Consider the following 72,089-nt stretch of genomic DNA (forward strand, 5'->3'; position numbering starts at 1 on the left):
TCTTCAATTTTATTCATCTAATTGATCTCTCTCAAGTTCTATCTTCAAGTTCTAAGTGTTCTTCATAAATTCCAAAAGTTCTAGTTTCATAAAATCAAGAATACTTCCAAGATTGCAAGTTTACTTCCAAGTTTTCTAAATCCATTCCAAGTAATCATCCAAGATCAAGAAACCTTTGTTACTTACAGTAGGTTATCTTTCTAATACAAGGTAATAATCATATTCAAACTTTAATTCAATTTCTATAACTATAACAATCTTATTTCGAGTGGAAATCTTACTTGAAATTGTTTTCGTGTCATGATTCTGCTTCAAGAACTTTCAAGCCATCCAAGGATCCTTTGAAGCTAGATCCATTTTTCTCATTTCCAGTAGGTTTATCCAAGGAACTTGAGGTAGTAATGATGTTCATAACATCATTCGATTCATACATAAAAAGCTGTCTTATTCAACGTTATAAACTTGTAATCACTAGAACATAGTTTAGTTAATTCTAAACTTGTTCGCAAATAAAGTTAATCCTTCTAACTAGACTTTTAAAATCAACTAAACACATGTTCTATATCTATATGATATGCTAACTTAATGATTTAAAACCCGGAAACACGATAAACACCATAAAAATGATTTTTCTTATGAACATGAAACTATATCCAAAAATCATGGTTAAACTCAAAGTGAAAGTATGTTTTTCAAAATGGTCATCAAGAAGTCGTTCTTTCGACGGAAATGACTACCTCTTTCAAAAACGACTTGTAACTTGTATTTCTGACTATAAACTTATACTTTTTCAATTTAGATTCATAAAGTTAAGTTCAATACGAAACCGTGGCCACTGGAATCACTCAAAACGGATTAGAAACGAAGAAATGGCGAGTAAAACAAGATTGATAAAAACTACTCATTTTACCTACGTGAAAGTTAGTAATAAATCTATTCCAACCATAACCTAATCAACTTATATTGTATATTATGTAATCTTGAGATACCATAGACACGTATACAATGTTTCGACCTATCATGTCGACCCATCTATATATATATATTGCGGAACAACCATAGACACTCTATATGTGAATGTTGGAGTTAGCTATACAGGGTTGAGGTTGATTCCAAAATATATATATAGTTTGAGTTGTGATCAATACTGAGATACGTATACACTGGGTCGTGGATTGATTCTAGATAATATTTATCGATTTATTTCTGTACATCTAACTGTGGACAACTAGTTGTAGGTTACTAACGAGGACAGCTGACTTAATAAACTTAAAACATCAAAATGTATTAAAAGTATTGTAAATATATTTTGAACATACTTTGATATATATGTATATATTGTTATAGGTTCGTGAATCAACCAGTGGTCAAGTCTTACTTCCCGACGAAGTAAAAATCTGTGAAAGTGAGTTATAGTCCCACTTTTAAAATCTAATATTTTTGGGATGAGAATACATGCAGGTTTTATAAATGATTTACAAAATAGACACAAGTACGTGAAACTACATTCTATGGTTGAATTATCGAAATCGAATATGCCCCTTTTTATTAAGTCTGGTAATCTAAGAATTAGGGAACAGACACCCTAATTGACGCGAATCCTAAAGATAGATCTATTGGGCCTAACAAACCCCATCCAAAGTACCGGATGCTTTAGTACTTCGAAATTTATATCATATCCGAAGGGTGTCCCGGAATGATGGAGATATTCTTATATATGCATCTTGTTAATGTCGGTTACCAGGTGTTCACCATATGAATGATTTTTATCTCTATGTATGGGATGTGTATTGAAATATGAAATCTTGTGGTCTATTGTTACGATTTGATATATATAGGTTAAACCTATAACTCACCAACATTTTTGTTGACGTTTAAAGCATGTTTATTCTCATGTGAATACTAAGAGCTTCCGCTGTTGCATACTAAAATAAGGACAAAATTTGGAGTCCATATTTGTATGATATTGTATAAAAACTGCATTCAAGAAACTGATTTCGATGTAACATATTTGTATTGTAAACCATTATGTAATGGTCGTGTGTAAACAGGATATTTTAGATTATCATTATTTGATAATCTACGTAAAGGATTTTAAGAAATAAAGGTTATGGTTTGTTTCAAAAATGAATGCAGTCTTTGAAAAAACGTCTCATATAGAGGTCAAAACCTCGCAACGAAATCAATTAATACAGAACGTTTTTAATCAATAAGAACGGGACATTTCAGGAACCATCATTTGGCAACTAGCATGAAATATCTCATAAAATTACAAAAATATTAGTAATCATTCATGACTTATTTAGAAGTAAACAAAATTACACATCCTTTATATCTAATCCATATACCAACGACCAAAAACACCTACAAACACTTTCATTCTTCAATTTTCTTCATCAAATTGATCTCTCTCAAATTCTATCTTCAAGTTCTAAGTGTTCTTCATAAATTCTATAAGTTCTAGTTTCATAAAATCAAGAATACTTCCAAGTTTGCTAGCTTACTTCCAATTTTGTAAAGTGATCATCCAACCTCAAGAAATCTTCATTATTTACAGTAAGATATCTTTCTAATATAAGGTAATACTCATATTCAAACTTTGATTCAATTTCTATAACTATAACAATGTTATTTCGAGTGGAAATCTTACTTGAACTTGTTTTCGTGTCATGATTCTGCTTCAAGAACTTTCAAGCCATCCAAGGATCCTTTGAAGCTAGATCTATTTTTCTCATTTCTAGTAGGTTTACCTACTAAAATTAAGTTAGTAATAATGTTCATAACATCATTCAATTCATATATATAAAACTATCTTATTCGAAGATTTAAACTTGTAATCACTAGAACATAGTTTAGTTAATTCTAAACTTGTTCGCAAATAAAGTTAATACTTCTAACTTTACTTTTAAAATCAACTAAACACATGTTCTATATCTATATAATATGCTAACTTAATGATTTAAAACCTGGAAACACGAAAAACACCGTAAAACCGGATATACGCCGTCGTAGTAACACCGCGGGCTGTTTTGGGTTAGTTAATTAAAAACTATGATAAACTTTGATTTAAAAGTTGTTCTTCTGGGAAAATGATTTTTCTTATGAACATGAAACTATATCGAAAAATCATGGTTAAACTCAAAGTGGAAGTATGTTTTCCAAAATGGTCATCTAGATGTTGTTCTTTCGATCAAAATGACTACCTTTACAAAAACGACTTGTAACCTGTATTTTTGACTATAAACTTATACTTTTTCTGTTTAGATTCATAAACTTAAGTTCGATATGAAACCATAGCAACTTGAAACACTCAAAACGGATTTAAAACGAAGAAGTTATGGGTAAAACAAGATTGGATAATGTTTCTTGTTGTAGCTACGTGAAAATTGGTAACAAATCTATATTAATCATATCCTAGCTAACTCATATTGTATTATACATGTATTCTAATATATTATGTAATCTTGGGATACCATAGACACGAATACAATGTTTTGACATATCATATCGACCCATCTATATATATATTTCGGAACAACCATAGACACTCTATATGCAGTAATGTTGGAGTTAGCTATACAGGGTTGAGGTTGATTCCAAAATATTATATATACTTTGAGTTTGTGATCTAGATTGAGGCTTGTATACACGAGGTCATGGATTGATTCAAGATAATATATATTGCTTTATTTTCTGTACATCTAACTGTAGACAACTAGTTGTAGGTTACTAACGAGGACAGCTGACTTAATAAACTTAAAACAGCAAAACGTATTAAAAATATTGTAAATATATTTTGAACATACTTTGATATATATATGTACATCTTTGTTATAGGTTCGTGAATCGACCAGTGGCCAAGTCTTACTTCCCGACGAAGTAAAAATCTGTGAAAGTAAGTTATAGTCCCACTTTTAAAATCTAATATTTTGGGATGAGAATACATGCAGTTTTATAAATGTTTTACAAAATAGACACAAGTAAATGAAACTACATTCTATGGCTGGATTATTAAACCGAATATGCCCCTTTTTAGTCTGGTAATCTAAGAATTAGGGAACAGACACCCTAATTGACGCGAATCCTAAAGATAGATCTATTGGGCCCAACGAGCCCCATCCAAAGTACCGGATGCTTTAGGACTTCGAATTCATCATGTCCGAAGGGAGTCCCGGAATGATAGGGGATATTCTATATGCATCTTGTTAAATTCAGTTACCAGGTGTTCACCATATGAATGATTTTTATCTCTATGTATGGGTTGTATATTGAAATATGAAATCTTGTGGTCTATTATTACGATTTGATAAATATAGGTTAAACCTATAACTCACCAACATTTTTGTTGACGTTTAAAGCATGTTTATTCTCAGGTGATTATTAAGAGCTTCCGCTATTGCATGCTATTATATGGACAAGATTTGGTGTCAGCATGCTTGTATAATATTGTTTAAAACTGTATTCGAGATTTATTTTGTTGTTACATATTAATATTTGTAAACCAATATGTATTGGTAGTGTGTAAGTGAGATATTTGTTAGATTATCATTTCTGGATAATCTAAGTGGTGTCTTGTTAACCTTGTCGATAAAATAAAGTTATGGTTTGTTTTAAAAATGAATGCAGTCTTTGAAAAACGTCTCATATAGAGGTCAAAACCTCGCAACGAAATCAATTAATATGGAACGTTTATAATCAATATGAACGGGACATTTCAGTTGGTATCCGACCGTTGGTCTTAGAGAACCAGAATTTTTGCATTAGTGTCTCTTACCGAGTTTGTTAGGATGCATTAGTGAGTCTGGACTTCGACCGTTTTTTTCTTAAAAAAAAAACGATTGCTTAACTTTTTTGTTGGAAAGTATACATTATTAACATGTGAATATTATGTGATATATTAATCTCTTAACGTGTTTGATATTGTGTGATAGATGTGTACCTCTAGTAAAAATCCCATCGACTCACCTAATAATAATGAAGAGTCGAATATACTTTGGGAAGATTCACAAATTCCCGAAGAGGAACCGGAAGAAGAGGAACCGGAAGAAGAGGAACCGTAAGAGGAGGAACCGGAAGAAGTGGAACCGGAAGAGGAGGAACCGGAAGAGGAAGAACCGGAAGAAGAAGAGGTTCCGGAGGAAGAAATATTGATACCTACAGTAAATCGGTTAAATAAAAGAAAATCCTCAACCAACGGACCAAAGTCAATAATGGTCAATGGTGTTTCCGCAGAGGAAGCAAAATATTGGGAAGATTACCAATTTTCCGATGAATCGGATCCCGATGAGGATTCCGATGATGTTATAGAAATTACCTCGACCCAATTTAATAAAGCAAAAGAAAATAATAAGGGAAAAGGTATAAAAATAGAGAAACCTGATTCCAACCCCGATGAACCTTATATGTATCGGCAACGTTCGTATTTCCTAAAATGTAACAATAACCCGGGAACCTCTAAACCACCAGGTTTTTCTAAACCATTGTGGAAAACGACAGCTCGTATTAGGGGAGCATCATATATCCCTAGGAAATTAGCAAAACGAACCAAGTCCGAAGAAGAAGAAACCAGTGAGTCGGATTAAAGAATTGTAATCATGTTGTGTAATATAGTGTGCTTGTGCTTTTTTGATAAATGTAAAATTGCTTGTATTGTTTGTTAATTATCTTTTATGAATCTAACCCTCGTCTATTTTTTACAGTATAAAAACACAAAATGGACGTTAAGGTTAAACAACCGAATATTTTAGAAGACCTACCAGAGGATATGATTGATGAAATCTTGTCTATAGTCGGTCAGAATTCATCAGCACAATTAGTTATGGCGAAATTAACTTGTCAAACATTTGAAAGACTTTCCAGAAATGCCTTAGTTTATAAAAGGCTTTCCTTTGATAGGTGGGGTATATCACATTGGGGAGACTGTAAGTTACGCCGTGTTTTCTTTAAAGCGTTAAATGCGGGAAACCCAAATGCAATTTTTCGCTACGGGTTAAGAATCTATTTTGACTCAACATATCCCAACATAGGATTTCGTGAATTAGAAAGAGCTTCTAACATGCAACATAAAGAAGCATGTTATGCTTACGGGTTAGTGATGTTCGCTTCTCACCAAAGTGAGAAAAAGAACATCGGATTACAACTATTAAATGAAACATTCCCACAAGTGACGGACTTAGTAGTTGGGGTAAGAAACAAGGTTTTTAGATTGCTACGAGGCTGTTGGGCATTACGAAACCCTCGTCCTTTTGACGACATTACAACATGCTACCTAGACAATGGTCATAACGGTTACTTTCCACAAGATCAAGGATGGGAAGTCGTTTTAGTAAAACCAGAATGCATGACCTGTTTCTGGACTTCTGAATTACGTGTCTTTATTGCCTTTGCTGAACAACTTGCGTATTAATTAGAATTACCTTTATAGCTGTAGTGTAGCAAGTTATTATGTGTTATATTTCATTCTATATGTATAATAGTGGTATTGTATGTTTTTAAAATATTGTATAAAAGTTTGAACGCGAAATATAATTGTAATAAGTTTTTCATATAGAATCGTAGTAGTTGAATTGTAAAATAGCTACTAAGTATGAACTTAACGGGTAGGTACTGCCCGAATTAAAACTATAAAATGCTAATATGAAAAAAAGCTTTTATAAATAAGTTCATATTATGCTACGAAATACTATTGACTACTCTTAAATTCTATATGATTAACTCAATTCTTTTGGGCTATTTTTGAAGGAAATGGCACCGGCGACTCGTCAGAATTTGAACATGAGCGAGGAAGACTTCCGTGTTTTCCTTGCAGCAAACATAGCCGCAGTACAGGCTGCGATGCAAAATAACAATAACTCTGGATCATGCAGTGGAACTAATTCCACAAGAAATCGTGTAGGATGCTCCTACAAAGAATTCACTACATGCAAACCTTTTGAATTTGATGGAACCGAAGGACCAATTGGATTGAAACGGTGGACCGAGAAGGTCGAATCGGTGTTTGCCATAAGTAAGTGTACTGAAGAGGACAAAGTTAAGTATGCTACGCATACCTTCACAGGTACTGCGTTAACATGGTGGAACACCTATCTTGAACAGGTAGGACAAAATGCTACTTACGCACTACCGTGGTCGGCATTCAAGCAATTGATGAACGAGCAGTACCGTCCTAGAAACGAAGTCAATAAGCTCAAGGTAGAACTTAGAGAGTTACGAACACAAGGATTCGACATTACCACATATGAACAACGATTCACAGAGTTGTGCCTATTGTGTCCGGGAGCGTTCGAAGATGAAGAAGAAAAGATCGACGCGTTTGTAAAGGGTTACCAGTAAGGATTCAAGAAGATGTGAGTTCACACGAGCCCGCTTCCATACAGAAGGCAAGTCGAATGGATCATAAACTCATAAATCCGATTGAGGGGAGAATTAAAGAACAGGCGGCCGAAGAAGCCAACACGAAACAACTCAAGAGGAAGTAGGAGGAAAACGGTGACAAGAGTCACCAGTACAACAACAATAACAATTACAACCACAACCGCAACAATAATCGCAACAATAACCGCAATCCTAACAATAACTACAACAAACGTCCCAACAACAACAACAACTACTACAACAATAGTTTCAACAACAATAACAATCCCAACAACAACCTCAATAATAACAAACAACAGAAACAACCATGCTTCAGGTGTGCAGAGTACCATCCGAATGTGTTTTGCACAACAGTTTGCACCAAGTGTAAGATAAGTGGTCATGGCGCGGCAAAATGTGAGTTTTACGGACCAAAGAACAACAAAAATAAAGAAATAAATAAGGTCAGAACAAATAATGCCGACGTAGTTTGTTATAAATGTGGAAAACCGGGCCACATTATTAGAAATTGCTCAAACCAAGCGAATACTAATGGGCAAGGCCGTGGAAGAGTTTTCAATATTAATGCAGCAGAAGCGCAGGAAGACCCGGAGCTTGTTACGGGTATGTTTCTTATTGACAATACATCTGGTTATGTTTTATTTGATTCGGGTGCGAATAGAAGCTATATGAGTAGATATTTTTGTGCTAAATTAAGTTGCCCATTGACACCTTTGGATAGTAAATTTTTACTCGAATTAGCAAACGGTAAATTAATTTTAGCAGATAATATATGTCGGGATAGAGAAATTAAACTGGGGGATGAAACGTTTAAAATTGATTTAATACCAGTCGAGTTAGAGAGTTTTGATGTAATAATTGGCATGGACTGGTTGAAAAAGGTGAGATCAGAGGTCGTTTGTTACAAAAATGTGATTCGCATTATGCGTGAAAAGGGAAAACCTTTAATGGTGTACGGAGAAAAGAACAATGCGAAATTAAATCTTATTAGTAGTTTGAAGGCGCAAAAACTAATAAGAAAAGGTTGTTACATCATTCTAGCACACATCAAGGAAGTTAAACCTGAAGAAAAGAACATCAGTGATGTTCCCGTCGCAAAAGAATTTCCCGATGTAATTCCGAAAGAATTACCGGGATTACCCCCACATCGATCCGTTGAATTTCAAATAGATCTTGTACCAGGAGCTGCACCAATAGCTCGTGCTCCATACAGACTCGCACCTAGTGAAATGAAAGAATTACAAAGTCAGTTACAAGAACTTTTAGAGCGTGGTTTCATTCGACCAAGAACATCACCATGGGGAGCTCCTGTTTTGTTTGTCAAGAAGAAGGATGGTACATTTAGGTTGTGTATCGACTACCGAGAGTTGAACAAACTTACCATCAAGGACCGCTACCCACTACCTAGAATCGACGACTTATTTGATCAACTACAAGGCTCATCGGTTTATTCGAAGATTGATTTACGTTCTGGGTATCATCAAATGCGGTGAAGGAGGATGATATTCCAAAGACTGCTTTTAGGACGCGTTACGGTCATTACGAGTTTATGGTTATGCTGTTTGGGTTGACTAACGCACCAGCTGTGTTCATGGACCTCATGAACCGAGTGTGTGGACCATACCTTGACAAGTTTGTCATTGTTTTCATCGATGACATACTTATTTACTCAAAGAATGACCAAGAGCATGAAGAACATTTGAGAAAAGTGCTAGAATTGTTAAGGAAGGAAAAACTGTACGCTAAGTTTTCAAAGTGTGCATTTTGGTTGAAAGAAGTTCAATTTCTCGGTCACATAGTGAACAAAGAAGGTATTCAGGTGGATCCAGCAAAGATTGAAACCGTTGAAAAGTGGAAAACCTCAAAACCTCTGAAGCATATACGCCAATTTTCAGGACTGGCTGGTTACTACAGAAGGTTCATCTAAGACTTTTCCAGAATAGCAAAACCCTTGACTGCATTAACGCATAAAGGGAAGAAATTTGAATGGAAAGATGAACAAGAAAAAGCGTTTCAATTGTTAAAGAAAAAGTTAACTACGACACCTATATTGTCATTACCTGAAGGGAATGATGATTTTGTGATATATTGTGATGCCTCAAAGCAAGGTCTCGGTTGTGTATTAATGCAACGAATGAAAGTAATTGCTTATGCGTCTAGACAATTGAAGATTCACAAGCAGAATTATACGACGCATGATTTGGAATTAGGCGCATTGTTTTTGCATTAAAGACTTGGAGGCACTACTTATATGGGGTCAAAAGTATTATATATACCGACCACAAAAGTCTTCAACATATATTTAATCAGAAACAACTGAACATGAGGCAGCGCAGGTGGATTGAATTGTAGAATGATTACGACTTTGAGATTCTTTATCACCCGGGGAAGGCAAATGTGGTAGCCGACGCCTTGAGCACAAAGGACAGAGAACCCATTCGACTAAAAGCTATGAATATAATGATTCACAATAACCTTACTACTCAAATAAAGGAGGCACAACAAGGAGTTTTAAAAGAAGGAAATTTAAAGGATGAAATACCCAAAGGATCGGAGAAGCATCTTAATATTCGGGAAGACGGAACCCGGTATAGGGTTGAAAGAATTTGGGTACCAAAATTTGGAGATATGAGAGAAATGGTACTTAGAGAAGCTCATAAAACCAGATACTCAATACATCCTGGAACGGAGAAGATGTACAAGGATCTCAAGAAACATTTTTGGTGGCCGGGTATGAAAGTCGATGTTGCTAAATATGTAGGAGAATGTTTGAGGTGTTCTAAGGTCAAAGCTGAGCATCAGAAACCATCAGGTCTACTTCAATAACCCGAAATCCCGGAATAGAAATGGGAAAACATTACCATGGATTTCATCACTAAATTTCCAAACTGCAAGTGGTTTTGATACTATTTGGGTAATAGTTGATCGTCTCACCAAATCAGCACACTTCCTGCCAATAAGAGAAGATGACAAGTTGGAGAAGTTAGCACGACTGTATTTGAAGGAAGTCGTCTCCAAACATGGAATACCAATCTCTATTATCTCTGATAGGGATGGAAGATTTATTTCAAGATTCTGGCAGATATTACAGCAAGCATTAGGAACTCGTCTCGAATTTGAAGAAATGTTTTTCTAAAGAAGATCTCACTATTCCATTAGAAGAAATCCAAATCAACGAAAAACTTCAATTCATCGAAGAACCCGTCGAAATAATGGACCGTGAGGTTAAAAGACTTAAGCAAAACAAGATACCGATTGTTAAGGTTTGATGGAATGCTCGTAGAGGACTCGAGTTCACCTGGGAACGAGAAGATCAGATGAAGAAGAAATACCCGCACTTATTTCCAGAAGATACGTCAACACCTCCAACTACTTAAAATTTCGGGACGAAATTTATTTAACGGGTAGGTACTGTAGTGACCCGAACTTTTCCATGTTTATATATATTAAATGAAATTTTTATTTACATAATTAAATGTTTCCAATATGTTAAGCAATCAAACTTGTTAAGACTTGATTAATTGAAATAGGTTTCATATAGACAATTGACCACCCAAGTTGACCGGTGATTCACGAACGTTAAAACTTGTAAAAACTATATGATGTCATATATATGGATATATATATAGTTAACATATTATTATGATAAGTAAACATATCATTAAGTATATTAACAATGAACTAGATATGTAAAAACAAGACTACTAACTTAAGGATTTCGAAACGAGGCATATATGTAACGATTATCGTTGTAACGACATTTAATTGTATATATATCATATTAAGATATATTAATACATCATAATATCATGATAATGTAATAATTTAACATCTCTTTAGATATAATAAACAATGGGTTAACAACATTTAACAAGATCGTTAACCTAAAGGTTTCAAAACAATACTTACATGTAACGACTAACGATAACTTAACGACTCAGTTAAAATGTATATACATGTAGTGTTTTAATATGTATTCATACACTTTTGAAAGACTTCAAGACACTTATCAAAGTACTTCTACTTAACAAAAATTCTTACAATTACATCCTCATTCATTTTCATCAACAATTCTACTCGTATGCACTCGTATTCGTACTCGTACAATACTCAACTTCTAAATGTATTTACTATTGGTATATACACTAAAATGATCAGCTCTTAGCAGCCCTTTTGAGTCACCTAACACATGTGGGAACCATCATTTGGCAACTAGCATGAAATATCTCATAAAATTACAAAAATATTAGTAATCATTCATGACTTATTTACAAGTAAACAAAATTACACATCCTTTATATCTAATCCATATACCAACAACAAAAAACACCTACAAAAACTTTCATTCTTCAATTTTCTTCATCTAATTTATCTCTCTCAAGTTCTATCTTCAAGTTCTAAGTGTTCTTCATAAATTCTATAAGTTCTAGTTTCATAAAATCAAGAATACTTCCAAGTTTGCTAGCTTACTTCCAATCTTGTAAAGTGATCATCCAACCTTAAGAAATCTTTCTTATTTACAATAAGATATCTTTCTAATACAAGGTAATAATCATATTCAAACTTTGATTCAATTTCTATAACTATAACAATCTTATTTCGAGTGAAAATCTTACTTGAACTTGTTTTCGTGTCATGATTCTGCTTCAAGAACTTTCAAGCCATCCAAGGATCCTTTGAAGCTAGATCTATTTTTATCATTTCCAGTAGGTTTACCTACTAAAATTAAGGTAGTAATGATGTTCATAATATCATTCGATTCATACATATAAAACTATCTTATTCGAAGATTTAAACTTGTAATCACTATAACATAGTTTAGTTAATTCTAAACTTGTTCGCAAATAAAGTTAATCCTTCTAACTTGACTTTTAAAATAAACTAAACACATGTTCTATATCTATATTATATGCTAACTTAATGATTTAAAATCTGGAAACACGAAAAACACCGTAAAACCGGATATACGCCGTCGTAGTAACACCGCAGGCTGTTTTGGGTTAGTTAATTAAAAACTATGATAAACTTTGATTTAAAAGTTGTTCTTCTGGGAAAATGATTTTTCTTATGAACATGAAACTATATCCAAAAATCATGGTTAAACTCAAAGTGGAAGTATGTTTTCCAAAATGGTCATCTAGACGTCGTTCTTTCGACTGAAATGACTACCTTTACAAAAATGACTTGTAACCTGTATTTTTGACTATAAACTTATACTTTTTCTGTTTAGATTCATAAACTTAAGTTCAATATGAAACCATAGTAACTTGAAACACTCAAAACAGATTTAAAACGAAGAAATTATGGGTAAAACAAGATTGGATAATTTTTCTTGTTGTAGCTACGTTAAAATTGGTAACAAATCTATATTAATCATATCCTACCTAACTCATATTGTATTATACATGTATTCTAATATATTAAGTAATCTTAGGATACCATAGACACGAATACAATGTTTTAACATATCATATCGACCCATCTATATATATATTTCGGAACAACCATAGACACTCTATATGCAGTAATGTTGGAGTTAGCTATACAAGGTTGAGGTTGATTCCAAAATATTATATATACTTTGAGTTGTGATCTAGCCTGAGGCTTGTATACACAAGGTCGTGGATTGATTCAAGATAATATATATTGCTTTATTTTCTGTACATCTAACTGTGGACAACTAGTTGTAGGTTACTAACGAGGACAACTGACTTAATAAACTTAAAACAGCAAAACGTATTAAAAATATTGTAAATATATTTTTAACATACTTTGATATATTTGTACATATTTGTTATAGGTTCGTGAATCGACCAGTGGCCAAGTCTTACTTCCCGACGAAGTAAAAATCTGTGAAAGTGAGTTATAGTCCCACTTTTAAAATCTAATATTTTGGGATGAGAATACATGCAGTTTTATAAATGTTTTACAAAATAGACACAAGTAAATGAAACTACATTCTATGGCTGGATTATTAAACCGAATATGCCCCTTTTTATTCTGGTAATCTAAGAATTAGGGAACAAACACGTTAATTGACGTGAATCCTAAATATAGATCTATTGGGCCCAACGAGCCCCATCCAAAGTACCGGATGCTTTAGTACTTCGAATTCATCATGTCCGAAGGGAGTCCCGGAATGATAGGGGATATTCTATATGCATCTTGTTAAGGTCGGTTACCAGGTGTTCACCATATGAATGATTTTTATCTCTATGTATGGGATGTATATTGAAATATGAAATCTTGTGGTCTATTATTACGATTTGATAAATATAGGTTAAACCGATAACTCACCAACATTTTTGTTGACGTTTAAAGCATGTTTATTCTCAGGTGATTATTAAGAGCTTCCGCTATTGCATGCTATTATATGGACAAGACTTGGTGTCAGTATGCTTGTATAATATTGTTTAAAACTGCATTCGAGATTTATTTTGTTGTAACATATTAATATTTGTAAACCAATATGTATTGGTAGTGTGTAAGTGTGATATTTGTTAGATTATCATTTCTGGATAATCTAAGTGGTGTCTTGTTAACCTTTTCGATAAAATAAAGTTATGGTTTGTTTTAAAAATGAATGCACTCTTTGAAAAATGTCTCATATAGAGGTCAAAACCTCGCAACGAAATCAATTAATATGGAACGTTTATAATCAATATGAACGGGACATTTCACCCCGGATGGTAACGAATCTCGAAATCGTAATCATTCAATAACTCAATCCACCTACGCTGCCTCATGTTTAGTTGTTTCAGATTAAATATGTGTTGGAGACTTTTGTGATCGGTATATATAATACTTTTGACCCCATATAAGTAGTGCCTCCAAGTCTTTAATGCAAAAACAACCGCGCCTAATTCCAAATCATGCGTCGTATAATTCTGCTCGTGAATCTTCAATTGTATAGACGCATAAGCAATTACCTTTATTCGTTGCATTAATACACAACTGAGGCCTTGCTTTGAGGCATCACAATATATCACAAAATCATCATTCCCTTCAGGCAATGACAATATAGGTGCCGTAGTTAACTTTTTCTTCAACAATTGAAACGCTTTCTCCTGCTCATCCTTCCATTCAAATTTCTTCCCTTTATGCGTTAATGCAGTCAAGGGTTTTGCTATTTTGGAAAAATCTTGGATGAATCTTCTGTAGTAACCAGACAATCCTAAAAATTGACGTATATGCTTCGGAGTTTTCGGGGTTTCCCACTTTTCAACGGTTTCAATCTTTACCGGATCCACCTGAATACCTTCTTTGTTCACTATGTGACCGAGGAATTGAACTTCTTCCAACCAAAATGCACACTTTAAAAATTTAGCGTACAGTTTTTCTTTCCTCAACAACTCTAGAACTTTTCTCAAATGTTCTTCGTGCTCTTGATCATTCTTTGAGTAAATAAGTATATCATCAATGAAAACAGTGACAAACTTATCAAGGTATGGTCCACACACTCGGTTCATGAGGTCTATTAACATAGCTGGTGCGTTAGTCAACCCAAACGGCATAACCATAAACTCGTAATGATCGTAACGCGTTCTGAAAGCAGTCTTCGGAATATCATCCTCCTTCACCCGCATTTGATGATACCCAGAACGTAAATCAATCTTCGAATAAACTGACAAGCCTTGTAGTTGATCAAATAAGTTATCGATTCTCGGTAGTGGATAACGGTTCTTGATGGTAAGTTTGTTCAACTCTTGGTAGTCGATACACAACCTGAATTGAAACAACCCAACCCGTATTACATACGATAATTTTTTTTTTAAATAATTCACATTTACGCGCCAATAAAATATGTAAACCATTCCACAAGTTCCATTTAAAATGTACCACAATTTGAATGTTTACAAGGCACGAAGGCCATTAATTAAGTTTAATACAAGTTCGTCCCACTACAAATGATAGTTTATAATCCAAACGACACTTCGAGCATGGTTTGGGACTAAACTATCCAAAACGTTAGGCCAACTTCCAAACGCTAACAAATCCAAAAGCGTCCCCTAACAAATAAAGCGGGATCTCTAATCCAACCGAATGCCCTTACCCTTGTCCACGCCGGAACCGAAATACATGCTAGCAACACAATTGGCTTATCATCAATACGAGGCTACCAACCTCCAATACCACAAGCTAGCATAACAATCGCATAATTATATATAACTCGAACAATATAATAAGCCTTCGCTTACAACACAAATAACCATGGTTAACCAATCGTACAAGGGAATGGCGCCCACGAAAAGCCATCGGAGTTCACAACATCCATTAGTGTACTTAGCACCTCGTATCACTAACCCCCAGGTGGCATCTTAACACCTCGATACTTCACCCTCGGGTGGCGTCTTAACACCTCGACACTTCACCCTTTATTATGGAGTGGCGTCTTAACACCTCGACACTTCACTCCTAGGTGGCATCTTAACACCTCGATGCTTCACTCGTCACGTGAAACGTGGTGTCTTAGCACCTCGACACTTCACATCTCACGCTACAACAAATAGATACATTATATACCTACACATATAATTATTCCACTCACCTTAACGATTCGGTGATGATTTAATGCTTCCGTATGCTTCGAGCAAAGTACCTAGTACATAAGTACACATTTAATACACAACAAGTGGAATTAACCACCTTACTCACTCTTGAGCATTTAATGACCCAATTTGCATTAAATGGCTCAACTACATCAAAACCGCCCATAAATGGCCAAGACTCAACTTTAATCACTAAAACTGGTGAATTAAAGTCTATTAACTTTAACTAACGCAAACTTAGGGTAATTCATACTCATTTCGCCCAAACTAGGTCAACATTACTCTTTTGACCCATTTTAATACTTAAACTTACAATTTTAGTCAAACATGACCCATTTACTATTCTTCCTTCAATTACAAGTGTATTAGTGACTAAAAACACCATTTAACACTTTCAATCTCAAATCATAAGACCAAACCCTAGATTATAGCTATTTAGGGTTTCCATTCATCAACATAACCCAAATCCATCCATATTACCCTCAAATGGGTCTTACAAGTTCCAAATGAACCAAACCCTAGCATAAACCAATTAAAACTCAAAACATGAAGTTAGGACTTACCAACACCAACACTATCCTCTTGTAGTTAAGAACAAGGAGAACGACTTTAATTCTTACTCCAAGGTTTGATTCACCAATCTCCACTCTCAAATCTCACTTGAAATCAAATGGGTTTTTTATGTTTTGAGAGTAAAAAGAGAAAGAAAAGGGAAATAAAAATGAATAAAATGGATGGGTGGTGGATGTTTAGTACTCCAATCAGATCTAGATGTAAAATGACGATTTTTCCCTTGAACCACTTATTTTAAAAACAAAATCCGGAACCAGTTCACGCCCCAATTGTCGCGGTGTGGCGTTTAACGTATTTTACGAGCTTTCTTAAATCATTCCTGACTCAGATTCTAGTTATTTGTCACGGCACGACCCTCTTCTCTGCGGCGCGACATATAAAGGGAAACTCGACCCTTCTTAACATGCCTCCTGACTCTGGTTTGAATTCAATGTCGTGGCGCGACAAAGTCTTCGGCGGCGCGGCAATGGCCTTCAACTGAGCCATTCGACGACTTTACACAACTTAATGATTTATCCAACTTGTACACTTCGTTCACGCTTCCTATGCACGTCTAAACCTCATCTTTAGTCTCACAAGCCTTAACATCAACAAAGACTCATGCATATAACTATACATGCATATATTCTAAACATATATATATATATACATACATACATATTCGTATATATGCATATAATTACCCAATTACTAACACTTAGGTCTTTTAATCATATAAATGCACAAGCTATAAGCGTACTAAAAATTAAGTTTGTACCTTTAAATATGTACGGGAAAAACGGGATGTTACAACTCTCCCCCACTTGAATCGGAGCGCGTCCTCGCGATCCAAGCCGCATGACAAGAGGGAAGATAAACCAACACGAATTCTTCGGGCTCCCAAGTAAACTCGGAACCTTTACTACGATGCCATTGAACTTTAAAAGTCCTCACTTCTTTATTTCTCAACCTTTTAACCTTCTCATCGAGTATGGAAATCGGCTCCGCAATATATTCTAACTTATTGTTTAGCTCAATCTCGTCTAATGGCACCCAAGATGAATCATCCGCAAGACACTTACGGAGATGGAAAACATGAAATGTATTATGAATCCCCGCAAGCTCTTCGGGTAATTCCAAACGATACGCAACTTCACCAACACGAGCTAGAATTTTAAAAGGACTAATAAACCGAGGAGCTAACTTTCCCCGTTTTCGAAACCGAATAATACCTTTCCATGGCGAAACCTTAAGCATCACCATGTCACCTTCTTGAAATTCGATCATTCGTCTACGCTTGTCGGCATACTACTTTTGTCTATCTTGCGCCTTTTTCAGATGATCCCGAATCATATCAATCTTACTATTTGTTTCTAAGACCAAATCGGTACTCCCGATTTCTTTTTGACCAATTTCACCCCAACAAATCGGAGTTCGGCACCTCCGCCCATAAAGCATCTCGTAAGGTGGCATCCCGATACTAGTATGATAACTATTATTGTACGAGAATTCCACCAAAGGTAAGTGCTCATCCCAACTACCACCGAAATCAATAGTACATGCCAGTAACATATCCTCCAATGTTTGATTCGTACGTTCGGTTTGACCGTCCGTTTGAGGATGATACGCCGTGCTCAATTTCAATTGTGTACCCATATCTTCGTGAAACTTCTCCCAAAACTGAGATGTAAAACGGGTATCTCGATTCGAAATAATAGATATAGGAACCCCATGTCTCGCTATCGCATCTTTGATAAACAACTTAGCCAAAGTCTCCGATGATATCGCTTCCCGGATGGGAAGAAACAACGCACTCTTCGTCAATCGATCAACTATCACCCAAATCGAATCGAATTGGGTTCTCGCCGTCTTTGGTAACTTTGTGATAAAATCCATGGTAATGTGCTCCCATTTCTACTTCGGGATTTCTAACGGTTGTAACTTACCATACGGCTTTTGGTGTTCGGCTTTAACTTGCAAACACGTGACACATTGCTCAACATACTTAACAACATCACGTTTCATGCCCGGCCACCAATAATCCTTTCTCAAATCGAAATACATTTTCGTACCGCCCGGATGAACGGAATACTTTGACTTATGTGCTTCATCAAGTAGCACTCGTCGATAATCCCCCATCTTAGGCACCCACACTCTTCCTTGAAAAGATAACAAATCACGCGAACCCATAGTAATTATTTCTGCTTGCCCCACAATTCGTTCTGCGTGCTTGTTGTGAACGTAAGCTTCAATTTGAATCACACCAAGTTTTTCAAGAAAATCGTTAGTAATAATCATACGTAACGATCCTACTCGTATCGCCGGATGTTAACTCTTTCAACTTAATGCATCCGCGACCACATTCGCCTTGCTCAGATGATAAAGTATTTCACAATCATAATCTTTTACTACATCCATCCACCTACGTTGACGATAATTCAAATCTCTTTAATCGAAAAGATGTTTCAAACTCTTGTGATGCGAATAAATCGTACACTTGACACCATACAAGTAATGGCGCCAAATTTTCAACGCATGCACAACCGCCGCCAACTCAAGATCATGAGTCGGATATCTCGTTTCTTGTTCCTTTAATTGTCGAGAGGCGTAATCAATGACTTTACCTCTTTGCATTAGAACACACCCGAGCCCATTTAGAGAGGCATCACAATACACCTTCATGTCTTCCACACCTTCCGGCAACACTAACACCGAAGCTTGACACAATTTCTCTTTTAGCAATTGAAAAGCAATTTCTTGCTCGTTCTCCCAATTAAATCTCGCGTTCTTCCTCGTCAATTTCGTCAACGAAGAAGCGATCTTAGAAAAGTCTTGGATAAACCGACGATAATAACCGGCCAATCCGAGAAAACTTCGGATTTTCGTAGGCGTAGTCGGTCGTCCCCAACTCTTTACCGTCTCAATTTTCCCCGGATCTACTTGAATACCATTTTCGTTCACGATATGGCCAAGGAATTGAACTTCCCTTAGCCAAAATTCACATTTAGGGAATTTAGCATACAACTTCTCCTTCCGTAACGTCTTTAACACACTCCGTAAATGATGTTCATGTTCCTTCATACTCTTCGAATAGACAAGTATGTCGTCAATGAACACAATTACCGACTTGTCCAGCATAGGTTGGCACACTCGGTTCATTAGATCCATGAATTCCGCTGGTGCATTCGTAAGACCAAAAGGCATAACTACGAACTCAAAATGTCCATAACATGTTCGAAAAGCCGTTTTCTCTATGTCTTCCTCACGGACCCGCATTTGGTGATAGCCGGACCGTAGGTCAATTTTAGATAAATACGTTGCACCTTGGAGTTGGTCAAATAAATCGTCAATCCGAGGCAATGGATAACGATTCTTGATCGTTACTTTGTTCAACTCCCAATAATCGATGCACATCCGCATACTACCATCCTTCTTCTTCACGAATAAAACTGGTGCGCCCCATGGCGAAGCACTCGGTCGGATAAAACCCTTTTCAAGTAGCTCTTAGGTTTGATTTAACAACTCTTGCATTTCCGTCAGCGCTAAACGATAAGGAGTTTTAGCGATGGGAGTAGCTCCCAGAACCAACTCAATACGAAATTCAACTTGTCTTTCCGCCGGAACACCCGGTAACTCATCCGGAAAAATGTCTTCAAACTCATTTACCACCGGAATTTCACGAATGGATGGTGGCTCATCTCGAGTATCAACAACATGGGCAAAAAAAGCCATGCCACCACTAACAAGGAAACGACTTGCCCGTGCAAAAGTGCATATCGGCACAAGTCTTCTCCTTTTATCACCATGAATAATTAACTCTCCCCCACTTGGGGTCTTTACACGAATAAATTTTTCATGGCATGCAAATCGGCTCTATTGTGATCGAGCCAATTCATACCAACAATGATATCAAAATCACCCAAAGTCAGCGGGATGAGATCAATTTTAAAGTTTTTGGCACCAAACACGACATCACAATTTTTACACACATCAACCACTAGCACCGTTTTGCCGTCCGCTATTTCGACTTCTACCGGAAGACTTAACTTAGCTAACGGTCTATTAAGTTTAGGCACAAATTTTGGAGACACAAACGACAAATTTGCACCACTATCAAATAGAATTGTTGCCGGATTAGAGTTAACCATAAAAGTACCTGAGACAACTTCGTTGGAATGCTTGGCTTCATCATTCGTCATCAAATAGTTGCGACCCCTAGCCGTACCCGATGCCTTCTCTAGACGCTTAACATTATCGTTTCGCAAATCGGGACACTCCGGCTTCTTATGCCCTTCTTTACTACAATTAAAATAAGTGAGCTTGTTTCCGGAAGATGGTTTCGGACAATCACAAGCCATATAACCCGCTTGCCCACAATTGTAGCACGAAAAAGAAAAACCACCGGAAGCGCCCTTCTTCACGCTATTGACACTTTCGGAACCCTTCTTGTTCTTATTCTTCTTGTTTGAAAAGTTAGAATGACTAGAGCCTTCAAACTTTATTTTGGAAAATGAGAAGTCGCTTTTTCTTGGAACCTCCGGCTCAAAACCCCGAGCCAATTCAAATAACTCTTCAAAAGACTTAGCCGCTCCTCGACTAATCTTACCCTTATACTCATCATTCATGGTACGATAGAAATCTTTCATTAGCTTTTGATCGTCACCAACATATTCCGGACAAAAACGAGTCTTTGCCAAAAAGGTAGATTTGAGAGTAACCAAGTCCATTGAACCTTGTTGCAAATTGTGCAACTCGTCCCGAATTCTATCAAGATCAGAAGAAGTTTGGTATTCTTTGAAAAATTCCTTCTTAAACTCTTCTCACGTCAAACTCATACATTGCTCCTCACCATATAAGTTGATTTTATCATCCCACCACAACTTAACTTCTTCCCGCAACATACTAGAACCATACCTCGCCTTCTTCTCGGGAGGACATTCCACGGTACGGAAAGCTCCCTCGATATCGAAAATCCAACATGTGCTTTTCAACGGATCTCGTACCCCATTAAACATTGGGGGTTGAGCATCCTTGAAATTTTTGTAATGGAAGTCCTGCCTTCCACTCCCACCATTACCATCACCCCCTTCACCACGAGGATGAATGTTTCTAGCTTCTAATGCCTCCTTGATCGCGGCATTCATTCACTCGTTTATCATTTCGGTTACTTGCCCATCAACCGACTCTTGGAAAACCTTTCGAACATCATCAAGAAAATCCTTTTTTAGCCTTTTAAAGATGGCCTCAACCTTGGTCGTGAGTTCAACGTCCTCACTCGTAGTTCCATCATTGGTGTCGTGTCCATTTCTCATCTTCATTCTATAAAACGAAGTAAATAAGCAACGATACGAAAGGACTTAACACATATGTATATACCTATACACCACACTATCCCATCTTGCTCAATAATCGTCGTACATCGCTTGTTTGACACGATTTGTACCCGTAACAACGCTAGCTAATCGTTGTTACGCGAGCACATCGTATTAACTCGCTAGTACAACGTCTATCTCACTTGATGATTGCTAAAACAACACAAAACAATTAGTGCAAGGTTAATTCACATAAACACTAGCAATAACAATTCCCGTTCCGACCCAAAGTCCTACAAGTCCCGCATAAAGCGCACACACAATAAAGTCTAAGTCTAAGCACCTATCTCAAGTTGCCTAAATCCCTTAGACCATGCTCTGATACCACTTGAAACAACCCAACCCATATTACATACGATAAATTTTTTTTTTTAAATAATTCACATTTACGCGCCAATAAAATATGTAAACCATTCCACAAGTTCCATTCAAAACGTACCACAATTTGAATGTTTACAAGGCACGAAGGCCATTAATTAAGTTTAATACAAGTTCGTCCCACTACAAATGATAGTTTATAATCCAAACGACACTTCGAGCATGGTTTGGGACTAAACTATCCAAAACGTTAGGCCAACTTCCAAACGCTAACAAATCCAAAAGCATCCCCTAACAAATAAAGCGGGATCTCTAATCCAACCGAATGCCCTTACCCTTGTCCACGCCGGAGCTGAAATACATGCTAGCAACACAATTGGCTTATCATCAATACGAGGCTACCAACCTCCAATACCACAAGCTAGCATAACAATCGCATAATTATATATAACTCGAACAATATAATAAGCCTTCGCTTACAACACAAATAACCATGGTTAACCAATCGTACAAGGGAATGGCGCCCGCGAAAGGCCATCAGAGTTCACAACATCCATTAGTGTACTTAGCACCTCGTATCACTAACCCCCGGGTGGCATCTTAACACCTCGATACTTCACCCTCGGGTGGCGTCTTAACACCTCGACACTTCACCCTTTATTATGGAGTGGCGTCTTAACACCTCGACACTTCACTCCTAGGTGGCATCTTAACACCTCGATGCTTCACCTCGAGTGGCATCTTAACACCTCGATGCTTCACTCGTCACGTGAAACGTGGTGTCTTAGCACCTCGACACTTCACATCTCACGCTACAACAAATAGATACATTATATACCTACACATATAATTATTCCACTCATCTTAACGATTCGGTGATGATTTAATGCTTCCGTATGCTTCGAGCAAAGTACCTAGTACATAAGTACACATTTAATACACAACAAGTGGAATTAACCACCTTACTCACTCTTGAGCATTTAATGAACCAATTTACATTGAATGGTTCAACTACATCAAAACCGCCCATAAATGGCCAAGACTCAACTTTAATCACTAAAGCTAGTGAATTAAAGTCTATTAACTTTAACTAATGCAAACTTAGGGTAATTCATACTCATTTCGCCCAAACTAGGTCAACATTACTCTTTTGACCCATTTTAATACTTAAACTTACAATTTTAGTCAAACATGACCCATTTACTATTCTTCCTTCAATTACAAGTGTATTAGTTACTAAAAACACCATTTAACACTTTCAATCTCAAATCATAAGACCAAACCCTAGATTATAGCTATTTAGGGTTTCCATTCATCAACATAACCCAAATCCACCCATATTACCCCCAAATGGGTCTTACAAGTTCCAAATGAACCAAACCCTAGCATAAACTAATTAAAACTCAAAACATGGAGTTAGGACTTACCAACACTATCCTCTTGTAGTTAAGAACAAGGAGAACGACTTTAATTCTTACTTCATGGTTTGATTCACCATTCTCCACTCTCAAATCTCACTTAAAATCAAATGGGTTTTTTAAGTTTTGAGAGTAAAAGGAGAAAGAAAAGGGAAATGAAAATGAATAAAATGGATGAGTGGTGGATGTTTAGTGCTCCAATCAGATCTAGACGTAAAATGACGATTTTGCCCTTAAACCACTTATTTTAAAAACAAAATCCGGAACCAGTTCACCCAGTGGGTCGCGGCGCGGCCCCAATTGTCGCAGTGCGGCGTTTAACATATTCTATGAGCTTTCTTAAATCATTTCTGACTTAGATTCTAGTTATTTGTAGCGGCGCGACCCTCTTCTCCGCGGCGCGACATATAAAGGGAAACTCGACCCTTCTTAACATGCCTCCTGACTCTGGTTTGAGTTCAATGTCGCGGAGTGACAAAGACTTCCGCGGCACGGCAATGGCCTTCAACGAGCCATTCGACGACTTTACACAACTTAACGATTTATCCAACTTGTACACTTCGTTCACGCTTCCTATGCACGTCTAAACCTCATCTTTAGTCTCACAAGCCTTAACATCAACAAAGACTCATGCATATAACTATACATGCATATATTCTAAACATATATATATATATATATATATATATATATATATATATATATATATATATATATATATATATATATATATATACATACATATTCGTATATATGCATATAATTACCCAATTACTAACACTTAGGTCTTTTAATCATATAAATGCACAAGCTATAAGCGTACTAAAAATTAAGTTTTTACCTTTAAATATGTACGGGAAAAATGGGATGTTACATGAATGTACCATCCTTCTTTTTGACAAACAAAACAGGAGCTCCCCATAGTGATGTACTTGGTCGTATAAAACCACGCTCTAAAAGTTCTTGTAGTTGGCTTTGGAGTTCCTTCACCTGGGTGCGAGTCTGTATGGAGCACGAGCTATTGGTGCAGCTCCTGGTACAAGATCTATTTGAAATTCAACGGATTGGTGTGGAGGTAGTCCCGGTAATTCTTTTGGAAATACATCGAGAAATTCTTTTGCGACGGGAACATCATTGATGTTCTTTTCTTCGGTTTGTACTTTTTCGACATGTGCTAAAACAGCATAGCAACCTTTTCTTATTAGCTTTTGCGCCTTCAAATTACTAATAAGATTTAGCTTGGCGTTGCTCTTTTCTCCGTACACCATTAAGGGTTTTCTTTCTTCTCGTACAATACGAATTGCATTTTTATAACATACGATCTCTGCTCTCTCCTTTTTCAACCAGTCCATGCCAATTATCACATCAAAACTCCCTAACTCTACTGGTATCAAATCAATCTTAAACGTTTCGCTAACCAGTTTAATTTCTCGATTCCGACATATTTTATCTGCCGAAATTAATTTACGTTTGCTAATTCGAGTAAAAACTTATTATTCATAGGCGTCAATGGATCACTTAATTTAGCACAAAAATCTCTACTCATATAGCTTCTATCCGCACCCGAATCAAATAAAACATAAGCAGGTTTTTCATCAATAAGAAACGTACCCGTAACAAGCTCCGAGTCTTCTTGCGCTTCTGCCGTATTAATATTGAAAACTCTTCCGCGGCCCTGTCCATTAGTATTCCCCTGATTTGGGCATTCGTTTCTGATATGACCCGGCTTCCCACATCCATAACAAATAATGGCGGTATTATTTGTTCTGACATTATTTGTTCCTTTATTCTTGTTAGCCATTGGTCCGTAAACTTCACACTTCGTCATACCATGACCCTTTCTATTACACTTAGTACACGATGTCGTACAAAGCCCAGTCGGATGGTATCCTTCACACCTCTGGCATGGTTTCTGCCTCTGGTTGTTATTGTTGGAATTGTTGTTATTGCGGTTGTTGTTATTGTTGGAACGGTTATTGTAGTTGTTGTAGTGGTTGTTGGGATTGTTATTGTTGTTGCGATTAAAGTTGCAGTTGTGGTGGTAGTTATTACATTTGTAATTGCGATTATTGTTGTTCTTGTTGTTGTATTGGTGACTCTTGTCACTGTTTTCTTCCCACTTCCTCTTGACTTGTTTCGTGTTGGCTTCTTCGGTCGCTTGCTCTTTAATTATTCCCTCAATCTGATTTATGAGTTTGTGAGCCATTCGACTTGCCTTTTGTATGGAGGCGGACTCGTGTGAACTCACATCTTCTTGAATCCTTTCTGGTAACCCTTTTACAAATGCGTCAAATTTCTCTTCTTCATCTTCGAACGCTCCCAGACACAATAGGCACAACTCTGTGAATCGTCGTTCGTACGTGGTAATATCAAACCCTTGTGTTCGTAACCCTCTAAGCTCTACCTTGAGCTTATTGATCTCGTTTCTGGGACGGTACTGCTCGTTCATTAAGTGTTTGAATGCTGACCACGGTAGTGCGTAAGCAGCATCTTGTCCCACCTGTTCTAGATAAGTGTTCCACCATGTTAATGCAGTACCCGTGAAGGTATGCGTAGTGTACTTTACTTTGTCTTCTTCAGTGCATTTACTTATGGCAAACACCGATTCAACCTTCTCAGTCCACCGTTTTAATCCGATTGGACCCTCGGTTCCATCGAATTCCAAAGGTTTACAGGCAGTGAATTCTTTGTAGGAGCATCCTATACGAGTTCTCGTGGCGTTCGTTCCATTGTTGGATTCAGAGTTATTGTTATTTTGCATCGCAACCTGTACTGCGGCTATGTTTGCTGCAAGGAATGCATGTAAGTCTTCCTCGCTCATGTTCAAATTCTGACGAGTCGTCGGTGCCATTTCCTTCAAAAGTAGCCCAAAAGAATTAAGTTAATCATATAGAATATTAAGAGTAGTCAATAGTATTTCGTAGCATAATATGAACTCATTTATAAAAGCTTTTTCTTCATATTTGCGTTTTATAGTTTTAATTCGGGTAGTACCTACCCGTTAAGTTATTACTTAGTAGCTAATATACCATTCAACTACTACAATTCTATATGAAAAACTGATTATAATAATATTTCGCGTTCAAACTTTTAAACAATATTTTACAAACTTACAATACCGCTATAATACATATAGCATGAAATATAGCACACAATAACTTTGATACAAAACAGTTGTGACAACAATCCTAGTTAATACGCAAGTAATTCAGCAAATGCAATAAAAACACGTAATTCATAAGTCCAGAAACAAGTCATGCATTCTAGTTTTACTAAGACTACTTCCCATCCTTGGTCTTGTGGAACATAACCGTTGTGGCTGTTGACAAGACAGCATGTTGTAATGTCGTCAAAGGGACGAGGGTTTCGTAATGCCCAATAGCCCCGTAATAATCTAAAAACCTTGTTTCTCACCCCAACTACTGAATCCGTCACTTGTGGGAAGGTTTTATTTAAAAGTTGTAATCCGATGTTCTTTTTCTCACTTTGGTGAGAAGCGAACATCACTAACCCGTAAGCATAACATGCTTCTTTATGTTGCATGTTAGAAGCTCTTTCTAACTCACGAAGTCCTACGTTGGGATATGTTGAGTCAAAATAGGTTTTTAACTCGTAGCGTAAAATTGCATTTGGGTTCCCCGCATTTAACGCTTTAAAGAAAACACGGCGTAACTTATGGTGTCCCCAATGTGATATACCCCATCTTTCAAATGAAAGCCTTTTATAAACTAAGGCATGCCTGGAACGTTCTTCAAATGTTCTACAAACTAATTTTGCCATAAATAATTGTGCCAACGAATTCTGGCCGACTTTAGACAAGATTTCATCAATCATGTCCCCAGGTAGGTCTTCTAAAATTTTTGGTTGTCTATCCTTAACGTCCATTGTGTTTTTATACTGTAAACAGACGAGAATTAGATTCGTAAAAGATAATTATCAAATAATACAAGCAATTTTCACATACAACAAGAAAAGTACAAGCACACTTAATTTACATATTTTACACCTCATGATTACAACTCTTTATTCTGACTCACTAGTTTCTTCCTCTTCGGACCTGTTTCGTTTTGCTAATTTTCTAGGGATATATGATGTTCCTCTAATACGAGCCGTTGTTTTCACAAATGGTTTAGAAAAACCTGGTGGCTTAGAGGTTCCCGGGTTATTGTTACAACTTAAGAAATACGGGTGTTGACGATACATATAAAGTTCATCGGGGTTGGAATCAGGTTTCTATATTTTGATGCCCTTTCCCTTATTATTTTCTTTTTCTTTTTCAAATTGGGTCGAGGTAATTTCTATAACTTCATCGGAATCCTCATCGGGATCCGATTCATCGGAAAATTGGTAATCTTCCCAATATTTTGCTTCCTCGGTGGAAACACCATTGACCATTATTAATTTTGGTCCATTCGTTGAGGGTTTTCTTTTACTTATATGTTTTTCTGTGGTTCCTAATATTTTCTCCTCCGTAACCTCTTCTTCTTCCGGTTCCTCTTCGAGAATTTTTAAATCTTTCCAATATATATTCGACTCTTCATTATTATTAGGTGAGTCGATGGGATTTGTACTAGAGGTAGACATCTATCACACAATATCAAACATGTTAAGAGATTAATATATCACATAATATTTACATGTTACAATTTGTAGTTTCCAACAAAAAAATATTAAGCAATCATTTTTAAAGAAAACACGGTCGAAGTCCAGATTCACTAATGCATCCTAACAAACTCGATAAGACACACTAATGCAAATTTTCTGGTTCTCTAAGACCAACGCTCGGATACCAACTGAAATGTCCCGTTCATATTGATTATAAACGTTCCATATTAATTGATTTCGTCGCGAGGTTTTGACCTCTATATGAGACGTTTTTCAAAGACTGCATTCATTTTTAAAACAACCATAACCTTTATTTTATCGATAAAGGTTTTAAAAAAAATATTACGTAGATGATCAAATAATGATAATCTAAAATATACCGTTTACACACGACCATTACATAATGGTTTACAATACAAATATGTTACATCGAAATAAGTTTCTTGAATGTAGTTTTTACACAATATCATACAATCATGGACTCCAAATCTTGTCCTTATTTTAGTATGCAACAGCGGAAGCTCTTAATAATCACCTGAGAATAAACATGCTTAAAACGTCAACAAAAAATGTTGGTGAGTTATAGGTTTAACCTATATATTATCAAATTAATATAATAGACCACAAGATTTTATTTATTCAATAATCTTACACTCGCAAGTGTATAAAAATCATTCTATGATGAACACCTGGTAACCGACATTAACATAATGCATATAGAATGTTTCCCGCATACTCGCAAGTATGTCATAAATTGGCAATCGCAATCACCATATAAATCAAAGTATTAAAGCATTCCAAATTCCAGAATGGGGTTTGTTAGGCCCATAGATCTATCTTTAGGATTCGCGTCAATTAGGGGTCATTTTCCTAATTCTTAGGTTACCAGACTTGAAGGGGCGATATTCGGTTTAATAATCCAACCATAGAATGTAGTTTCAATTACTTGTGTATATTTCGTCAAACATTTATAAAAGTAGTGCATGTATTCTCAGCCCAAAAATATATAATGCAAAAGCATTTAAAAAGGGAGCAAATGAAACTCACTTCAATTAATCAAGTCTTAACAAGTTTGATTGCTTAACATGTTTGAAACATTTAATCATGCAAATATAGTTTTCATTTAATATATAATCATGAAAAAGTTCGGGTCACTACAATCTTAACATCATAGGTACAAATAAAGAGATCCATGAAGCCATTCAACTTCTAAAGAAAGAATTTGAAATGAAAGATCTCGAAAAAACCAAGTATTGCCTTGGTTTACCAATTGAGCATATGCCTAATGGTTTACTTGTACATCAAACAACATATACTGAAAAGATTTTGAAACGTTTCAATATGGACAAGGCAAAACCATTAGGTACTCTTATGGTTGTTAGATCACTCAATGTTGAAGCTGATCAATTTCGTCCATGTGAAGATCATGAAAATATTCTTGGACCAGGAGTACCATATCTTAGTGAAATTGGAGCTCATATGTATCTTACAAATTGTACAAGACCTGACATTTCTTTTGCAGTTAATTTGTTGGCAAGGTTCAGCTCTACTCCTACAAAAAGACACCGAAATGGGATCAAACACATATTTCGATACCTTCGAGGAACTACTGATTTAGGATTATTTTATTCTAACGAATCAAAACAAGATTTGGTTGGTTATGCAGATGCATGTTATTTATCTGATCCACATAAAGTTAAATCTCAAACTGGATATGTATTCCTAAATAGAGGTACTGCAATATCATGACATTCTAAAAAACAAACACTTGTTGCAACATCATCGAATCATGTCGAAGTGATTGCATTACATGAAGCTACTCGAGAATATTTTTGGTTGAGATCAATGACACAACTCATTACTGATTCTTGTGGACTAGAACGCGATAAAAGTCCAACAACTATCTATGAAGAAAATGCAGCTTGCATAGCACAGATGAAAAAAGGGTATATCAAAAGTGACCGAACAAAACACATACTTCCTAGATTCTTCTCATACACTAAAAATCTCATTAAGGACAACCAGATTGAAATGAGATATGTTCAATCCAGCAAAAACTCTGCTGACCTTTTCACGAAAGCACTTTTAACTGCTATTTTCAGAACACATGTTCATAACATTGGCATGAGACATGTTCAAAAGATGTAACAGCTGAAACGATGTCTACTTGAGGGGGAGTCAACTCCATGCTGCACTCTTTTTCCCTTCGCTGAAGTTTTTCCCACTGGGTTTTCTATAGCAAGGTTTTTAACGTGGCAGTAACTTACAGTTGATCTTCAACAAACAAAATTGCTATCCAATGGGGAGTGTTATAATATAGAATAAATATATATAAATGGATAGTCAATTATTGATACACAAAAGTAATATTATTGTATTACCTAAACTTGTGATATTTTTGCTATAAATAGTCATGAATGCAAGCATTAAACTTGCACAATTCTCACACTTACAAAGTGTTTCTTTCTTTCTCTCTATTATCTCTTTGTTCTTACAATTCATAATTAGTATTTTTAATCAAGAATCAAACTACTAAAGGTAGTTATAAACTCTTAAATTCTAACAAATAAGTTGTTATATAATATAAAATAGAAACCTTTTTAGATAAGGTGATTGTAATATACTCGTATTTCGCTTCGTCATTTACAATGTTATATCTTTTAACACTATTTGATAATTTACACATGTGAAATATTTATTATATGAAATTTTATAATAAGATTTATTTAATTTGTTGCAGACAAATAGATTACACGTTGTTACCTTGAAGGAGATCAAAAGTATACCGAAAATAAAGCATACACAATAGTGGCAACATGAAAGAAACGTATGGGTGCTCAGCCTCACCGAACATGCTCAAGTATCATTTTAATTAATTGAGCCTTCCTCAAAATACTTAAATTAACTTTTGAACTAAATATCTATCCCAATTACAATTAATATTTTATTTACAAGTCTAACTTTAAACTCAAACAAAATTAACATAATATCATAATATGTACAAATTAATTATCAATTAGTCTAACTTTAAACTCAAACAAAATTAACACAATATCATAATATGTACAAATTAATTATCGATTACCCTATCTTCCACCAACAAGAGTAAATATCTGTTTCTCATTGGCTATCACTCAACTGTTCACGATTAACCCTCCAATCCCGTAATTCTTTCCCTTATTTTGCTTTCTATTAGTATTTTTCTTTTTTTCTTTTAATAAAAAACAGAGTAAAAACTAATCTTTTTCCGTCCTATCTGTGTAATTTAATTAATTTACGCATAAACTTTTTATTGTAAAATAACATAATCACCGAAAGAATCTGCCGTCAGTCACCATTCGCCATTACACTTAAACCCTACCACGACCGTCTCCTCCGCATCATAACCCTACCGGCGACCAAAATGGTTCTCCGATTACTCAGGCCCTTTGGTCGAATTAGACCGATTTCAACGTTATCTCCTTCACAGTCTATTTATCGTCCTATAATAACAAACCTAATTCAACAATCATCATCCAGAAATTATGTATCGGAGATGCGTAAATCAGCTTTTGAAGACCGAATTCGTAGACTCATTCGTAATGATATCCAATACGAACTCGATAAATCTCCTCTTACTCAGGTTTTTTTTCATTTTCTTCTTTTATTTCCTAATATTTGATAATATTTGTTTTTTTTTTTTTGTTTACAAAATGACTATATGTATACGCCCTGCATTCATTTTATTTCATTATAATGAACTTTTTTTCTTATTACAATTTTTTTTTTAAATATTTTTAATTTATTGAAAAATAAAAAGTCACATACTCACCTGTGTTCATGGTTGCAAACAGCGTCCGTTGCAGTGTTTTGGTGACTACCCTGTCTCGGCGTCTAATAAGTCGGTCAACAGTCAAAAGTCGGGTCAAAGGTGGAAAAGTTCGGGTACACGCTGGTTAAAAGCCAAAAATTTGGTTAAATTCTGTCAAATCAATAAAAACTGATGTAGTTTAGTGTTACAGTTTTGTACTACGTATTATATTAGCGGTAATAGCGATTATCGGTACAAACTGGTAAACAAAAGTTTGTTGACTTTTAAATATGTGTATGTATATATTTATATATTCAAAAGTCAACATAGTCAATGTCCGTCTCGACCGTCTCCACCCCGTCTCGACCCTTTAAGGTCCCGACCGTCTCAACCCCGTCTCAAGCCATTTTCAACCTTGCCTATGTGACACTAGAGCCTTATATAGCGCGCTGTTAATAATAAAAGATAAATGTGATCTTCATGATCTGAATTGAGCTGTAGCACTTTACAAAAAATTCTTTTGATTAGTGGAAATTTATGACACGGAACGTGATGATAGTTAAGTTTCTGGTATATAATCAGTGTATATTTTGTGTAGCTTGTTCCAAAGTTTAAATCTTTTGATGTTGATGAGAGGACTGGAGAACAGTGGATTAGATTGAACAAGAAGTTTGGAGATAATGAAGAGATTAAAGTAGAGGTAACAATGTTTAGGGTTAATTCACCTCCTGCAAAAGATGGTGTTGTTACTACAGATAACGATCTGGAGCTTTACATTTCAATGGTGATTGATATCTTTAAGGATGAAGAAAATGGTATTTTGGAGTTTGTGTGTAACGTATGGCCTGATAGTGTAGAGATTGAGAAAGTTTTTATGCGTGACCAAGATGGGATGTCTGGGAAACCATACTTAGGTCCTCCATTTGAGTATGTTTCTATCTTCGTTGTTATTATTTCAGTTTTTTGCTTTCAATTGTGTGATTCTAAATAATACGGTTTTGATAAAATATGTTGATGGTTTTGTGGATTACTTGTATGCTATTATCATACGATTTTAACAAGATCGTACAGTGAGATGACCATTACTATCTGACTATATGGGTCATAATTTGTGCTCCTTTTGTAGGGGTTGAAACTCGAAATACCTTTCCATAGTTTGTGATAGGTAATTTATATGTCAAATATGAGTACTAAATATGTATCGTTATAAGAATAATTTAGATTTAGATTATGAATAAAGAGATTTATATGAGGTTTTAAGATCTTAACCACACTTTGGAAGACCTGCGATATGTATGACCCATTTTCATTTTAGACATTTCACATGTTAAATGCAAGACATAGCATGAATCAGCTCATTCACAAGAAGTAAATGGGTTGAACTTGCCACCTTCATATGCTTGTAGTAAGGTTTTATATAATACCTGCTGGTTATTTGATCCCATTGGATGTTTAACTGCATGCAGGGTACATTTCTTCATGTTTTTATTTCAGTTAACTACTTAAACAAAAATAAATGTTCTTCTCTGCAATACCAATGTTAAATTCTCAGTGTTTTCTGTACCTAATATTTTGGTTTTTTTGCTCATTTTTCAGTGATCTGGATGATGAATTACAGACTTCACTGTATGATTTTCTGGAGTCGAGGGGTATAAATGACGAATTAGCTCTCTTCTTGCATAAATGCATGCAGCACAAAAGTAAGAACGAGTATATTCGATGGATGGGAAGTGTCGAGTCTTTTGTTGCACGGAAAAAGTAAGCTCGGACTCACTTCAATATAGGCTGATGCTAATAGTTGACTTTCCTTTAGAGGTTTTTTTTGATTATCATGTTCATTTCAAACTGTACCTGCTATCTCTGGCTTATATTCATATTTTGTTGAATTTGTAGTCACTTATAGGAAGTTGGAACTATAATTGAATAGTACTACTCTCTTGAATTACTGTTTTCCTCTTCGATTTTTGGAACTTTTTTTTTTTTTTTTTTTAACTTCTCAACTTCTATTATCTACGACCAACCCCCATTACTATACATCATGTTGCAATTTCCAGCCACTATCAAAGGCTGAAAGGCCAAGAAATTAAATTTATTTATGTATTTGCCTTCTCAAGATCTGAATGTTATTAGTCTTGATGCATCAGAATTACGGTAAACCGGTAAATGGAAAAAGAAGTATTGACTCAGATGTATCGGCTTAACCGGATTAGTGCGTGACTTCGACCATTTTCTAGACCTTTTTAAAATATACTACTAGTGGGGGTTGAACATGTGACCTCTTATTAGGTTATAGGAACCCAACCTTTAGGATATCAAAAGTGCTAGTTCCAAACTTCTTACAGTTTTAAAAATGTAGGCGATCTCTGTGTGGCAGAACTCGGAATTACTTGGTGTCTTGGCGAGTGCTCGATCAAAACTCCGGATTACTCGGGAAATCTGTCAAAACTCGGCATTGCTCCGAAAATCGGTCAAAACTCGGTCAAAGTCAAACTTGATCAACATCATCCGAGTACTTCACAAGTTGCCAAGTACTCCCTCAAAAGTCTCGACTGAGTACTCCCCGAGTAGCGATTTTTGCAACCTTGTTTGTGTGTCTAGAGTTTGCGTTGAATCTGTTTACTACCTGTAACAACTTTAAGAATGTTTTTCTATAGGAAAGACATACTCACACACCCTACACATATTATTCCACGAATATATATAAATATAAATCTGACTAATTAAACGATAATCGAACCTTTTAACCTTTGAGAATGTTTATGTATAGATTTGAGCATTTCTACATCACTTCCAAGGAGGTCGATGTAGCATGTTACTAAATTGGGATATAAACGCTTCAATAAGCGTTTGTTGACTTCATTTCGAGCCAAACTTTTTGCAACGATGCCAATAGTACATACTTATTGTGAGGTAGAGTAAGTCGATGCATCACAAGACAAAACTTGTGATTTTGTTGACTTTAATGCTTCAAAATGTTATTAAACACCTTTATAAGGTTTTAAATGTGTTAAAAGGTTAGAGTTATCGATTAATTAGTCAGATAAATTTAATCTTGTTAGTCAAGTTAGGACTTGAACATTTTGCTAGAAGTTAGACCCGTTGAGGTGGCTAAGCTTTGATGGAGCTAACCCATTGGAGCCAATTGGATCTTTCCTATAAATCATACTGTACTTCTTTTGACATAATATTGGTTAAAAAAAAAAAAGATATTACAAATGTCTTTTATCTCCAGAAACAACTATGTTAAGATCCCTGTTAGAATAATCAGATGTATATTTGTTTCATACAATGAAGACATGTCGATAAGTTTACACTGGAGCGAATCATATATCGCACAAGTTTGTTGTATCTTGAACTTTTAAGTAATCAGTAGTTGTTACAAAAGTTATATTATGACTGCTATACTATATTTTATAAACACCATTAGCAATAGTCATATGGTTGGTTTTATAGTATAATTATGTTACCAGCATGATTGTGTAGAGCCATATAACATATGCGTACTGATTAGCTTCTTTGGCATCTAGTTATTGTAACTTCCCCCTACCTAAAAGGAAAACGATAAATAATGTATTATGCATGCTATCATTTAGTACACACATGGCTACATCCCTGGTTATAAACAGTTGCCCACAAGATCAACGAAATTATAACCACCGTTTATATCTTAACCAACTCGTTACATTCAAATATTGTTCAGTAGCAATTGCAATGGCCATGAAGATTGAAAAGCAATCAACCAAAATCATTAAACCTTTAGTTCCAACTCCAACACTTCGTCGCTACAAGTTAGGCCTCGTTGATGAGTTTGCTCCTTCTATAAACGTCGGTGTTGTACTTTTCTTTTCCTCAAATAGCAACCATGACCCGAAGTTTATTGCCCAACTTGAAAAATCTCTCGAGAAAACGTTAACTCGGTTTTACCCTCTTTGCGGTAGATACGACAGCAAAACTCAAACCATTGATTGCAATGACGAAGGTGCTGATTTTATATCCGCCAAAGTTAACATCAAACTACAAGATATTCTTGTTTCCGAAGATGTTCACTTCATCGATGAATTCATTCCGTCCAAAATTGGGGTCGTTGATGACCAACTTAACGCCTCATTACTTGCAACTCAAGTAACCACTTTCGAGTGTGGAGGCTTAGCACTTGGCGTAAGCGTTTCACACAGACTAGTTGATGCTTCCACACTCTGTACTTTCATAAACGAATGGGGTCTTATAAACCGAGCGGAACATGAGACCGAACCCGCGGGGCCCGGGTTCATCTCATCCTCATTGTTTCCCGCTCGTGGTTTACCTCCGTATCCCGTACCACTTATGGGCGACGACATGTTTACCAAGTTCATCAGAAAGAAACTTTCATTCAGTGCGAGTGTCATATCAAATATGAAAGCGAACTATACAAACAGCACTCGTAAATGGTCTAAAGTACAATTGGTGTCCGCAATCATTTGGAAGGCTCTCATGGTCGTTGATCGTGCAACGTACAATTGTCAAAAAGAGTCTATACTCCTGCAGCCGTTTAACCTTAGGGGGAAAATGGCGTCCGACATACCTAAAAATGCTTGCGGTAATCTTTGGGGATATTTCGCCACAAAAGCTACGACTAATGAAACAACCAAAGAGTTAACGGATCTTTTGTGTGATTCGGTCAAGAAAACCGTGAGTGAGTTGTCAAAGGCCTACCATGACACCGAAGAAGGACAAATGATGATCTTGAATTGCTTGATACAACTTGGAGGCGTAGATTTGGAATCGACTAATGTGAGTGGTATTACTAGTTGGTGTAAGTTTCCTTTTTATGAAGCTGACTTTGGTTTCGGAAAGCCCTCCTGGGTAGCACCGGGGACCTTACCGATACAAAATTCGGCATTTTTTATGGATGATTCGGAAGGTAACGGACTCGAAGCGTATGTATTTTTGGAAGTTAAAGACGTCCTGTTTTTTGAAGAAGCTCTGAACTCCATAGCATTCGCTACTTAATGTCTACCCTTTTAATCATTTTAATTTCTTAAATTATTGGCGTTCTGTTTGTTTGTGCCCTTTTATTCTTATATGATTTCTCATTGCATTTTTTTAGTCTTATAAGAATTGATAATCTGTTTTACATATGGATCTCTTTTCTGGGGTTTATAGAACAGTTAATCCAGATGTGTTTGGTTTGGTGGATAATAACGTACCCTAGAATGCCAGTAGAGATGTCAAACACCACACCACAACACGACCCTCACTGAACCCCCCCTATGAATCCAATTCCGAGTATGAATATTCGTCATCATCGTCAGCAACATCTTCCTTGTTTTCCATATCCTAACAAGCGTAATACATTGATACCATTTATGTTCATCTCTGTGTCTATTACATTTCATAAGATATTGCTCTTAATGTAATTGAAGAAGTGGTGTTTATCTTTCATTTTAATCTTTATCCTATGCCGAAAACTAGACAACGAATGATCAGCAAAAAAACCCGACCATTTATTCGGATTATCATCCACTTTTTTAATTTGTTGCACAAGATTAACCTCCTTTTAATTAAGATTCCAGGATCTTCCTCAAATATTCATGTTCATGTTCAAACGTGTTGATCTTAATGCTCACTTCACTTTCATCATCATTCATACTAAAAATTCTACCAAAAGAAAGGAACTTAACATTAAATTCAACTACAAAGCTGTTAGGATTTAGGACCCAAACAAGACATATGATTTATACTAATCACCACACCCACGAACGACAAACGAATAATTAAAGCATAATGATAAATTAAAGCATAAAACGACACGGGATTTAACGTGGTTATATCCCAACTCCAAAACACAGAGAAGGGTTTACTCCACGGGCACAAATCAAAGATTTTTACTATATTTTTGTGCAGACGGTTATGGATTACAAGAGGTTGTATTTATAGAGGAAAACAAACAAGGAAACAAATCAAATTGACTTGCTGGCCAAGCTGAGGAGATTCTTCCAGGCACCTTCTTGGAAATTTCTTCTCGAATACTTGCTCCACAAGTTGCCTTAACCTCCAAGCTATACATTCCAGAATCTAGCCTATGATTTTCTTTCCTTTTGTTTAAAGATCTCCATATCTTCAACAATCTCGTACTTGGAGACTTTGAACAAACCTTCACCAACCCGTCAACTATGTTCCTTCAACACCCACAATAACTCCAGATTAGCCGATTACCAACTCCTTTTGATACCGTCGGATGAGACACCTGAATCACGCAGCACTTCACTCGTTATCCTACGAGCAAGTGAAGTCTTTCGACACCAAAAACACCGCTGAGCGATAATCAAATCTTTTAGTTACTAGCTTGGCCTATCTCGGTTTCTATCGCCACCATCTTCTAACACGAAGATCATCTTCTTACACTAGAAGACCAATTGAGTGAGCGAGACTTCAATCTCAGGATTCTTCATGAGACAACACCGCCTTACACATCAATCTAGACATGTCCAATCCCGAACACACATGTCAACGACCACTCATACAGATTATACCCGTCTATTTATGATTTCCTTCACCAACAAAAAAGGAAACCCAACAGACGCCTTTGTAGACTATTCTTCAAGATTTTCTAGTGAGAACGCAATCACTACCTTGAAGTCTACCACCTTTTTTTCAACTTTTCGCTTTCTCGCTGGTACACTGACCTCTTCATAGCTATGAATTTCACAAACCCCATCTTCTCTCCTAAGCATGCTCCCATTGTACGAGCAAGAATTAAATCGCGGCTACTCGAGAAGAAACTTGATTTGTATCACCGGTTAGTCACAATTTACTTTGTTATCGGAGAATAAAATAAGTATTTGAAGCTCTAGCGTTACCGCGATCAACACACTAAACATGAGAACATTGGAGAAACAAGTCGCTCAACCATCTCCATAACCCATTAGTTCTCTAACTCCCACTAGCTCGATAACTTCCGTCGGTTACCAAACTCAATCCCGAAACCCTCAACGATCCTAGAAAGCTCAAGTTCCGGAACTTACACGATTATCCGCTCCTATCCATCACCTAAGAACTTCTAATTGATTACCATCGAAGAAAACCGCTCACTTTGTTGAAACATCAACCAAACCCGAGCAACCGTCGAACGCGTTCTATCCGACATCCTTCGACAATCAGTTTCCTTAGTGACTAGGAACTCTAATACGCCCGCATATTCCATGATCGCTGGAATATTTGACCAAATACTATTGGTCATCCCGTTTCCAATCCGCAAGCACCAAACATTCCCGATACTCCCACTAAGGATTTCAACTCGATGCATCTTGTTTATTACAACACCTCCCAAATATGAGTTAAACCACCCAACCGAGATCTCGTAACAAACCCACATCATCGAAAACACAGCTCGTATCGCTCGAAGTTTTCGAGACAAAACCATCTCTCGCTCGCGTCATCAAACCCGAAAAACTTCATCCTGAAAACTGCCTAGATTCGAAAAATCATATCTCAAGATCCAACAGTCAGATCGGCCTCCACTTTTTAATACATGTAGATCAGTGTGTCTACTATCCACGACCAAAAAATCCAGTCGATCCAACGGTTAACGAACCCACTACGAATTCTCTACTAAAGTAGCTCCTAGAACTCCTAATTTGAAAGTTCAAACATTCTTTCGTACGGGATCGCGAAGAATGAGAACTCAAATCCGAAACCCCGATCTCCCGAAAAATGTCTCCGCAATGAAACCATCGACCCGACCTCTGACTCCATAACCCTTCGCGAACCATCACTATCATAATACAATTCATCGGCTAATTGCATCATAAAAGCCAAGATCAGACTAACCTTGGTGTGATTAATCTTTAGGGATAGATAGACATACCCCAAGATTATCGCGAACAACTAAGTCACCTGGTCTCGATACAGGTTGCAAGACAAATCCCTAACCAGTCGTTTGATCAAAAAAAAAATTCGGGTCGGAACAAATCTTGCGATCGCGATCAAAGGTTTCACGGTCGCGAGCCCACCAATTTCAGCAATATCGTTTTCTTGCTTTCAATTCGCCATCGCTCCCAAACTTGAAACCTTGATCTCATGCTACCACTTGTTAGGATTTAGGACCCAAACAAGACAGGTGATTTATACTAATCACCACACCCACGAACGACAAACGAATAATTAAAGCATAACGATAAATTAAAGCATAAAATGACACGGGATTTAACATGGTTATATCCAACTCCAAAACACGGAGAATGATTTACTTCTGTGACAACCCGAAAATTTCCGTTCAAATTTAAACTTAATCTTCAAATGATTTAATGTTTCCGACACGATAAGCAAAGGCTGTAATGTTGAAATCTCAAAAACTTTGAACTGTGTTTCAAATATTCATTTGACCTTCGACTATTCCCGACGATTCACGAACCACTATCTGTAAATAAATACATATATATTTAAATATAAATATATAAATATGAAAGAGAAACTTATGTGATTTAATTCATTTGTGTAAATAAAAATAATATATAATATTACTATAAATCTATATATATATATATATATATATATATATATATATATATATATATATATATATATATATATATATATATATATATATATATATATATATGATTTAGAATTTATTTAATAAACGCTCGTAGCACTCGTTTGTGTGAGGACCCGTCCCTACCCCCTGGACGAAGTCATCAACATCTGGTCCCATTGCGAGGTACTGACCTAAATATGCCATGAATGACTCCAAGTAATATCTTTCAATTGAGCAAATGCACAGCGGAAGACTTAATTCGTACCTGAGAATAAACATGCTTAAAAGTGTCAACCAAAAGGTTGGTGAGTTCATAGGTTTATCATAACAATCATTTCAATATATTAATAGACCACAAGATTTCATAATCATAAACATAATACACTCGCAAGTGTATGTAAAGCATTTTAAGTGGTTGAGCACTTGGTAACCATACTTAACTATTAATCAACGTCGCATATTCCCTTTATTATGAAATCTCACTACACTCTACCAAGTGTAGCCTACAAAACGAAGTATTGTGCAACCATTGAATACTGGTCGTCCAGTCCGGTTGGGGTTGTCAGGCCCGATAGATCTATCAACAGGATTCGCGTTTACAATACACATGTAAATAGTAGTTACCAAGCTACAGGGAAGTATGACAGTGGTACAACTCAACGTAGAATATATTTTTAAGTACTTGTGTCTATTTCGTAAACATTTATAAAAGCAGTGCATGTATTCTCAGCCCAAAAATATATATTGCAAAAGCAATTAAAAAGGGAGCAAATGAAACTCACCTAATGTATTTTGTAGTAAAAATACATATGACGATATTAAACAATGCAGGGTTGGCCTCGGATTCACGAACCTCATAAGCTCAAAAATATAATCAAATTGTCCAAGCCGGGACTCGAACACGCGACCTTTTGCTCACCAAGCCACTACTCAAACCATTCATCTATACATGATTTTCTGATTTATACCCGTATCAATTATATATATATAATCCATACTTCTGTTTTCCTAATTTCTTCATTTTCTTCAATATAATTCGACCAGGGTTGATCCCATCACCACAATTAATTATTCATTTAGTTTTAGGTTTTCAAACGAACCCTGAATCATCAGTTGGGGTGTTTTAAATTAACAGATAAGAAAAAAAAATAAATAAATAAACACTGCAACAGCAAGAACACTTCGGTTTTAAACTCAATCCTTGATTTTAAATTTGAAGACGTTTCAGGCAAAGATTAAAACATGAAAAAGGTGCTAACTTGCAATTAGAAACTTTCTGTAACCTCCATTTATTCTAAAACAACGAATTGAAATCAAATTTTGTGATGAACAAAATTGTTGACTTTTTGAAAACAAACTTTGACTCCCAAAATTCGATCTAAATATTAGAAATTGGCAATTTAAACTTTCCAGATAGTTTATTTAGAAGATTTAGAAGCGAACTGCATTGATAGATTTTTAAATAAAACAACAAATCGAAGTTTTTAAAGAAAGAAGCTTGAACAGGGCCGGTACCTGTTCTTCCTCTTCAATTTTAATTAATTCGATGTTTTAAAAGCTGTGAAAGGTAATAGGAGTTGTTAGTTAATAAGGTGAGATTTATGGTATCCTTTACCAATTGGAACCGATCTGTTTACATAAGAAGGAATGCTGACACAATACAAATCATATACAGAAAGAAAAAAATAAATAAATAAATAAATAAATAAAGGAGAAAAGGATTGACAATCGATTTTGGATTCATACTGGTGTTTGGATACTCAATTGATACAAATTCGATATTTTAGAATCAATTCACAACAGATTGATAGTGATATGCACTGAACTAGTTTCCTGTGTATGTATATGTATTTTTTTTACTCGTATATATCTATAGTCTGTATGTGTATCTATTTATATATATATATATAACTATATTTTTTTTATATAATTTGTACGTGTATCTGCTTATGTATATGTATATCTATATTTTATATATACATGTATTTATGTATATATCTATTTATATATTTGTGTAGTTATATATAAAATTCATAAATTTTAATATTGATAATGTTATTATTAATAAAATATTAATACTAATAATAAAATAATTTTATCTAAATACTAATAATAATACTAATGTTAATATTAATAATGATAAGAGTAATAATGATAATAATTTTTAGTAATCATATTAATAATGATAATATTGATAAAAATAATAATAATAGTAATATGAACATTTTGTTAGTAACAATAATGACAATAATAATAATAATACCAATAGTAATAATATTATAATAGATTTCATATAACAATCTCATATTATATTTTTAATAATACTGATCATACTAATATTCATATTAATTTTATCATGATTACATTTATTGAATTTAATATTTATATATTTTACATATATTACGATATAATTATTTTGTATTTTATTTTACATATTTGATTCTAGAGTTTCAATTATAGTTTAATATTCCTAAGTATTTGTATATACTTACATATACATATATAGATACATATTTATTTACACACAATGTTCGTGAATCCTCGAAAATGGCCGAAGGTCAATTGAATATATGAAACAGTTCAAAATTTCTTGAGACTCAACCCAACGGACTTTTCTTATCATGTCGGAAATATATAAAGATTAAAGTTTAAATTTGGTCAGAAATTCTCGGGTCATGACAGTACCTACCCGTTAAAGAAATTTCGTCCCGAAATATTATCGAGGTGGTCATGGCTAACAATAAGATTGTTTTTATGACGAATATGAGTTGATAATAAGAGTTTTATCATTATTGAATGATATAGATAAAACGATTCAATTATGTGAAGCGTACGAATGAAGCTGTCACAAAAGATTGAGATAGAAATTTATCTTTTTGACGTAATCATGGTGGATTTCCGGAATTCAAGGAATAAAAAAAATCTCACGTAATAAGATTTGATGTTTTTCGGCGATTTAGGAAATCAGGATCTTCTTTGATTAAATGCAATAATCGGTTTTGATTTCTCTATCGGATATTTTACTATAAATCTCCCCCTTCTTTTCCTTATTTTCCGCAATTCACACCTCCTATTCTTTCCCCTCAATTCATACTTTATAGTATTTGTTAATATGCTCTATCCAGTTCTGCTTCTTGATATATTCCTAACCTTCATATCGGTCATTCTTCTTTTTCACCTACCGCCAAAAGAATCTATTTACTTCTAATATACTCTTGGGTTTATAGTGTTTTTAGTTCTCCCGTGTCTTTATATTACTATATGCCTCGACATATATAGTTTATAACTTCTGGGTGGTGGTTGGGTTTTACATCTTCTCTTATACTTTGATGTCTCTGCTTTTGTCATCCACAGTTAATGTTCTTTCCCATTTGCTGCGATTTATACTCCAATTTCTATTTTGGAGCTTCATTCTTTCGTTTCCCCTTCCCGTCCTCTAGTCAAGCGAGCAACGGTTCGGAATTCGTAGGTATGAAATTCGAAATGAACATAGCTAATGCCTTAAGAAAGAAATGGTAATGGCACGATCTTGATTTTGTTAAATTACCAGAATACCCTGGAAAAGACCGAATCATCAAGAAATATTTTCTTGATATATTTAGAGATTTCATAGAATGTAAGAGTCGTGTAACATGGCACATGATGATGGTACTGTGAATCATCACATTCCATTAGAAACTCAACATGACTTACTGTAATATAATGACGTTGATCAAGTGTCATTATATTATACTAACTCATGCTTCAGTTCCCAACACTTCTCCACAATTCATTCGTAATTTATACTTAGACTTTACAGAAGTTTCCAATATAATGGAATACAGAAATACAAAGAGGTAGATAATTTCGGACAAGAATATTTATGAAAATATCTTCAGAAATATCGAAGATATTTATGATGATATTTTGAAATTTCTAAGTTCGAAGGTTGATAAAGAAAAATTTTCCGCAAGATTTTAACATGACTTTGGAACAAGATATTCTCTAAAGATTTCACCGGATCTAGAATTACCTGGATTCTTTGAATATAGGGTTTAGTCCTTGTATTTATCCTTGGTCTCCTTCATGGTGTGCTCTATTCGATTTTCGGTACCAAATTTTCTACCGAGCGTTCCTAACACTTCCTTCTTTATCATCAACTTTTGGCTATTAAGACCATCTACAACATGCTGCTTCGTCAGCATTTTCAAAGTTAACGGATCTGGGTCATCGGTTATCAAACCGAGGTGGTTTCAGGAGAATTGTATTTTTAGATGATTAAACGTTGATGGTAATATGGTGGAATATAAAAGGTTCCCCAGTAACAATAAAGAGTGCGCATATATATCAAGGTTATAATAAGGTTGTCTCGGATGAAAAGTCGGAGTTGACTTGCTGGAGCTGTGACAAAATTTGCTACTTTGAAAGAGATTACTGATGTCGTGCGAGGTGTATATAAAATAGCTTATATTTTTACAGGAAAAACTATTAAATACGATACAATTTTACACAAGATATTTATTTATTTATAGAATGGATATACTTAAACCTTGCTACTGTAGTGACCCGAACTTTTCCATGTTTATATATATTAATTGAGATTGATATTTACATGATTAAATGTTTCCAACATGTTAAGCAATCAAACTTGTTAAGACTTGATTAATTGAAATATGTTTCATATAGACAATTGACCACCCAAGTTGACCGGTGATTCACGAACGTTAAAACTTGTAAAAACTATATGATGACATATATATGGATATATATATAGTTAACATGATACTATGATAAGTAAACATATCATTAAGTATATTAACAATGAACTACATATGTAAAAACAAGACTACTAACTTAATGATTTTTAAACGAGACATATATGTAACGATTATCGTTGTAAAGACATTTAATGTATATATATCATATTAAGAGATATTCATACATGATAATATCATGATAATATAATAATTTAAAATCTCATTTGATATTATAAACATTGGGTTAACAACATTTAACAAGATCGTTAACCTAAAGGTTTCAAAACAACACTTACATGTAACGACTAACGATGACTTAACGACTCAGTTAAAATGTATATACATGTAGTGTTTTAATATGTATTTATACACTTTTGAAAGACTTCAATACACTTATCAAAATACTTCTACTTAACAAAAATGCTTACAATTACATCCTCGTTCAGTTTCATCAACAATTCTACTCGTATGCACCCGTATTCGTACTCGTACAATACACAGCTTTTAGATGTATGTACTATTGGTATATACACTCCAATGATCAGCTCTTAGCAGCCCATGTGAGTCACCTAACACATGTGGGAACCATCATTTGGCAACTAGCATGAAATATCTCATAAAATACAAAAATATGAGTAATCATTCATGACTTATTTACATGAAAACAAAATTACATATCCTTTATATCTAATCCATACACCAACGACCAAAAACACCTACAAACACTTTCATTCTTCAATTTTCTTCATCTAATTGATCTCTCTCAAGTTCTATCTTCAAGTTCTAAGTGTTCTTCATAAATTCCAAAAGTTCTAGTTTCATAAAATCAAGAATACTTTCAAGTTTGCTAGCTCACTTCCAATCTTGTAAGGTGATCATCCAACCTCAAGAAATCTTTGTTTCTTACAGTAGGTTATCATTCTAATACAAGGTAATAATCATATTCAAACTTTGGTTCAATTTCTATAACTATAACAATCTTATTTCAAGTGATGATCTTACTTGAACTTGTTTTCGTGTCATGATTCTGCTTCAAGAACTTCGAGCCATCCAAGGATCCATTGAAGCTAGATACATTTTTCTCTTTTCCAGTAGGTTTATCCAAGGAACTTAAGGTAGTAATGATGTTCATAACATCATTCGATTCATACATATAAAGCTATCTTATTCGAAGGTTTAAACTTGTAATCACTAGAACATAGTTTAGTTAATTCTAAACTTGTTCGCAAACAAAAGTTAATCCTTCTAACTTGACTTTTAAAATCAACTAAACACATGTTCTATATCTATATGATATGCTAACTTAATGATTTAAAACCTGGAAACACGAAAAACACCGTAAAACCGGATTTACGCCGTCGTTGTAACACCGCGGGCTGTTTTGGGTTAGTTAATTAAAAACTATGATAAACTTTGATTTTAAAGTTGTTATTCTGAGAAAATGATTTTTATTATGAACATGAAACTATATCCAAAAATTATGATTAAACTCAAAGTGGAAGTATGTTTTCTAAAATGGTCATCTAGACGTCGTTCTTTCGACTGAAATGACTACCTTTACAAAAACGACTTGTAACTTATTTTTCCGACTATAAACCTATACTTTTCTGTTTAGATTCATAAAATAGAGTTCAATATGAAACCATAGCAATTTGATTCACTCAAAACGGATTTAAAATGAAGAAGTTATGGGTAAAACAAGATTGGATAATTTTTCTCATTTTAGCTACGTGAAAATTGGTAACAAATCTATTCCAACCATAACTTAATCAACTTGTATTGTATATTATGTAATCTTGAGATACCATAGACACGTATACAATGTTTCGACCTATCATGTCGACACATCTATATATATTTCGGAACAACCATAGACACTCTATATGTGAATGTTGGAGTTAGCTATACAGGGTTGAGGTTGATTCCAAAATATATATAGTTTGAGTTGTGATCAATACTGAGATACGTATACACTGGGTCGTGGATTGATTCAAGATAATATTTATCGATTTATTTCTGTACATCTAACTGTGGACAACTAGTTGTAGGTTACTAACGAGGACAGCTGACTTAATAAACTTAAAACATCAAAATATATTAAAAGTGTTGTAAATATATTTTGAACATACTTTGATATATATGTATATATTGTTATAGGTTCGTGAATCAACCAGTGGCCATGTCTTACTTCCCGACGAAGTAAAAATCTGTGAAAGTGAGTTATAGTCCCACTTTTAAAATCTAATATTTTTGGGATGAGAATACATGCAGGTTTTATAAATGATTTACAAAATAGACACAAGTACGTGAAACTACATTCTATGGTTGAATTATCAAAATCGAATATGCCCCTTTTTATTAAGTCTGGTAATCTAAGAATTAGGGAACAGACACCCTAATTGACGTGAATCCTAAAGATAGATCTATTGGGCCTAACAAACCCCATCCAAAGTACCGGATGCTTTAGTACTTCGAAATTTATATCATATCCGAAGGGTGTCCCGGAATGATGGGGATATTCTTATATATGCATCTTGTTAATGTCGGTTACCAGGTATTCACCATATGAATGATTTTTATCTCTATGTATGGGATGTGTATTGAAATATGAAATCTTGTGGTCTATTGTTACGATTTGATATATATAGGTTAAACCTATAACTCACCAACATTTTTGTTGACGTTTAAAGCATGTTTATTCTCAGGTGAATATTAAGAGCTTCCGCTGTTGCATACTAAAATAAGGACAAGATTTGGAGTCAATGTTTGTATGATATTGTGTAAAAACTGCATTCAAGAAACTGATTTCGATGTAACATATTTGTATTGTAAACCATTATGTAATGGTCGTGTGTAAACAGGATATTTTAGATTATCATTATTTGATAATCTACGTAAAGCTTTTTAAACCTTTATTTATGAAATAAAGGTTATGGTTTGTTTTAAAAATGAATGCAGTCTTTGAAAAACGTCTCATATAGAGGTCAAAACCTCGCAACGAAATCAATTAATATGGAACGTTTTTAATCAATAAGAACGGGACATTTCAGTTGGTATCCGAGCGTTGGTCTTAGAGAACCAGAATTTTTCATTAGTGTGTCTTATCGAGTTTGTTAGGATGCATTAGTGAGTCTGGACTTCGACCGTGTTTACTTGAAAAATGATTGCTTAACAAATTTTGTTGGAAACTATATATTTTTAACATGTGAATATTATGTGATATATTAATCTCTTAACGCGTTTGATATTATGTGATAGATGTCTACCTCTAGAACAAGTCCCATTGACTCACCTAATAATAATGAAGAGTCAAATGTAAATTGAAATGATTCGTGGACTGATTCACAAGTTCCCGAAGAGGAACCGGAAGAAGAGTCGGAACCGGAAGAAGAATCGGAACCGGAAGAAGAATCGGAACCGGATGAAGAAATAGAACCGGTGGGGGAAATAATAAAACGGTTAAGTAAAAGAAAATCCTCAACCAACCGACCAAGGTTAATTATGGTCAATGGTGTTTCCGCCAAGGAAGCAAAATATTGGGAGGATTACCAATTCTCCGATGAATCGGATTCCGACGAGAATTCCGATGATGTTATAGAAATTACCCCAACTGAATTTAAAAAGGCAAAAGAAAATAATAAGGGAAAGGGCATAAAAATAGAGAAATCTAATTCCAACCCCGATGAACTTTATATGTATCGTCAACGCCCGAAGTCCTTAAGTTGTAACAATGACCCGGGAACCTCTAAACCACCAGGTTTTTCTAAACCAATGTGGACAACGACGGCTCGTATTCGGGGAACATCATATATCCCTAGAAACTTGGCAAAACGAACCAAAACTGAAGAAGAAGAAACGAGCGAGTCGGAATAAGATAGTTGTATTCGTGTGGTGTAATATATGTAATATAGTGTTCGTATGCTTTATGATATATGTAAAAATTGCTTGTATTAATAAGCATTTTTTTATGAATCTAACTCTTGTCTATTTTACAGTTTAAAAACACAAAATGGATAGACAACCCAATATTTTAAGAGACCTACCCGGAGACATGATTGATGAAATCTTGTCTAGAGTCGGCCAGAATTCCTCGGCACAACTATTTAAGGCGAGATCAGTTTGTAAGACATTCGAAGAACGTTCCAAGAATGTCTTGGTTTATAAGAGACTTTCGTTTGAAAGATGGGGGATATCACATTGGGAAATCCATAAGTTACGATGTGTTTACTTTGACGCATATATTGCGGGGAACCCAAATGCTATTTTACGCAACGGGTTAAGAAATTATTTTGACTCAATATATCCGAATATTGGACTTCGTGATTTAGAAAAAGCGGCTAACATGCAACATAAAGAAGCATGTTATGCTTACGGATTAGTAATGTTCGCTTCTCACCAAAGTGAGAACAAGAACATCGGGCTACAACTATTAAACAAAACGTTTCCACAAGTGACGGAGTCGGTAATTGGGGTAAGAAATGAGGTTTTTAGATTATTACGGGACTGTTGGACATTACGTAACCCTCATCCCTTTGACGACGTTACAACACGATGTCTTATCAACGGCCATAACGGTTATGTTGCACAAGACCAAGGATGGGAAGTAGTCCTAGTAAAACCAGAATGCATGACTTGTTTCTGGACGTATGAATTACGTGTCTTTATTGCCTTTGCTGAACGACTTGTGTACTAGCTAGAATTATCTTCACAACTATCTTGTATCAAAGTTATTGTGTGCTATATTTCATGCTTTATGTAAAATAAGCGGTATTGTAAGTTTGTAAAATATTGTATAAAAGTTTGAACGCGAAATATTATTATAATCAGTTTTTCATATAGAATTGTAGTAGTCGAATTGTATATTAGCTACTAAGTATGAACTTAACGGGTAGGTACTACCCGAATTTAAACTTATAAAATGCTAATATGAAGAAAAAGCTTTTATAAATGAGTTCATATTATGCTACGAAATACTATTAACTTCTCTTAATATTCTGTATGAATAACTTGTTCCATTTAACTATTTTGAAGGAAATGGCACCGACTACTCGACACACCGTGAATATGAATGAAGAGGAATTCCGTACTTTTCTAGCTTCAAACATAGCCGCAGTACAGGCTGCGCTACATACCAACAATAACCTTGGATCTAGCAGTACAGGAAATCGTGTAGGATGCACCTACAAAGAATTCACTGCCTGCAAACCTTTGGAATTTGATGGAACCGAAGGATCGATCGGATTGAAACGGTGGACCGAGAAGGTTGAATCGGTGTTTGCCATAAGTAAGTGTACTGAAGAGGACAAAGTGAAGTACGCTACGCATACCTTCACAGGTTCTGCGTTAACATGGTGGAATACCTATCTAGAGCAAGTGGGATAAGACGATGTGTACGCACTACCGTGGTCAGCATTCAAGCACTTGATGAACGAGAAGTACCGTCCCAGAACCGAGGTCAATAAGCTCAAGACAGAACTTAGAGGGTTACGAACCCAAGGATTTGATATTACCACGTACGAAAGACGATTCACAGAATTGTGCCTATTGTGTCCGGGAGCATTCGAAGATGAGGAAGAGAAGATCGACGCGTTTGTGAAAGGATTACCGGAAAGAATCCAAGAAGATATAAGTTCACACGAGCCCGCCTCCATACAACAGGCATGTAGAATGGCTCACAAACTCGTGAACCAAATTGAAGAAAGAATTAAAGAACAGACTGCTGAAGAGGCCAATGTGAAGCAAGTCAAAAGAAAGTGGGAGGAAAACGGTGATAAGAATCACCAATACAACAACAACAGCAATTACAACAATAATCGCAACAATTATCCCAACAATCGCAACATCAATCGCAACTACAACAAACGGCCCAACAACAACAACAACAACAACAACAGCAACTACAACAATCATCCCAACAACAATAATAACCGCAACAACAACAACATTCAGAAGCAGCTATGCCAAAGGTGTGAAAAGAATCACTCGGGGTTCTGCACCAAATTTTGCAACAAGTGTAAAAGAAATGGTCATAGCGCGGCGAAGTGTGAGGTCTACGGACCAGGGGTTAATAGAACGAAAGGAACAAATGGTGTCGGAACGAGTAATGGCGGAGCAAGTAGTGTCGGAGCAAGTTATGCCAATGTAGTTTGTTATAAATGTGGAAAACCGGGCCACATTATTAGAAATTGCCCGAACCAGGAGAACACGAATGGACAAGGCCGCGGAAGAGTTTTCAATATTAATGCGACAGAGGCACAGGAAGACCCGGAGCTTGTTACGGGTACGTTTCTTATTGACAATAAATCTGCTTACGTTTTATTTGATTCGGGTGCGGATAGAAGCTATATGAGTAGAGATTTTTGTGCTAAATTAAGTTGTCCATTGACGCCTTTGGATAGTAAATTTTTACTCGAATTAGCAAATGGTAAATTAATTTCAGCAGATAATATATGTCGGAATCGAGAAATTAAACTGGTTAGCGAAACATTTAAGATTGATTTGATACCAGTAGAGTTAGGGAGTTTTGATGTGATAATCGGTATGGACTGGTTGAAAGAAGTGAAAGCGGAGATCGTTTGTTACAAAAATGCAATTCGCATTATACGAGAAAAAGGAAAACCCTTAATGGTGTACGGAGAAAAGGGCAACACGAAGCTACATCTTATTAGTAATTTGAAGGCACAAAAACTAATAAGAAAAGGTTGCTATGCTGTTCTAGCACACGTCGAGAAAGTACAAACTGAAGAAAAGAGCATCAATGATGTTCCCGTCGCAAAAGAATTTCCTGATGTATTTCCGAAAGAATTACCGGGATTACCCCCACATCGATCCGTTGAATTTCAAATAGATCTTGTACCAGGAGCTGCACCAATAGCTCGTGCTCCTTACAGACTCGCACCCAGCGAGATGAAAGAACTACAAAGCCAATTACAAGAACTTTTAGAGCGTGGTTTCATTCGACCAAGCACATCACCGTGGGGAGCTCCTGTTTTGTTTGTCAAGAAGAAAGATGGTACATTCAGGTTGTGTATCGACTACCGAGAGTTGAACAAACTTACCATCAAGAACCGCTACCCACTACCGAGAATCGATGACTTATTTGATCAACTACAAGGCTCGTCTGTTTATTCAAAGATTGACTTACGTTCCGGGTATCATCAAATGCGGGTGAAAGAAGATGATATTCCAAAGACTGGTTTCAGAACACGTTACGGTCATTACGAGTTTATGGTCATGCCGTTTGGTTTAACTAATGCACCAGCTGTGTTCATGGACCTTATGAACCGAGTGTGTGGACCATACCTTGACAAGTTTGTCATTGTTTTCATTGATAACATACTTATTTACTCAAAGAATGACCAAGAACACGGTGAACATTTGAGAAAGGTGTTAGAAGTATTGAGGAAGGAAGAATTATACGCTAAGTTTTCAAAGTGTGCATTTTGGTTGGAAGAAGTTCAATTCCTCGGTCACATAGTGAACAAAGAAGGTATTAAGGTGGATCCGGCAAAGATAGAAACTGTTGAAAACTGGGAAACCCCGAAAACTCCGAAACACATACGCCAGTTTTTAGGACTAGCTGGTTACTACAGAAGGTTCATCCAAGACGTTTCCAGAATAGCAAAACCCTTGACTGCATTAACGCATAAAGGGAAGAAATTTGAATGGAAGGATGAACAAGAGAAAGCGTTTCAGTTATTGAAGAAAAAGCTAACTACGGCACCTATATTGTCATTGCCTGAAGGGAATGATGATTTTGTGATTTATTGTGACGCATCAAAGCAAGGTCTCGGTTGTGTATTAATGCAACGAACGAAGGTGATTGCTTATGCATCTAGACAATTGAAGATTCACGAGCAAAATTATACGACGCATGATTTGGAATTAGGCGCGGTTGTTTTTGCATTAAAGACTTGGAGGCACTACTTATATGGGGTCAAAAGTATTATATATACTGACCACAAAAGTCTTCAACACATATTTAATCAGAAACAACTGAATATGAGGCAGCGTAGGTGGATTGAATTGTTGAATGATTACGACTTTGAGATTCGTTACCACCTGGGGAAGGCAAATGTGGTAGCCGATGCCTTGAGCAGGAAGGACAGAGAACCCATTCGAGTAAAATCTATGAATATAATGATTCATAATAACCTTACTACTCAAATAAAGGAGGCGCAACAAGGAGTTTTAAAAGAGGGAAATTTAAAGGATGAAATACCCAAAGGATCGGAGAAGCATCTTAATATTCGGGAAGAAGGAACCCAGTATAGGGCTGAAAGGATTTGGGTACCAAAATTTGGAGATATGAGAGAAATGGTACTTAGAGAAGCTCATAAAACCAGATACTCAATACATCCTGGAACGGGGAAGATGTACAAGGATCTCAAGAAACATTTTTGGTGGCCGGGTATGAAAGCCGATGTTGCTAAATACGTAGGAGAATGTTTGACGTGTTCTAAGGTCAAAGCTGAGCATCAGAAACCATCAGGTCTACTTCAACAACCCGAAATCCCGGAATGGAAATGGGAAAACATTACCATGGATTTCATCACTAAATTGCCAAGGACTGCAAGTGGTTTTGATACTATTTGGGTAATAGTTGATCGTCTCACCAAATCCGCACACTTCCTACCAATAAGAGAAGATGACAAGATGGAGAAGTTAGCACGAATGTATTTGAAGGAAGTCGTCTCCAGACATGGAATACCAATCTCTATTATCTCTGATAGGGATGGCAGATTTATTTCAAGATTCTGGCAGACATTACAGCAAGCATTAGGAACTCGTCTAGACATGAGTACTGCCTATCATCCACAAACTGATGGGCAGAGCGAAAGGACGATACAAACGCTTGAAGATATGCTACGAGCATGTGTTATTGATTTCGGAAACAGTTGGGATCGACATCTAACGTTAGCAGAATTTTCCTACAACAACAGCTACCATTCAAGCATTGAGATGGCGCCGTTTGAAGCACTTTATGGTAGAAAGTGCAGGTCTCCGATTTGTTGGAGTGAAGTGGGGGATAGACAGATTACGGGTCCGGAGATTATACAAGAAACTACCGAGAAGATCATCCAAATTCAACAACGGTTGAAAACCGCCCAAAGTCGACAAAAGAGCTACGCTGACATTAAAAGAAAAGATATAGAATTTGAAATTGGAGAGATGGTCATGCTTAAAGTTGCACCTTGGAAAGGCGTTGTTCGATTTGGTAAACGAGGGAAATTAAATCCAAGGTATATTGGACCATTCAAGATTATTGATCGTGTCGGACCAGTAGCTTACCGACTTGAGTTACCTCAACAACTCGCGGCTGTACATAACACTTTCCACGTCTCGAATTTGAAGAAATGTTTTGCTAAAGAAGATCTCACTATTCCGTTAGATGAAATCCAAATCAACGAAAAACTTCAATTCATCGAAGAACCCGTCAAAATAATGGATCGTGAGGTTAAAAGACTTAAGCAAAACAAGATACCAATTGTTAAGGTTCGATGGAATGCTCGTAGAGGACCCGAGTTCACCTGGGAGCGTGAAGATCAGATGAAGAAGAAATACCCGCATCTATTTCCAGAAGATTCGTCAACACCTTCAACAGCTTAAAATTTCGGGACGAAATTTATTTAACGGGTAGGTACTGTAGTGACCCGAACTTTTCCATATTTATATATATTAATTAAGATTGATATTTACATGATTAAATGTTTCCAACATGTTAAGCAATCAAACTTGTTAAGACTTGATTAATTGAAATATGTTTCATATAGACAATTGACCACCCAAGTTGACCGGTGATTCACGAACGTTAAAACTTGTAAAAACTATATGATGACATATATATGGATATATATATATAGTTAACATGATACTATGATAAGTAAACATATCATTAAGTATATTAACAATGAACTACATATGTAAAAACAAGACTACTAACTTAATGATTTTTAAACGAGACATATATGTAACGATTATCGTTGTAAAGACATTTAATGTATATATATCATATTAAGAGATATTCATACATGATAATATCATGATAATATAATAATTTAAAATCTCATTTGATATTATAAACATTGGGTTAACAACATTTAACAAGATCGTTAACCTAAAGGTTTCAAAACAACACTTACATGTAACGACTAACGATGACTTAACGACTCAGTTAAAATGTATATACATGTAGTGTTTTAATATGTATTTATACACTTTTGAAAGACTTCAATACACTTATCAAAATACTTCTACTTAACAAAAATGCTTACAATTACATCCTCGTTCAGTTTCATCAACAATTCTACTCGTATGCACCCGTATTCGTACTCGTACAATACACAGCTTTTAGATGTATGTACTATTGGTATATACACTCCAATGATCAGCTCTTAGCAGCCCATGTGAGTCACCTAACACATGTGGGAACCATCATTTGGCAACTAGCATGAAATATCTCATAAAATTACAAAAATATGAGTAATCATTCATGACTTATTTACATGAAAACAAAATTACATATCCTTTATATCTAATCCATACACCAACGACCAAAAACACCTACAAACACTTTCATTCTTCAATTTTCTTCATCTAATTGATCTCTCTCAAGTTCTATCTTCAAGTTCTAAGTGTTCTTCATAAATTCCAAAAGTTCTAGTTTCATAAAATCAAGAATACTTTCAAGTTTGCTAGCTCACTTCCAATCTTGTAAGGTGATCATCCAACCTCAAGAAATCTTTGTTTCTTACAGTAGGTTATCATTCTAATACAAGGTAATAATCATATTCAAACTTTGGTTCAATTTCTATAACTATAACAATCTTATTTCAAGTGATGATCTTACTTGAACTTGTTTTCGTGTCATGATTCTGCTTCAAGAACTTCGAGCCATCCAAGGATCCATTGAAGCTAGATCCATTTTTCTCTTTTCCAGTAGGTTTATCCAAGGAACTTAAGGTAGTAATGATGTTCATAACATCATTCGATTCATACATATAAAGCTATCTTATTCGAAGGTTTAAACTTGTAATCACTAGAACATAGTTTAGTTAATTCTAAACTTGTTCGCAAACAAAAGTTAATCCTTCTAACTTGACTTTTAAAATCAACTAAACACATGTTCTATATCTATATGATATGCTAACTTAATGATTTAAAACCTGGAAACACGAAAAACACCGTAAAATCGGATTTACGCCGTCGTAGTAACACCGCGGGCTGTTTTGGGTTAGTTAATTAAAAACTATGATAAACTTTGATTTTAAAGTTGTTATTCTGAGAAAATGATTTTTATTATGAACATGAAACTATATCCAAAAATTATGATTAAACTCAAAGTGGAAGTATGTTTTCTAAAATGGTCATCTAGACGTCGTTCTTTCGACTGAAATGACTACCTTTACAAAAATGACTTGTAACTTATTTTTCCGACTATAAACCTATACTTTTCTGTTTAGATTCATAAAATAGAGTTCAATATGAAACCATTGCAATTTGATTCACTCAAAACGGATTTAAAATGAAGAAGTTATGGGTAAAACAAGATTGGATAATTTTTCTCATTTTAGCTACGTGAAAATTGGTAACAAATCTATTCCAACCATAACTTAATCAACTTGTATTGTATATTATGTAATCTTGAGATACCATAGACACGTATACAATGTTTCGACCTATCATGTCGACACATCTATATATATTTCGGAACAACCATAGACACTCTATATGTGAATGTTGGAGTTAGCTATACAGGGTTGAGGTTGATTCCAAAATATATATAGTTTGAGTTGTGATCAATACTGAGATACGTATACACTGGGTCGTGGATTGATTCAAGATAATATTTATCGATTTATTTCTGTACATCTAACTGTGGACAACTAGTTGTAGGTTACTAACGAGGACAGCTGACTTAATAAACTTAAAACATCAAAATATATTAAAAGTGTTGTAAATATATTTTGAACATACTTTGATATATATGTATATATTGTTATAGGTTCGTGAATCAACCAGTGGCCAAGTCTTACTTCCCGACGAAGTAAAAATCTGTGAAAGTGAGTTATAGTCCCACTTTTAAAATCTAATATTTTTGGGATGAGAATACATGCAGGTTTTATAAATGATTTACAAAATAGACACAAGTACGTGAAACTACATTCTATGGTTGAATTATCGAAATCGAATATGCCCCTTTTTATTAAGTCTGGTAATCTAAGAATTAGGGAACAGACACCCTAATTGACGTGAATCCTAAAGATAGATCTATTGGGCCTAACAAACCCCATCCAAAGTACCGGATGCTTTAGTACTTCGAAATTTATATCATATCCGAAGGGTGTCCCGGAATGATGAGGATATTCTTATATATGCATCTTGTTAATGTCGGTTACCAGGTGTTCACCATATGAATGATTTTTATCTCTATGTATGGGATGTATGGGATGTGTATTGAAATATGAAATCTTGTGGTCTATTGTTACGATTTGATATATATAGGTTAAACCTATAACTCACCAACATTTTTGTTGACGTTTAAAGCATGTTTATTCTCAGGTGAATATTAAGAGCTTCCGCTGTTGCATACTAAAATAAGGACAAGATTTGGAGTCCATGTTTGTATGATATTGTGTAAAAAATGCATTCAAGAAACTGATTTCGATGTAACATATTTGTATTGTAAACCATTATGTAATGGTCGTGTGTAAACAGGATATTTTAGATTATCATTATTTGATAATCTACGTAAAGCTTTTTAAACCTTTATTTATGAAATAAAGGTTATGGTTTGTTTTAAAAATGAATGCAGTCTTTGAAAAACTTCTCATATAGAGGTCAAAACCTCGCAACGAAATCAATTAATATGGAACGTTTTTAATCAATAAGAACGGGACATTTCAGCTACAACACTTATAGGCAGTGTACCTAATCGTACAGTAGTGTAGTTTTTAGTAAGTCCGGTTCGTTCCACAGGGAATCTTTTTAAACAAAGCTTAACGCTATATTAGTTTATTTTTATAAAAATACAAATATATATATATAAGTAATATTATTATTATAAAGGGGGGTTTTTACCGTTTAATGACCGGTTTGTCGATTTTAAAATTTTAGTCCCAGTTAAAACCAAATGTAAAATAATAAATAAATACAAGACTTAATTTAAAGCGTAAAGTAAATAACGATAATGAAATTGCGAATAATAAATGTGCGATAAAATAAACTTGCGATAATTAAAAAGTAAGATAATTAAAAGTGCAATTAAATACAATAACAATAAAAATGCGATAATTAGAAGTGTAATTAAATATAAAATAAAGGAAATTAAATATGAAATAAAAGAATTATGCTTATTTAAACTTCCGTAATCATGCATGTTTGACGTGTTGATTTTAGTTTTATGCCCATGGGTTAATTGTCCTTTGTCCTGGATTATTTAATATGTCCGTCTGGTTTTTGTCCATAACAGTCCATCAGTCATAAATATAAAGTGCGAGTATCCTCGTCAAATTATCCTTATACCCGAAGTTAAATATTCCAACTAATTGGGGACTTAAACTGTAACAAGATTTTAATACTTTGTTTAATAATTACACCAGGATGTCGACTGAGTGTAACCCAAGGTTTTAATATTTTGTTATCAATTATACCAAGTGTCCTTGTACATAATTTCACCCCTGTTTTAATTATTCTAGTGGCTATTAATCCATTCCCGTGTCCGGTTAAATGAACGATTATTCGTACATATAAATACCCCGCCCATCGTGTCCGATCGAGTGTATATGGTAATTTATAGGGACGCCCAATTGTAAATCTTTATATTAACATTAACAAACTATCATTTACTTAAACAAATATAAAGCCCATTAATAGACCATAGTCTAATTTCCACAAGTGTCGTTCTTTTGTCCAAACCCCAATTATGGTACAAAGCCCAATTACCCAATTTTAGTAATTAGCCCAACATCATGATTACTTCGGATTAAATAAGCATAATAATAACTTAGCTACGAGACATTAATGTAAAAAGGTTGAACATAACTTACAATGATTAAAAATAGCGTAGCGTTACACGGACAGAATTTCGACTTACACCCTTACAACATTCGCTAACTTACCCTTATTATTAGGATTTAAAATTAAAATTAAAATTAAAATATAAATTATATATATATATTTACGTATATATTGAGAGAGAGAGATATATGATGATGAAAAATGATCAGAATTCGGTTGGCTTTATAGGGAATTGCAGAATTTGGGGCTCCGCGACTCGCGGCCCTTTTTGCCTTCAAACTCCGCGAGTCGCGGAGTTTGTAAATACAGCTCACACAATTTGGAGTCTTTCTTGCCGACGGTTTTTATTTATTTATATAATATATAAATAATTATAAGAATTATTTAAATATTATATTATATTTATGTGAATAGTTGACTTGTAATTTTTAGTCCGTTGCGTCGAGCGTTGAGAGTTGACTCTGGTCCCGGTTCCAGATTTTCAAACGTCCTTGCGTACAATTTTATATTTTGTACTTTGCGTTTTGAATCTTGTACTCTTGTAATTTCGAGACGTTTCTTATCAATAATTGGAACCTCTTTGATTGTCTTTTGTACTTTTGAGCTTTTTGGTCGTTTGCGTCTTCAATTCGTCGAATCTGTCTTTTGTCTTCACCTTTTATTATTTAAACGAATATCACTTTTAAATAGAACAATTGCAACTAAAAGCTTGTCTTTCTTGAGGAATAATGCTATGAAATATATGTTCGTTTTTAGCATTATCAAATATTCCCACACTTGAGCGTTGCTTGTCCTCAAGCAATATCGTCTTGAAATACTAGAATCACTTCTTTATTCTTCACACTTTGTACATCAGTGATTTCTATACGGCGGTATAAACAATGGTAGTAACGATATGGTTTACAGTCCCACATGACTATAAAAATTTAGATCCATTAAGGAAATTGGATCTTTATGAAAACATTTGATCTTTTGAAAATTAAATCTAGTTTTTACCCTAGATAAGTTTTCCGGAATAACCCTTTACCGGTGTTTGCAAAATATTTTTGTGGGTTTGGTGAGTTTCAGATTTGAAAATTTTAGCTCAAAACTTGCGGTTTTGTGTCACCCACTACCTAACCTTGTATTTGGAAAGCAACACATCCAGTTTACTTGTCCCGTATATTACCTTTCGGTAAACTACCGTCCGGTTGTAAAGGAAAGCGTTGAACAAGCAACTGTTAAGGCAATGTCCCCTGACATGCTTTTAATTATGGTCTATAACGTGTCGGACGCAATTGCTATCCTTGGTAGGAGCAATAGTAAAGCTCACCCTTATAATTTTTCGGTCTGGCACAAGGTCATGTCTTTGACCACTATGCAACCACCGTTCTTACGGTTGACACCCAATTTAGTTCAGGTGACCTAATGAATTCCAGGTGAATTCCTAGGATTTTATGTTCAATAGTGATGAACGCATTGAAATTAGGGTTTTCAAAAAACAAATCGGTTTGTAATTTTGATCAAAATATTTTCTCGTTCAAGCTCGAGTTTAGATATCATTGAATTCCATGAGTTTGTAATTCTCAATCTTTAAGGTCAATCTCAAGGATTGAGTAATATCAGGCTTAAAAGCTGATTTTTGATCTTTTAAGGAGATTATCCTTTCTGAAGACGCAAAATCAAAGAGGTTAAAACAAAGACAATCTTAAAAATAACTTATATTTTTGTCTTTTGTACTTTTGAGCTTAAATACTTAACAAAATCTTAAAAATACTTATATTTTTGTTTTTTCTTTTTATATTTTTGAATATTTAAAACGTATTTTTATAAAAACGAATTTTAATAAAAGTAAACTAAAAATCTTTTTTTTTTTTTATATTAGCGTTGCGCTTCCGGCGTTTAAGAGTATTCCCCGGCAGCGGCGCCAAAAATAACTTGATGTCGTGCGAGGTGTATATAAAATAGCTTATATTTTTACAGGAAAAACTATTAAATACGATACAATTTTACACAAGATATTTATTTATTTATAGAATGGATATACTTAAACCTTGCTACAACACTTATAGGCAGTGTACCTAATCGTACAGTAGTGTAGTTTTTAGTAAGTCCGGTTCGTTCCACAGGGAATCTTTTTAAACAAAGCTTAACGCTATATTAGTTTATTTTTATAAAAATACAAATATATATATAAGTAATATTATTATTATAAAGGGGGGTTTTTACCGTTTAATGACCGGTTTGTCGATTTTAAAACTTTAGTCGCAGTTAAAACCAAATGTAAAATAAAAAATAAATACAAGACTTAATTTAAAGAGTAAAGTAAATAACGATAATGAAATTGCGAATAATAAATGTGCGATAAAATAAACTTGCGATAATTAAAAAGTAAGATAATTAAAAGTGCAATTAAATACAATAACAATAAAAATGCGATAATTAGAAGTGTAATTAAATATAAAATAAAGGAAATTAAATATGAAATAAAAGAATTATGCTTATTTAAACTTCCGTAATCATGCATGTTTGACGTGTTGATTTTAGTTTTATGCCCATGGGTTAATTGTCCTTTGTCCTGGATTATTTAATATGTCCGTCTGGTTTTTGTCCATAACAGTCCATCAGTCATAAATATAAAGTGCGAGTATCCTCGTCAAATTATCCTTATACCCGAAGTTAAATATTCCAACTAATTGGGGACTTAAACTGTAACAAGATTTTAATACTTTGTTTAATAATTACACCAGGATGTCGACTGAGTGTAATCCAAGGTTTTAATATTTTGTTATCAATTATACTAAGTGTCCTTGTACATAATTTCACCCCTGTTTTAATTATTCTAGTGGCTATTAATCCATTCCCGTGTCCGGTTAAATGAACGATTATTCGTACATATAAATACCCCGCCCATCGTGTCCGATCGAGTGTATATGGTAATTTATAGGGACGCCCAATTGTAAATCTTTATATTAACATTAACAAACTATCATTTAGTTAAACAAATATAAAGCCCATTAATAGACCATAGTCTAATTTCCACAAGTGTCGTTCTTTTGTCCAAACCCCAATTATGGTACAAAGCCCAATTACCCAATTTTAGTAATTAGCCCAACATCATGATTACTTCGGATTAAATAAGCATAATAATAACTTAGCTACGAGACATTAATGTAAAAAGGTTGAACATAACTTACAATGATTAAAAATAGCGTAGCGTTACACGGACAGAATTTCGACTTACACCCTTACAATATTCGCTAACATACCCTTATTATTAGGATTTAAAATTAAAATTAAAATTAAAATATAAATTATATATATATATTTACGTATATATTGAGAGAGAGAGATATATGATGATGAAAAATGATCAGAATTCGGTTGGCTTTATAGGGAATTGCAGAATTTGGGGCTCCGCGACTCGCGGCCCTTTTTGCCTTCAAACTCCGCGAGTCGCGGAGTTTGTAAATACAGCTCACACAATTTGGAGTCTTTCTTGCCGACGGTTTTTATTTATTTATATAATATATAAATAATTATAAGAATTATTTAAATATTATATTATATTTATGTGCATAGTTGACTTGTAATTTTTAGTCCGTTGCGTCGAGCGTTGAGAGTTGACTCTGGTCCCGGTTCCGGATTTTCAAACGTCCTTGCGTACAATTTTATATTTTGTACTTTGCGTTTTGAATCTTGTACTCTTGTAATTTCGAGACGTTTCTTATCAATAATTGGAACCTCTTTGATTGTCTTTTGTACTTTTGAGCTTTTTGGTCGTTTGCGTCTTCAATTCGTCGAATCTGTCTTTTGTCTTCACCTTTTATTATTTAAACGAATATCACTTTTAAATAGAACAATTGCAACTAAAAGCTTGTCTTTCTTGAGGAATAATGCTATGAAATATATGTTCGTTTTTAGCATTATCAATTACCAAATTATTTTGGATAATAATAACACTAAAGGAATTAGCACAGCTACGTATTGAACGTTTACTCAGTTTTCCGAGGGTTTTTCAGGTGCATAACTATATGTATAAATCTTTCATTCTTTAGATGAAGTGCAGTTGGTTTATCTTCTCGATTGAGGTGTTTTCAAGAATCATGAAAGGTTTGAACGCAGATTGTAATTGTCAAGATGCAAATGAGGTTTAAGATGAAATCAAGTGGCAAACTTGAAGAGTTGTTTAGTTTCATATGTTATAATCAATATTTTAATTCATTTTAATTGTCCAGTGATATTAGTCCACAGTCGATAGTCCACAGTTGACAGTCCAATAATTCATATATAGTTTAACATTTAATATTCAAATTAATTAATACGTATCGTGACCCGTATACATGTCTCAGACTCGATCACAACTCAAACTATATATATTATTATAGAATCAACCTCAACCCTGTATAGCTAACTCCCGCATTACTGCATATAGAGTGTCTATGGTTATTCCAAATAATATATATAGATGCGTCGATATGATATGTCAAAACGTTGTATACGTGTCCCGATATTTAAAGTGCGTATAAATAAATAACAAAAATTAAATGACAATAAATAAAATGCGTAAAGTAAATGACGATAAATAAAATTGCGAGAATGTAAATTGCGATAATTAAATTGCGATAAATAAAATGTAATAAGGAATTATCAGTTAGCTAGGAACAGTTAGCTAGGATTTTGTTAGCGTGAATTCTTAACAAGATTTTTCATAGTTAATTTGTTTGTTTCTAATAAATTTTATTTTGTCCAATGTTTTCTTCATTATGCCACTTGTTGGATTCTGATAGGTCAAAATCCAAATATGAAATTGAATGAAAATGGTTATTCTGTGGTGAACGGATTCGTATAGCTATGGATGTGAGTAGGATAGTAAATGACTGTTGAATCAGATTCGAAGAATGTACAATGTAACTTATTAATATGATATCTGAATATTCCTCGGGTATTACCTACCCGTTAAAATATTTTCACCATTAACAGTTTGTACAAAAGAATTTTTAATTACAATCTTTATGAAAATATATATACGTATATATTTTCTTCAGATGTAATCATGGATTTAATGAGTTAATATGATATTAATCTCATTTGCTTTACCGTTAGAACAAGAATATATATAATCTCTAAAACATTAGAGATTACATAATCGTTATGTCGAACGAAGATAATTGATGTAGAACGATTAGTAGAACGATGATTATACTCGAGGTACAGAATGAGATGTTGAGGCATGGATTGTTGATGATACTGGTGCTATTGCTGATGGTACTGTTGGTACCGGTGATGTTGCTGAAGCTGCTAAATTTTGCACCACATTCTCCAAATTTATTTCTCGTGCGCGAAGTTCGTTGACTTCTTCTATTATTCTGGGATGATTGTCAGTCAGAACGAGTGGGTGAATAAGGTTTTGAATTTAAGATAGTATATAATCGTGGCGAGATATTCGGGAAATGAGTGTGAAAATGGTGTTTTGAATGAGTTCGCCGGTAAGTGCTTCAGGTTCTTCGCCAAGAGTGCAAGTTGGTGGGTGGAAAGGATCGCCTTCTTCTCGTCTCCATCGGTTAAGTCAACTACGAACCCATCAGATGAATTGCGGATGGATGATTGGTTGATTCATTCTGGTGACACTGCTTTCGGAGCTTAGGTGAAACTCCATATCGGAATAGCTATCGGAATAACTATCGGAATAGTTATCGAAATCTGAGGGACTCAAACTGGTTGAGGGATTCATCTCGTACGATCAGATGAAGTATTTTCGATAAGAAATAGATTATAGGATGTAGATTAGTACCCTGCAATACATAATTTACATATGCATATATAATACTAAAATCCCATAAGTTACGGAGGAATCTACGGAAGCTGTCAGGCAAAGGCAACAATAACAGATATGCTAAGATATGAATTTATCTATACACTGTCTATGCAATAGAGGCAGTAAGACGTGTCTAGACTTTAAGGATGATAAGCAAATAATTTTTGACACTAAATGATAAGCAAAACTTTTGACATGCAGACACGGTCGAAGTCCAGACTCACTAATGCATCTAAATAACTATCAGTTAGACACACTAATGCAAGACCTGATTCGCTAGGACCAACGCTCTGATACCACCTGTGAGGACCCGTCCCTACCCCCTGGACGAAGTCATCAACATCTGGTCCCATTGCAAGGTACTGACCTAAATATGCCATGAATGACTCCAAGTAATATCTTTCAATTGAGCAAATGCACAGCGGAAGACTTAATTCGTACCTGAGAATAAACATGCTTAAAAGTGTCAACCAAAAGGTTGGTGAGTTCATAGGTTTATCATAACAATCATTTCAATATATTAATAGACCACAAGATTTCATAATCATAAACATAATACACTCGCAAGTGTATGTAAAGCATTCTAAGTGGTTGAGCACTTGGTAACCATACTTAACTATTAATCAACGTCGCATATTCCCTTTATTACGAAATCTCACTACTCTGTACCAAGTGTAGCCTACAAAACGAAGTACTGTGCAACCGTTGAATACTGGTCGTCCAGTCCGGTTGGGGTTGTCAGGCCCGATAGATCTATCAACAGGATTCGCGTTTACAATACACATGTAAATAGTAGTTACCAAGCTACAGGGAAGTATGCCAGTGGTACAACTCAATGTAGAATATATTTTTAAGTACTTGTGTCTATTTCGTAAACATTTATAAAAGCAGTGCATGTATTCTCAGCCCAAAAATATATATTGCAAAAGAAATTAAAAAGGGAGCAAATGAAACTCACCTAATGTATTTTGTAGTAAAAATACATATGACGATATTAAACAATGCAGGGTTGGCCTCGGATTCACGAACCTCATAAGCTCAAAAATATAATCAAATTGTCCAAGCCGGGACTCGAATACGCGACCTTTTGCTCACCAAGCCACTACTCAAACGATTCATCTATACATGATTTTCTGATTTATACCCGTATCAATTATATATATATATATATATATATATATATATATATATATATATATATATATATATATATATATATATATATATATATATATATATATATATATATAATCCATACTTCTGTTTTCCTAATTTCTTCATTTTCTTCAATATAATTCGACCAGGGTTGATCCCATCACCACAATTAATTATTCATTTAGTTTTAGGTTTTCAAACGAACCCTGAATCATCAGTTGGGGTGTTTTAAATTAACAGATAAGAAAAAAAAAAAACACTGCAACAGCAAGAACACTTCGGTTTTAAACTCAATCCTTGATTTTAAATTTGAAGACGTTTCAGGCAAAGATTAAAACATGAAAAAGGTGCTAACTTGCAATTAGAAACTTTCTGTAACCTCCATTTATCCTAAAACAACGAATTGAAATCAAATTTTGTGATGAACAAAATTGTTGACTTTTTGAAAACAAACTTTGACTCCCAAAATTCGATCTAAATATTAGAAATTGGCAATTTAAACTTTCCAGATAGTTTATTTAGAAGATTTAGAAGCGAACTGCATTGATAGATTTTTAAATAAAACAACAAATCGAAGTTTTTAAAGAAAGAAGCTTGAACAGGGCCGGTACCTGTTCTTCCTCTTCAATTTTAATTAATTCGATGTTTTAAAAGCTGTGAAAGGTAATAGGAGTTGTTAGTTAATAAGGTGAGATTTATGGTATCCTTTACCAATTGGAACCGATCTGTTTACATAAGAAGGAATGCCGACACAATACAAATCATATACAGAAAGAAAAATAAATAAATAAATAAATAAAGGAGAAAAGGATTAACAATCGATTTCGGATTCATACTGGTGTTTGGATACTCAATTGATACAAATTCGATATTTTAGAATCAATTCACAACAGATTGATAGTGATATGCACTGAACTAGTTTCCTGTGTATGTATATGTATTTTTTTTTACTCGTATATATCTATAGTCTGTATGTGTATCTATTTATATATATATATATATATATATATATATATATATATATATATATATATATATATATATATATATATATATATATATATATATATATATATATATATATATATATATATATAACTATATTTTTTTTATATAATTTGTACGTGTATCTGCTTATGTATATGTATATCTATATTTTATATATACATGTATTTATGTATATATCTATTTATATATTTGTGTAGTTATATATAAAATTCATAAATTTTAATATTGATAATGTTATTATTAATAAAATATTAATACTAATAATAAAATAATTTTATCTAAATACTAATAATAATACTAATGTTAATATTAATAATGATAAGAGTAATAATGATAATAATTTTTAGTAATCATATTAATAATGATAATATTGATAAAAATAATAATAATAATAATAGTAATATGAACATTTTGTTAGTAACAATAATGACAATAATAATAATAATAATACCAATAGTAATAATATTATAATAGATTTCATATAACAATCTCATATTATATTTTTAATAATACTAATCATACTAATATTCATATTAATTTTATCATGATTACATTTATTGAATTTAATATTTATATATTTTACATATATTACGATATAATTATTTTGTATTTTATTTTACATATTTGATTCTAGAGTTTCAATTATAGTTTAATATTCCTAAGTATTTGTATATACTTACATATACATATATAGATACATATTTATTTACACACAATGTTCGTGAATCCTCGAAAATGGCCGAAGGTCAATTGAATATATGAAACAGTTCAAAATTTCTTGAGACTTAACCCAACGGACTTTTCTTATCATGTCGAAAATATATAAAGATTAAAGTTTAAATTTGATCGGAAATTCTCGGGTCATAACAGTTTGTCATCTTGATAGTTATTAATCAAGTTAAAAACGAACTTATGTGATTTTTAAAATAAACGGCGATCCAAAAATGAGTTCTATAAATTTTAGTCTTACTAAAAATGTATTTAGGATTTAGTTATTAAATTTTAACACTTTTTATATTTTACCCAGAATTGAGAGGGACAGTTGATGTAATTTTTATTTAATAATTAATGACCAAATTTTATACCATAATGACTAAAATAAATAAATATAATTACTGTAAAAATTTAGGATTTTTCTGAAGACTTTTATCCACCATCAATTTAACAACGGATCACGATGTTATATCCAAAATTAAGACTGTGGGCTGCTGAACTATTGATAGGCACATTTGTTCATTCAATCATTCACTAGAGTTAAAAATCATTCTATTATTATTATTATTATTATTATTATTATTATTATTATTATTATTATTATTAATTATTATAAATATTATAATTATTGCAATTCATATATCTATATCTATATATATGAATACATATATGTGACATTAGGGATCAACCCTCACCACCCTTATTCTCCGTGACCACAACCGTCACCACCATTAGAACCACCGGCAACCACCGTCCTATCACCACCCTACAACCGCCACTATCATCTTTCATCATCCCTCTCGTTCTCTCTCTTATTTGTAACCAAGAACCACCATGGTTCTACACCACCTTCATCTACACCACCATCTTTATACTTCCATCACCACCTTCGAACACCATGTAAAACCCACCAATTATTCTTTCTTTCTCATTTCTGTGAACTAACCCGACAATTGAACACCACATTTATCTATCTCCTTCCTCCCTCTTCTATTGACCAAGGCATGAACCACCACCTCGAAACCACCCTAACCATCACCAAAACCCGTTACCTTATCATCACCCTACGGCTACCACCTCCGTGGACACCACCTTCTCGACTATCACCATCAAAGACCATCACCCTATAACTTCTGTTTTCATTTGAATCAAGAACAACCATGATCAACCATCGACAACTACACCACTGTTTCTATTTTCTATCATCATCGAACCCACCATGATAACCATCATCTTAACCGAATCCCGACCACCTAGTACCATCTTTACATCACCAAAACTACCCGTCTTCTATTTCGTTTCAATTCTGTTAGGACAAACGCGAACAAACCCATTTTTTTTAAATCATCATCTTCGATCACAATAACACTACCACCATGACAATCACCATGTACCTGCAACAACTACTATTTAAATGTTTTTCTTCTGGTTCGACTAAAACCTCAACCGAACACATTATTGTTCCTTCTGTTCCTGATTAATATCGAACCACCACTCCTGCTATCAACTTATTTCTGTCTCCTGGTTACAATGAACACCACAACCCCGGTAACCGTTGTATTGTGGTGTTGCTACGTGTTACTACTACTGCTGTCCACCATGAATTCACCAAAGCAACCACCATAATCACCATCTTCATGAAACCCACGAAGATGAAGATGAAACTGCAGCGACTTATAATATTTTTCCTGTTGTGCGACTACTTTCTGTTGCTACAGCCACTGGTATCCTCTTTCTGTTTTAAGGTTAATTATAATGGAAAATATTGATTCAAAGATGATGAGCATGTGATTAGTTGATGGTGGTAATAACCAGTCAAATAGGGATAATGATGATGAATAACATGAGTGGGATGATTGATGCATTTGTGTTTCAATTCCCTGACGAACCCCACCAAACCACTATTACCGATTCAAATAAAAAATAAATAAACATGTGGGGCTTATGAAACTGTTTTGGGGCCGTGGGGTTTAGAGAACTAGCTGGACAATTTTTTTTTTCTTTTTAGCTGCATGATCTAAACATTTGAATATGGGCCGAAGTCTTTTGTTATGTTGGGCTACTCTTGGGCTAGCTTGGTGGATCATTAAATTGGTAATGAGATTCGGGCCTATTAAAACAATTTAATCGAATTGGACTGTTATTTTCTGATTGGGTCGATTAAGTGTAGTTGGGCCGAGGTTTTTCAGTTGGGCCGTATGACTAATTGGGTTTAAAAAGAAAAAGGCATTAGGAATTACGGGTTAATGAATGATGGTGTAGTAATAAGATCATGATGATACGTAAATAATATCGATGATGATATCCCGATGATGATGATATTGATATACGTGATGATTGTCCATGATGATAAAGAGATGATAATGATATTAGAATGGTATAAATCTTATCACTTTATTATTATTGATCTTATTATTATTATTATTATTATTATTATTATTATTATTATTATTATTATTATTATTATTATTATTATTATTATTATTATTATTATTATTATTATTATAGAGTATAGATATTGTTATTATTAGTATTATTATCATTATTAATATAAGTATTATTATTATTATTATTATTATTATTATTATTATCATTATTATTATTATTATTATCCTATTATTATTATTATTATTATTATCATAAGAATTAGTATTATTATTAGTAGTATTATTATCATTATAGTTATTAATATAGATATTAGTATTATTAGAAAATCATTATTTTTCTTTGTTATTATTATTATTATTATTATTATTATTATTATTATTATTATTATTATTATTATTATTATTATTATTATCATTATCATTTTTATCAAAATTTACATTATTATTAAAATTATCATTTAGATTATTATTATTATTATTATTATTATTATTATTATTATTATTATTATTATTATTATTATTATTATCATTATCATTATCATTATTACTTTCATATTAACAATATTATTATAACAAATAAATATTTTCTATATAAGAGTATATTATTTACAACTACCATAATACATCTAAGTATGTATATTAAGATTATTTATACAAATATTTACATATAACAAATTGTTGATTTTTAATATAATATTAATCATGTGTATATATAAAACTATACAAATATTAACTATATTAAATATATACCAATTTAAAAATATAAGATATATAATTTAAGATATAATATATAAATTTGTTCTATTACGATTATATGTATTAATATATATATATATATATACCTGATATAGGTTCGTGAATCCGAGGCCAACCCTGCTTTGTTCAGTTCCGTCGTATGCATATTTTGACTACAAATGATCGTATAGTGAGTTTCATTACTCCCTTTTTATATATATTTTTGGGACTAAGAATACATGCGCTGCTTTTATAACTGTTTTACGAAATAGACACAAGTACTTGAAAATACATTCTATGGTTGAATTATTATACTAGATATCACCCTTTTAGCTTGGTAGCCTAAGAATTTAGGAACAGACCCCCAAATTGATGCGAATCCTGAAGATAGATCTATGGACTTTGACACGTCCCATCTGGGTTACGGATGCTTTAGTACTTCGATTTTATATACAGATGAGTGTACCTGTATATTGGAGATATTCTAGATGCATTTGTTAATGTCGGTTACCAGGTGTTCACCATATGAATGATTTTTAATTCGCAGGTTATGCGTACTATTTTGTACTCGGGTTATGTGTACAATTAAATATCTGAAATCTTGTGGTCTATTAAAAACTATGGAATGATTGATTATGATAAACTAATGAACTCACCAACCTTTTGGTTGACACTTGAAAGCATGTTTATTCTCAGGTTTGAAAGAAATTTTCTGCTGTGCATTTGCTCATTTTAAAGATATTACTTGGAGTCATTCATGACATATTTCAAAAGACGTTGCATTCAAGTCATTGAGTTCAAGATTATTATTAAGTCATTTATAGATTGGGACATATTATGAAATGGTATGCATGCCTGTCAACTTTCAATGTAATGAAAGGTTGTCTTTTAAAAACGAATGCAATGTTTGTAAAATTTATCATGTAGAGGTCAAATTGCCTCGTGATGTAACCATATGTTATTGTATTCGTCCTTATGGATTAGGACGGGTCGCTTCAAATTCACGGGCACAAACCAGAGATTTTTACTATATTTTTGTGCATAT

The 72,089-nt window shown here is 34.3% G+C and overlaps 2 protein-coding genes across 3 annotated transcripts; both read left to right on the forward strand.

Moving 5' to 3' along the window:
* Positions 1–31,579: 31,579 nt before the first annotated feature.
* On the forward strand, positions 31,580–34,617 carry LOC139873383 (uncharacterized protein At2g39795, mitochondrial-like). 2 transcript variants are annotated; one of them, XR_011767322.1, is made up of 4 exons: positions 31,580–31,810; positions 32,577–32,905; positions 33,575–33,793; positions 34,335–34,617. XR_011767322.1 is itself a non-coding variant. In XM_071861318.1 (3 exons), the coding sequence occupies exons 1-3, from the start codon at positions 31,592–31,594 to the stop codon at positions 33,738–33,740; spliced, it is 714 nt and encodes a 237-aa protein (XP_071717419.1). In that variant the 5' UTR covers positions 31,580–31,591; the 3' UTR covers positions 33,741–33,927. The 2 variants fall into 2 exon arrangements, 1 of the variants encoding a protein (XP_071717419.1); XM_071861318.1 differs by lacking the exon at positions 34,335–34,617 and having other exon boundaries at positions 33,575–33,927.
* A 961-nt stretch (positions 34,618–35,578) lies between these two features.
* Positions 35,579–36,967, forward strand: LOC139870449 (pelargonidin 3-O-(6-caffeoylglucoside) 5-O-(6-O-malonylglucoside) 4'''-malonyltransferase-like). The gene has a single exon (XM_071858255.1). The coding sequence runs from the start codon at positions 35,579–35,581 to the stop codon at positions 36,965–36,967; it is 1,389 nt and encodes a 462-aa protein (XP_071714356.1).
* The last annotated feature ends 35,122 nt before the right edge of the window (positions 36,968–72,089 follow it).

The sequence above is a fragment of the Rutidosis leptorrhynchoides genome, chromosome 10, assembly GCF_046630445.1.
Source record: "Rutidosis leptorrhynchoides isolate AG116_Rl617_1_P2 chromosome 10, CSIRO_AGI_Rlap_v1, whole genome shotgun sequence".
Taxonomy (NCBI): Eukaryota; Viridiplantae; Streptophyta; class Magnoliopsida; order Asterales; family Asteraceae; genus Rutidosis; species Rutidosis leptorrhynchoides.

Coding starts and splice junctions, on each gene's coding strand:
- LOC139870449 (XM_071858255.1), top strand. CDS start 35,579: ATGGCTACATCCCTGGTTATAAACAGTTGCCCACAAGATCAACGAAAT.
- LOC139873383 (XM_071861318.1), top strand. CDS start 31,592: ATGGTTCTCCGATTACTCAGGCCCTTTGGTCGAATTAGACCGATTTCA. Junction 31,811..32,576: donor ATAAATCTCCTCTTACTCAG/GTTTTTTTTCAT, acceptor TATTTTGTGTAG/CTTGTTCCAAAGTTTAAATC. Junction 32,906..33,574: donor TACTTAGGTCCTCCATTTGA/GTATGTTTCTAT, acceptor CTCATTTTTCAG/TGATCTGGATGATGAATTAC.